This window comes from Rhinoderma darwinii, chromosome 12 (assembly GCF_050947455.1).
Source record: "Rhinoderma darwinii isolate aRhiDar2 chromosome 12, aRhiDar2.hap1, whole genome shotgun sequence".
NCBI lineage: Eukaryota > Metazoa > Chordata > Amphibia > Anura > Rhinodermatidae > Rhinoderma > Rhinoderma darwinii.
In genome coordinates, this window is record NC_134698.1 from 71,179,104 (window position 1) to 71,251,192 (window position 72,089).

Below are 72,089 nucleotides of genomic sequence, written 5' to 3' on the forward strand. Positions count from 1 at the left end.
GAGCAGGACGCTGCTCTGTGGGACGTATCGCTATGACAACCGACAACGTGGTACGTTTTGATTTATTTTTTTTGTCCCGCAGTGTTTCTGCAGCGGAGATACTGCACAAAAAACTGCACCACAATTTGGTGCGCTTTTTCGGATGGAATTCCCTGCGGCTTGCGGTGTACTTTACGCAGTGTATCTGCCCAGTGTGCACTTACCCTCCAACATGACAAGTACACAGCTAAGACGATGCAGGAGCGGCTTCACGTCAAGTCTGAGAATGTCCTTGAGTCCGGAACTTGAACTTGATTGAACATCTCTGGAGATGCCTGAAAATAAATGTGCATCCACTATTCTCATCCAAGATGACCGAGTTTGAGAGGATATGCAGAGATGAAGTAGAGAAAATCTACGAATAACGTGCGGCTGTAATCGCTGCAAAAGGTGCCTCCGGCAAGACTTTATAGGAGACAGAATCAACTATCGCTGGTTCATGTGCCCTAGGGGGATTAGTTAAAAACTGTTAAAAAAAATGTTTTCATATATATAAAAAATAATTCAAAGTAAAAAAAACAAAAAACTTTATCCCATTTTTCCCCAAAAGCTATGAAAAAAAATATAAAAACAAACACAACAACAGGTATCGCCGCGTCCGTAGAAGTATGGACTATCACAATATAACATTATTTAACCCGCACGGTGAACGCCGTGAAAAAAAAATAAAAGCACCAGAATTTCTGTTTTTGGGTCAACTCATATCCCATAAAAAAAAATAAAATAAAAGTGATCAAAAAGTCTCACGTACCACAAAATGGTACCAATAAAACTACAGCTCGGCCCGCAAAAAATAAGCCCTCCCACCGCCCAATCAACGGAAAAATAAAAAAGTTATGGCCCCCAGAATATGGCAACACAAAACAAATTTTATTTGTAACAATTAGTTTTTTGCCTTGTAAAAGTAGTAAAACAAATAAAACTTTATCAATTTGGTATCTCCAAATAAAGTACAGGGTGGGTCATTTATATGGATACACCTAAATAAAATGGGAATGGTTGGTGATATTAACTTCCTGTTTGTGGCACATTAGTATATGGGAGGGGGGAAACTTTTCAAGCTGGGTGTTGACCTTGGCGGCCATTTTTAAGTCTGCCATTTTGTATCCAACTTTAGTTTTTTCAATGGGAAGAGGGTCATCCGACACATCAAACTTATCGAGAATTTCACAAGAAAAACAATGGTGTGCTTGGTTTTAATGTTACTTTATTCTTTCATGAGTTATTTACAAGTTTCTGATCACTTATAAAATGTGTTCAAAGTGCTGCCCATTGTGTTGGATTGTCAATGCAACCCTCTTCTCCCACTCTTCACACACTGATAGCAACACCGCAGAAGAAATGCTAGCACAGGCTTCCAGTATCCGTAGTTTCAGTTGCTGCACATCTCGTATCTTCACAGCATAGACAATTGCCTTCAGATGACCCCAAAGATAAAAGTCTAAGGGGGTCAGATCGGGAGGCATTTCTTCTGCGGTGTTGCTATCAGTGTGTGAAGAGTGGGAGAAGAGGGTTGCATTGACAATCCAACACAATGGGCAGCACTTTGAACACATTTTATAAGTGATCAGAAACTTGTAAATAACTCATGAAAGAATAAAGTAACGTTAAAACCAAGCACACCATTGTTTTTCTTGTGAAATTCTCGATAAGTTTGATGTGTCGGATGACCCTCTTCCCATTGAAAAAACTAAAGTTGGATACAAAATGGCCAACTTCAAAATGGCCGCCATGGTCAACACCCAGCTTGAAAAGTTTCCCCCCTCCCATATACTAATGTGCCACAAACAGGAAGTTAATATCACCAACCATTCCCATTTTATTTAGGTGTATCCATATAAATGGCCCACCCTGTATATAGTCGTAGCATAAAGTATAAATGTCGTTTTTACCGCACGGTGAACGCAGTAAAAACAAAACACCCCCCCCCCCCCAAAATGGAGGAATCGCTGTTTTTTTCCCATTCAACCCCACAAAATGTTTTTTCAGTTTCCCAGTACGATACAGTACAATAAATGGTGCCATAAAAACGACAAATCGTCAGGCAAAATTCAAGCCCTCTTACGGCTTTATCGACCGGAAAACAAAAATGTCATGGCTTTTGGAAAGTGGGGAGGAAAAAGCGAAAATTAACATCCGAAAAATGGCTGCGGCGGGAATAGGTTTGCACACATTGTTACAAACCTGATTTTACTTTGTCATTGTGTGTAGATGGATACAGACAAAAAAATAAATATCAATTTTAATTAGGGTCTTGTGGCCATGCTGTAAAATGCAGATGTAAACATTGAAGGTTTCATTCAATTACTGCAAGCAAAGGAAAACCGTGATGAAACTGTAATCAGAAAGTAAATTAAAAAACTCCAGAACTTTGCATTATATAATGAAGATTTATTTGCTGAAACTAGATTACCCCTTTAAGTGAAAATATTAAAATTGCATGGAAAAATCTTCAGATTTCCTGATACTGCCAGACAGGTCTAATGAACCATAATCAATGCAATTTTTAAGCCTAGACATAGGATGTTAAATACAGTAATTGCATATCCTTTTCCCGTCTCTGGGATGTGCTCAGTTTCTGGAAGGATATGCCGAGTGTATTAATTAACGCATTAATCAAAGCTTCTGGAAAGTCCTGTTTAATTAAGATTATCGAAGTGGTCTCTTAGTGATAAGGATGCAGAGTCTTCATTCAATCACAGTCACGACCAAATGAGACTTTGGGCTATTTTTACAAGTTTCAGAGGCAGAAGGATATCGCACTCACTAGAGGTCATCCACCAAAATGTCTCATTTACGCGTAGTAATACCATTGAATATTGGTCTGACCCAATACAGTGGCCGCAGCGCTGTCAGGCCGGGTTTGACTTGGCAAAAATACAGTCACCTTTAGGCATAGATATTAAAGGGAATGTGTCGCTAGAAATTATTATTTATTTTTTTAGTTCAACAATTATTATTTAAGTGATTACACATTGTTTTAATTTTTTCACAAGTCAGGAAATATTATAAATTAGATTCTAATTTATAACATTTCCATGTGCTGGTCGCTAGAGGGAGCAATTCCCAAAATTGCAGCATGGTCAATGTGGTAAAGCAACCTCATTGCTTTATACTGCAAATTTGTAGTATACACACTCGTTCTAGTGTCCTCACACAATCCCCCCCTCCCTTATTCTGGCTAGTGCCAGGAGAAGGAGAGGATTGAATCTTCAAACCTCCTACACTGTGTGCCGCCATTTTCTGAGCGAATGCACAGTGTAGGAGGATTAGATACAGGGCTCAGCAGACAGTATAGCACGAACATAAACAAACATAATACACACATCACATACACGAACATAAATTACCTGCTCCTGCCGCCGCTGCCACCTCGGCTCCTATGCCTTGCGCCTTCGCTTCCTTGAACACATGGCCGGAAGCCGCGGCCGGAAGTCGTCATCTTACTGTCCGGCCGCAGCTTCCGGTCCACATGAAAATGGCGCCGGATTTCGCTCTGCTAACAAGCTTCGTTTTGGTCTGTGTGGGAGCGGCGCATTTACCGTTACCACACAAACGGCGTACGCTGCAGTGAATGGAACGGCTCACGTTCGCATTCTCTATGGGGATGTATGTGCCGTATTACGTCTCTGTATGTGTCGTTAATTGACACATACAGAGATGAAAAAAAAATGGCAGCCCCCATAGAGAAGTAAAAGTAAGAAAATAGTAAAAAGTAGAACACAAACACACAAATAAATACATTTTTTTTTTTTTATCATACTAAAAGCAATATGATAAAAAAAAAAAAAAAATTCATGACACCTTCCCTTTAAGGCTGCAACAGCCGGAGCCCCCGCGATTCTACTGAATAAAACTTTGATCACCATAGAATCCTATAAGGATGTTATGTGCAACCATATTAAAGACATATGACACGGTTCTTATTCACATGGCAGGATGTTGAGTTGAGTTTGATGCGGTATATTTAGTGCCAAAAAAACATCAGTGCAAGTCATGGGAATGAAAAAATAAAAAAACAAAAGATTAAAATTTTATTTTTTTACCATGACGGGACGTGATCCTATATTCGGCTCTACATAAACCGTACCTATGCATGAAATATGGGCATCTGAATAAGACTTTACACCAGGCCGGGGGGGGGGGGGGTAAGACTATAGAAGGAAAGAACAGAATTTACATAATTAGCAGAAACCATTGAAGCAAAACCTTACAATTTATTACCTTTGGTAAACCCTCCCTTTAATAACGGGATGTTCTGACCATTGACATTTATGGCATATCCACTCGGCTCTACCCATAATTCACATAGACTTTATGAGGGAGAGTAGAGTGCATGCCCGGACTCCTTCTTCTTTCCCTTTCTCCATTGGCCATTGTGCTTAGCAGATCAGGGATCACTGGACCTCTATTCTCCCGATAGGAAGGAGTTCCAGAGTTTCGGACCCCACCTATCAGATATTTCTGAACTATCCTACAAATATGCCATAAATATTGAGAGTTGGATTAGGCCTCCTGCACACGGGACGGAAATGCTGAAGAATCTCAGTCCAGAACGAACGTGCGGAAATTCTTCAGCATTTACGCAAGATAAATTGACATGCTGCAGATTGAGAATCCGCACCGCAGGTCAATTTCCGCACGTTTTCTGCAGAAGCGTGGATGAGAATTGTTCAAATCTTATCCACTTTACTGCTACTGTAATACGCTGTGGAATTGCCGCAGCATTTCCATCCCGTGTGGAGGGGGCCTTTAAGAGGTTGTCTCATCACAAACACCACCTTTGAGTGCCACTGCTTTTCCAGCTCCCAGAGGAAGCGGACGTTGGCTGCTTATTTCCTCTGCAGCAGCCACTAGAGGGGAAATGTAGCATTACAAGCAGTTTAACAAATGAATGGCCAGACCGGGTCCACTCTACTCTGCAGCTGATTTAAACTTGGCCCATACATACAACAATGCCATGTGCATGAGCCTGTAGCAGGGATCAGTTTTTTTTCAATCCATCATTCCTTGACCTCAGTACCACCTCAGGGGAAATTAAAGGGGTTAACCGTGACCACTGGCCTTAGTGGTGATGCTGCCATGAATGGCATGTGACCGCTGAGGCCAGTGATTGGCTGCAGCAGCACGTGACCAATAAATGGCCTGTAACTGCTGCAGGAGCTTCCAGGACCAGGGGCATGAGGAACAGGGTCTCAGCACTGGAGAATGGGAGCACCAAGAGGGGAGTATCTGCTAGTTTATTATTTTACACACCGCTCTCTGCCCTGCTAACGATTTTGAGAAGTCCTGGATAACCCCATTACATGACAAGATGCGCAATGAAATCAATAGACTGTCTGTGTAATGCAGGAACGTGCCGGGTCCTCCAGAAGAAGTTCTCCACACCGGCTAATTGATGGAGGTCCTGAATAAGGAAGCTCATCTGTTAACTCAGAATTCTCTAAGAGTGGATTCGCACGTGGCGTAAAATTACTCCATGGGTTTGGCCGCCGCGATTCCGCCGCAAAACCGGCACGTAGTACATGCAGTTTTTGTTGCAAATTTGCAGCGGAATTGATGTGCCGTGGAAATCTGCAGAAGTCTGGGGCAAATCCGCATGTAAAACATGCAGATTTTGCATCCAATTCACACCAGCAAAATCTGTGGCGTAAAAATACGCCATGCGGGAATCCTCCCTGATAGGGCATCATAACTTTAGCCGAGTCCATGATGTTTGCATCATTTTTAACCCTACCGTTGGCAGGTTCACATGCAGACTTAAAAATCGTCCCTGGGTAGAAGATCACTTTAAATTTCGTGTGCAAGTCATAGTCGAAGGAATTTACTGCCAAACCTCCGTTACCAGCCTCCCTGCTGCTCAGAATTATTCAGGAGAGGAAATGACTAATTAGTTTACAGCGCAGCAAACATGACAGGCAGTGAACGAACACAGTAAAGAATAACAGATTATGAGCAGTTCACTGACAGCGATGTAATAATCTTATAGACCACGAATGTATTAGAACAGTTCTTCTCGTTATGACCGGCTATATATGTAACTGTCCACTAAACTTCCCATTCCTCTTCTAATCCTAGCAAAGCTCATCTACGTCCAAATAATAACACTTATAAGAGCTTCCGGGTACTTCTGTTCTCTTATAAACACGGCTGCGGGGGTCATTACTGGACCTCCATGTGCGTTGATTTTACCTGGAGACACACAAAAGTTTATTCTTTAAGAACCCATGGGAAAAAATATGGTGGCATGTTCCATTGCACGCTGTATTATGCTGGTATTCTACCCGGGGAAGTATCCTTTCTAGGGGAGAATATGGTGCCTCACGGAGGAGCACATGGACCGTAAAACATATCCATAGGGACTTTGTGTACTGCCATACAAGGTCCGTGCAAGTGGCAATGCCGTGTCCATAGACCCTTAGAATATTTAATGCACACGATGCGTATTACGTGCGGTTTTGCTGCACGTATTTGCGTGCAGGAAAACCGCAGCGTAATACAGTACCAGCGTAGGCAATGAGATTCCAGAGAATCTCAGGTCCGAGCTGTGGTATTTTTCGGGATGTAAATTGACCCGCGGTGCTTATTTTCGAAACCGCGGCATGTCAATTTATCACGCGATTCCATCTCCTTACTTCTGGAGACATACGCAGCAAAACCCACAGCATTAAAACGCTGCAATTCATGCAGCAAAACGTAAAATCCACACCGAAAAACGCATAAAAAAAACTCACCTTCGGATACGTTTTCTTTCTGCGAATCTCTTGCGGTTTCCCGCGGTTTTTCTGTGTATTTTCCGCCACAAAATACGCAACGTGTGCATGTAGCCTTAACGTGTTAAAGCAGCAGTTTTGTGCTCCAGATCATCTCATCTCTCCGGGTGTAAATTAGGTCAAAAAGTTGCAACCATAGTCCGTTACTATGGCTATAGAGCTTAGTCCTCCAGTCAACCCTCACCATATACCTATATACACCTGTGTGTATACACAGACCCTTCCACTGCTATCTGATCTCCCAAATCCTATTTCGATTAATACACAATGGAAAAGCTTTCCTACACTACAGCAGCAATGCCCACACAGGTGCCCTGGAAGCTGGCATAGCCAAGTCCTCCTTTTAGGGTTTCCATTCATTTTCATGGAGGGAGTAGCCTAAAAAAAACAACAACTTTTAAATAAAAAAAATATAGTGTTTTAATGGTGCGCCCTGAGACGCAGCTCTAGAACAAGTAACTGGAGATATGCGTTAAACAATTCTCGGAGAATCGTACAGTAATCTGCACCACATCGTCACACATAGTTTTCTGCATTTTTGTAAATTCTATTTTTTACATAAATCTTTTTCCACTGTAGTCTATTTCCATCCAATCTTCTTCCACGCTCTCTGTAATGTGACTTGTCCCATAAGAAATGTGATCGTAAAATTCCTCTTGTACCATTCTCTGAAATAAACAGGGAAAATAGTTATTGTATTTGGTATAATAAATACTGCACCTTCAGTAGATCTTCTTACCATTCAGCGCTGACAGATATTAAATCTGCCTCAACATACAGGTTTGATTTGTGTTGTATAAATTATGTAATAGCGGACTACCTGCCAAGATTCCTCAGAACGGTAATGTCTTCAATAAAATTCCTATAAATACATTGCATTCTTATTAGACTCTAAATATATATATTACATAAAAATGCATGGCAAAAATGTAACAAATTTTATTTCTGAATGTCACTGGCAGACAATAAAAAAGTATATTTATATTTTATAGAGTGATGATATTAAAATAGGTATTAAAGACGACTCATCGCTACAGTGGTCTGGTATGGAGTACACAGTCCAGTGCTAGGGTAGAAGTGGTCCGGGACAGAGCAGTGCTAGGGTAGAAGTGGTCCGGGACAGTGCAGTGCTAGGGTAGAAGTGGTCCGGGACAGAGCAGTGCTAGGGTAGAAGTGGTCCGGGACAGAGCAGTGCTAGGGTAGAAGTGGTCCGGGACAGAGCAGTGCTAGGGTAGAAGTGGTCCGGGACAGTGCAGTGCTAGAGTAGAAGTGGTCCGGCACAGTGCAGTGCTAGGGTAGAAGTGGTCCGGGACAGAGCAGTGCTAGGGTAGAAGTGGTCCGGCACAGTGCAGTGCTAGGGTAGAAGTGGTCCGGCACAGAGCAGTGCTAGGGTAGAAGTGGTCCGGCACAGTGCAGTGCTAGGGTAGAAGTGGTCCGGCACAGAGCAGTGCTAGGGTAGAAGTGGTCCGGCACAGAGCAGTGCTAGGGTAGAAGTGGTCCAGCACAGAGCAGTGCTAGGGTAGAAGTGGTCCGGGACAGTGCAGTGCTAGGGTAGAAGTGGTCCGGTACAGAGCAGTGCTAGGGTTGAAGTTGTCCGGGACAGATCAGTGCTAGGGTAGAAGTGGTCCGGGACAGAGCAGTGCTAGGGTAGAAGTCGTCCGGGACAGAGCAGTGCTAGGGTAGAAGTGGTCCGGGACAGTGCAGTGCTAGGGTAGAAGTGGTCCGGGACAGTGCAGTGCTAGGGTAAAAGTGGTCCGGGACAGTGCAGTGCTAGGGTAGAAGTGGTCCGGGACAGTGCAGTGCTAGGGTAGAAGTGGTCCGGCACAGTGCAGTGCTAGGGTAGAAGTGGTCCGGCACAGAGCAGTGCTAGGGTAGAAGTTGTCCGGGACAGAGCAGCGCTAGGGTAGAAGTGGTCCGGCACAGAGCAGTGCTAGGGTAGAAGTGGTCCGGCACAGAGCAGTGCTAGGGTAGAAGTGGTCCAGCACAGAGCAGTGCTAGGGTAGAAGTGGTCCGGGACAGTGCAGTGCTAGGGTAGAAGTGGTCCGGTACAGAGCAGTGCTAGGGTAGAAGTGGTCCGGGACAGAGCAGTGCTAGGGTAGAAGTGGTCCGGGACAGAGCAGTGCTAGGGTAGAAGTCGTCCGGGACAGAGCAGTGCTAGGGTAGAAGTGGTCCGGGACAGTGCAGTGCTAGGGTAGAAGTGGTCCGGGACAGTGCAGTGCTAGGGTAAAAGTGGTCCGGGACAGTGCAGTGCTAGGGTAGAAGTGGTCCGGGACAGTGCAGTGCTAGGGTAGAAGTGGTCCGGCACAGAGCAGTGCTAGGGTAGAAGTTGTCCGGGACAGAGCAGTGCTAGGGTAGAAGTGGTCCGGCACAGAGCAGTGCTAGGGTAGAAGTGGTCCGGCACAGAGCAGTGCTAGGGTAGAAGTGGTCCGGCACAGTGCAGTGCTAGGGTAGAAGTGGTCTGGCACAGAGCAGTGCTAGGGTAGAAGTGGTCCGGTACAGAGCAGTGCTAGGGTAAAAGTGGTCCGGGACAGTGCAGTGCTAGGGTAGAAGTGGTCCGGCACAGAGCAGTGCTAGGGTAGAAGTGGTCCGGCACAGTGCAGTGCTAGGGTAGAAGTGGTCTGGCACGGGGGCGTGGCTTAGCGCACAGCAGGAGCGGTCGCATGTTCTAGGAGCTCCGCAGTGAACCCGCGCCATCGTTATCCTGCAAAGATCCTGAGGCTTCCATAACTCACAAATATACCGTCCAGACGCCCGAGACGACCGGGGGCAAGTACCGGAGCCAGCATGGGCCCCACTAGAGGTCAGGCGGCCGCGGAGAAGCTGCAAAACTTTGCAAGGGGTGAGGGGCAAGATGGCGGACGCACACCTCTGCCTCAGAGATCTAAGGGAGGAGAGGCCTCATGCAGCAAGGAATCGGATACAGAGACAACCCCGGAGCCTACGCTGTCCGAAATGACTACTCAACTCCTCGCAGCTATAGCAGCATGTAAAACTTCACTTACCGGTAAGCTGGAGGAAGTTAAGATTGACATAGGCCTTATGAGACAGGACATGCAGACCATGAGGGAGCGTCTGACCCACGTGGAGGATAGAGTATCCGGGGTGGAGGACAGAACGGCGTCCTTACCGGAGGCCATTGCTGACTTAGAATCGGCGGCTGAATTATGGAAACAGAAGACAGATGACATGGAAAATCGACTTAGGCGTAACAACATACGCATAATTGGCCTGCCAGAGAGAGCTGAAGGTCAGATTCCTGGTGATTTCGTTCTGCAGTGGATTAAAGACCTGCTTCCTGATGCGCCATTTTCGCAAGCCTTGGCGGTTGAGAGAGCCCACAGAGTGCCGGGAAGGCCGCCACCACCGGGGGCTCCCCCCAGACCGCTTCTGGCACGTATGCTAAACTGCAATGATCGGGACTTGATTTTGCGTCTGACTCGCAGGTTGCCGGAAATTACATATAACGGGGCGAAAGTCTCCATCTTCCCTGACTTCTCGGCAGAATTGCAAAAAAAACGGGCGACATTTTTGGCTGTTAAACGACGTTTACGGGAGCTGGGAGTCCCTTACTCCATGTCTTATCCGGCTAGGCTGCGTATTGTGGACGGAGAGAGAACCATCTTTTTCAATTCTCCGCAGGATGCTGATGATTGGGTGAGAGGCAAGCGTCAGCCACGAAGGAACTAGCTATGCCTGATATCAAGGTTGGTGCCTCGTGGTGAAGTATTTGTTGCCGCTGGACTTTCCTGTTATAAGGCCCCAGCTTGAAGAGGATACAGACTGGGTCTGGCAGAGAATGGCTGGTCCTTATGCTAGAACAGTACTGACTTAGGTTATCCTGAAGTATTGGACGTCTTGCCCGAAGAAGTTGCTGGCCGTTTAAGTCCTGATGGTAGCATTCATTACCCCCGTATATTCAAAATGCCACGTTATACGGCACGCACCGGTAATGTAATATGCATCTCAATGCATTGCCGGTATGGTTGTGTTATTAATAACCTGTTGTTCTGGGTTTTAAGTTGGAATGTGCCTTGGGTGCGGATAGTTATAGCACCATTCATGTACAAATGTAACTGCATAAGGGATGGAATGCATAGTTATATCCATTATTTGAGATGGGATGGAGTGTTGATGTATATCAGGCAATATGGATATCTCCTGTATGTGGAAGATAAAGTTCAGAAATGTCTTCTTTAACGGTAATGTCGTGGAATGTGAGGGGCATGGGCAATCCACAGAAGAGAGTGATATTATATAGTTATATACGCAAGATCAACCCTCATATACTGTGCCTTCAGGAGACACACCTGACGCCAGCTAAAATGAAAACTGTTCTCCGGCCATGGGTGCAGTGGTCTAGCCACTCATATCACACGACATACTCAAGGGGCGTGTCCATACTAGTGCACAAATCGGTGAGATGGGAAGCAATTCACACTAAAGTGGATAGTGAGGGTAGATATGTCTTTGTGTATGCGCTTATAGAAAATGTACCTCATGTCTTGTTGGGTGTATACATCCCCCCGCCAGCTTCATTACAGGTTCTACATTTGGCGGCCACCTTTGCAGCCACATATCCGACCGCAAGAGTGCTTGGCATGGGAGACTTCAACATGGTGGTGGACAGCAACATGGATAGGTTTAATGCTATTACCGGGCAGGTCCGGACACCCTCCGCGGTATCAGTTTTGGGTCTACTGTTTGAAGAGATGGGCTGGAAGGATCTCTATAGATATAAGTACCCGATGTCTACAGTGTATTCATGTCACTCCCTAGGCAGAAACTCCCTGTCCCGTATAGATTATATGGTGGGAAACTCTTTAATTGTACCGTTGGTGGAATCAATCTCGTATAAACCCAGGGCAGTATCTGATCACTCTCCAATAGTGGCCAGCTTCAGCATCCCAGGCCCTCCACTGCCCAGAAGTTGGAAAATACACCCCTTTTGGCTAACCCTGATAGGCCCACAGGATAGGATCCCTGATCAACTGGAGGTGTTTAACAGGGAACATAGCACTTTTGAAAACTCCAGCATTGCCTGGGATACACTGAAAGCATATCTTAGGGGGTGTCTCCGGTCCACTATTTCATACATTAAAAAAGACTCCTCCAGAACAGAAGTGGAGTTGGGAAAACAATGCGCTGAACTAGAGGGTAAATATACGGCTGACCCCACTGACACAAATAGAGACCAATGGTTGCAAATGGGGAGGAAGTACCTGCTACTGCTGCAGGAGAAGGCACATAGGAAGACATTTTTTGCGAAACAAACATATTTTGAACTAGGTAACCAGTCTAGTAAACTGTTGGCCCATTTGATACATCAAAATTCTAAAAGCCCGGCTATTCTTAAAATTCAAAGTAGTTCTGGGGAATGCTTGACTGACTCCCAAGGCATAGCCGAGGCATTTGTTCAATTTTACAGGGGGCTATATGCCTCACAATCTAGATATGATAAGTTAGAGCTCCAGTCGTATATGGATGGTATTCAGTTCCCTAAGCTGAGTGCGGAAGGTAGAGAGACCATGGAAGGGGTTGTGACTGAAGATGAAATAAGGGAAGCTTTGAAAGATATGGCTAAGGGAAAGGCACCGGGTCCTGATGGGATCCCTATTGAGGTATACCATAAATATTCAGAGCATCTCATTCCCTCACTAGCAGCTATGTTTTCGTATGCACTTGAGAGAGGGCAGTTACCCGAAAGTATGTATGACGCCACTATTATTGTTCTGCTGAAACCAGATAAAGACCCCGTGGAATGTGGCTCCTACCGCCCGATATCATTACTGAACAATGATTACAAATTGCTTACTAAAATATTAGCAAATAGGCTGAACAAAGTTATTTCCCAAGTAATCCATGAAGACCAGACAGGCTTTATGCCTGGGAAATCTACCTCCGATAACATCCGGAGGGTACAGATTATAGCTCAGATAGGGAAAGAGATGAAGGCTGACTGGGCGATGGCGTCTTTAGACGCCGCGAAAGCTTTTGACTCCATCGAATGGATATATCTGTTGGAAACTTTGGAGAGGTTTGGGTTTGGACCACAGTTCCTTAGATGGATTTCGATTCTATATAAAGCACCAAGGGCAAAAATCCTGGTGAACGGCATACTGTCCCCATATTTCCGGTTACAGAGGGGTACTCGGCAGGGTTGCCCCCTCTCCCCATTGCTGTTCGCACTTGCTATAGAACCCTTAGCCTTACACATACGCCAACATAATGGATATAAAGGGATTAGTTTGGGGGGTAGGGAAGATAGGATTGGCCTATATGCAGATGACATGGTTCTCTTTATGTCCCAACCGATGGTGACACTGCCCTTGGCAATCACCACTTTGGAAATCTTTGGGGGGTTTTCTGGCCTTTATGTCAATTGGACCAAGTCCTTTTTTATGCCATTACAGGGGGCGGGAGGGCCGGAAGTGATGCACGGATTAAGGGTGGTCTCCTCATTTAAATACTTAGGAATTGTTATAAATCAAGAGCATAGGAATGATCATGCCAGTAATGTCTTGCCATTGTTAGAATATATAAAGGCTAAATTTCGGATTTGGAGCACTCTTCCCCTAGCAGTAACGGGTAGAATAAATCTAATAAAAATGGTCATTCTTCCTAAATGTCTCTATATCCTCGAACATGCAGCGACACCAGTGTTCAAAAAGTTTTTCAAACAGATACATGCCCTATTTCCAGGGTTTATATGGGGCTCCAATAGATCGAAGCTCAGTCTTGCTACTCTGCAGCGCCCCAAAACATCAGGGGGGGCGGCCCTGCCAGATCTTTACCTTTATTATCTGGCGGGACAACTAAGATACCTCAAAGTATGGGTTGCCAATATGGCCTTGCCAGATAGGGAACATCACCTGGCATTCCATATGCATATGTCCACTCTGTGGCCGGTATTGGAAGGGTCCCTGAACGAAATTAAAAATGTGTTGCCAATCCATAGGGTGGCTTCTCAGGTGTGGAGGGCTGCGAAGAGCATATACAGCCACTCGGGAGTACAAATTGATATGCCACTATGGTCTAACCCCCTTCTCCCTCAGATATCAGAGGAACTGGCTCCACAATTTTGGATTCAAAAGGGGATATGTACTATAGGGGACATGTATACGGATAACATCCTCAAATCATTTTCACAGGTGCAGTCGGAGTTTGCAATACCCAGGACTGCTTTTTATAGATATTTACAACTGCGTCATGCTCTTAATGCCCAATTCCCCCCCACTGACACGACATTCACTCGGCTTCCTCTGATAGGAGTTTTTAGGTCCCAAGGCCCCAGAGATCTGATATCAGCTATATATACATCTCTCATTACAGCCAAGGTAGCTAGTACACCCCTGATGGTCAAGGATAGATGGACTGCGAAGATACCTGACCTTGCAGAAGAGGACTGGGATGTGATCCTAACCTCTCCATTATACGTGTCGCCAGCTGCCAACAATAGGATGATACAGCTGTTGATAGTCCACCAAAGCTACTTGACACCTGTTAGAATGCATAAAATGGGTAGATATCCGAGCACAGAATGTCACAGATGCAGGCACCCTAGCTCAGACTTTTGGCATATGATATGGGAGTGTCCGGTTATCTCCTCTTTTTGGAAGGAGGTGGTAGGAGTTGCTGCGGGAATCATGCATATTCCGGTCCCAGTAAGCCCACAAGTGTGTATATTTGGTATCCTCCAGGATGAACAGTGGCCACATTATCTGAAAATATTCCTCCGGGAAATTCTGTTTATGGCACGAAAAGCTATTGCTTTAAGGTGGATGGACCCCCGTCCTCCCACAGTGGCAAGGTGGAAAGCACTGGTGAACGCGGTTATCCCGTATGAGAGAATAATGTATAGACAGAGGGGTTGCATTGATAAATTTCATGGGATATGGGAAGCTTGGTGTGATTCTGCAGGGAAACAGTATACTCCGCACAGGTATAGCGACCTGCGTAGGTCATTAACACATGTCTGAACATCTGGGGTGGTGGATCTAGATCATTTATGCAAAGTGTTCAAATTTGTCTTGGCTACTGTTCTCCAATATAGCTGCTTTTGTAATTCTGATGGATCCTAGACTCATGTTAAAATGTCTGATTGCATGTATGTACTTCTCCTTATATGTAAAGTTGGAAAGGTAAAGATTATCATCCATGTCTGCAATGTGTACTGTATTAAGTGTATGGAATGATTGCATTTGTACTACGTTTCTTCAATAAAACGAGTTTAAAAAAAAAAAAAAAAAAAAAAAAAGAAGTGGTCTGGCACAGAGCAGTGCTAGAGTAGAAGTGGTCCGGTACAGAGCAGTGCTAGGGTAAAAGTGGTCCGGGACAGTGCAGTGCTAGGGTAGAAGTGGTCCGGCACAGAGCAGTGCTAGGGTAGAAGTGGTCCGGCACAGAGCAGTGCTAGGGTAGAAGTGGTCTGGCACAGAGCAGTGCTAGGGTAGAAGTGGTCCGGTACAGAGCAGTGCTAGGGTAAAAGTGGTCCGGGACAGTGCAGTGCTAGGGTAGAAGTGGTCCGGCACAGAGCAGTGCTAGGGTAGAAGTGGTCCGGCACAGAGCAGTGCTAGGGTAAAAGTGGTCCGGCACAGAGCAGTGCTAGGGTAAGAGTGGTCCGGTACACAAAATAGCTGAAGGTGAAACGGTCTGAACAAACAGCAGAGATAGATGTGGAGTAACCTGACACGTGGATAGCGGAGGATTGGATGTTCTAATTATCGGATGGAGTGGTTTGCCAAAAAGGGATGATTGTCTGGTACATAATAGATGTAAGAAACATTTAGAAAAAATTGTTAGAACGTTCACCACCATGTACGCAGAAATGTTTTGTGTACCACCCCCCCCCCCACCATATATCAGACGGACATTCCTTGATATATTGTAAACTGTGCATCGCAGGCCTTGGGCGGGTTTCGGTCAAAGAATAAAAGTACCTGTTATATTGTGCATGTTTTTCAAAGTTCTTGCTAAGGAAATCCTTATAAAACTCTGCCATCACTTCTGCATCCAATGTCCTTTTACGTCCTGTGAAGGGCAGAGAAGATTTTTGGCAAGGTCTGTACATTCGCTGTTTAGCAGGCATTAATCATTATGATGAGACAGCAATGTGAGAACAGTTATCAGAAAGTATCTACCTTACGATCAAGCTTTACAGCTGTTGCAAAACTACAAATCCCAGCATGCTAAGAGTTATAGTTTTGCATCAGGGGTGAGCAGCAGATTGGAGATCTCTCATGTTATCATATTAGTGATACTGCTTGTGTGTTCATTGCATAAAGAGAATGAAATCCTTTAGTATACTAAATGCTCCTGGAGGACCGGCTGCCATGAGGGGGGGGGGGACGCTGATTTAAGCAGATATGTTCTCATGCTATGCTCTCCGTAGGGGGACAAGCATGGCAGTCCAAAAAAAATATTGTGCTGTTTGGCTAATAGCAGCTAAGAACACAGCAGACACATAGTTATGAGTCCACTGCATTCATGCAGGGCAGCCGTCAATCACTGCTGAGAGGGATAACTACGGGTCCTCTGTATTCTTTGCTAGCTGCTATTACCCAGACATCACATATTTTTTGCGCAGTTTCGACTAATAGTGCAGCCGACCTATCCCCATACTATGCATCCCTTGAACAGAACAGCATAGCATAATGAAAGATCTGTTTTAATGAGGTTTTCCCATCTTGGACATTTAGGTCATATCCACAGTCTCTGTGACCCGTGCCTATCTCTAGGAAGGAGCCCTCTTTTAACAGTTCTGCTCTTGCTGCTTCCCAGCCACTTCCTGATTGGATGGTCCAGAGTTACGGAAACAGTCGAGCTCACTGAGCTACGCTGTTTCCGTAACACCCATAGAAGTGAATCGTAGTTACTGAAACAGCGTAGCTCAGTGAGCTCGACTGTTTCCGTAACTCTGGACCATCCAATCAGGAAGTATCCAGGAGGCATCAGTAGCCGAGCAAGGTAAAACGGGGTATAGGGGGCCCCGTTCTAGAGATAGGTGCAGGTCCCAGAGGTGGGACCTGCATCTATCGGACATTTATGGCATATCCTCTGGATATGCCATGAATGTCCAAAATGGGAAAACCCCTTGAAGGACTCTCCTCTGTTAACAAAAGTCAACAGACATGCCCAGTGTAACTCTGTAACAAAGATCCACACTTAGTTTTAAGAAAAAAAGGAATGGGACAGAAAAAATTAAAAATCCTATGGGACCCTTGTCTTCCCCAATGGCAACCCATGTTTCAGGATCTGTCAGGCCCAGGGTTCGGTTAACTAGTTCAATCATATTGCTTTGCTCATAGAGCCATAATACTAGGTAAAGGGTAGTTTATACTCCCAGGAAGTCTCACCTTCTTCATCTCTCAGCCCAAAACCCAAGGCATGAAATTTTGAGATGATAAATTCTTCTTTTTCCTAAAAATAAATAAATAAAGACATTTACTAATGTGGATGGGATTACAGTGAAGAGTCTGCGGTATTGTCGGGCATCCTTTAAATAGGATGAAGTGAGATATAGATTCTGCCCGGATTGGAGTGTGTCAAAAATTGAGCTCCAGAGCATTGAATTGTGGGATAACAGGTAAGAAAGGAATTTAAATAGTTAAAGGGTAACTAAACTTTTGAAAAACTTCTGACATGGCATAGTGACATGTCAGAAGTTTTGATCGGTGGGGATTCGAGAACGGAGACCCTCACTGATCGCTAAAGCGGAGTTTCAGAAGCACTCGGATAATCGTTGTGCCTCTTCGTTCTGACGGGCTTTCCTCAAAAAGAAGAACAAGTGGCGTACAGACTCATAGACTTTATATTGAGCCCGTACACCGCTCCGAGAAAAGCAGATCAGAAACTAAGGAGCACAGCTCACCCGGACGTTTCTGCAGCTTTGTTTTAGTGAAGAGTGGGGGTCTCAGTTCTCGGACCCCCATCGCTCAAAACTAGTGACATGTTACTATGACATGCCAAAAGTTTTTTAACAGTTTAGTTACACTATAACATTACTCAGTAAGCAATGCTGCATCTCAATCTATGGATGCCTCTATTACAGCTATTAATTATTGCAGTAACATAGCCAACCGCAAGCATTAAAGGGGTTCTATAGTTTTTATTGAATTAGGCTAGGAATATAACATACTAAGCCATTTCTGGGGCCCCACCAATTCTTAGAATAAAAGGGCTGCATTAGATTTAGCTCCACAGGACTACTCCGGATCAGACACTATGCAGGAAACTGCAACTCAGCTACATTTAAGTAAATTGTGTCCAAGTTGTAGTACCTGCACAGCGTCACCCTCAACCAGCAGAAAACAGTGGAAAGGGATGCAATAGAGGATAGACTGTTTTACGCATCTTCAGCACTTAGTGCTCTGAATTTGCTTGGTCTATAGCATCGTAGCTGAGCTGTTGTCACTCCTAGATCCTTCCACTTTACAATAATAGCCCTTAAAGATGACCGGGGCAGAGCCAGCAGATAGTAATAGCACAACAGGTGACTGGGCTGATCTTACAGATAATAACAACACTTACAGGTGACCAGCCAGATCTAGCAGACAGTAATAGCATTTACAGGTGACCGGGCAGATCTAGTAGATAAAAACAGCCTTACAGGTGACTGGGGCAGCTCTAACAGATAATAACACTTACAGGTGAAAGGCCTGTAAGATTTAGCAGATAATATTAGCACTTACAGGTGACCAGGGCAGAGCTAGTAGATAATAATAACACTTACCGGTGACCAGCCAGATCTAGCAGATAGTAATAGCACTTACAGGTGACCGGGGCAGATCTAGCAGATAATATTAGCACTTACAGGTGACCAGGACAGAGCTAGTAGATAATAATAACACTTACCGCTGACCAGCCAGATCTAGCAGATAGTAATAGCACTTACAGATGACCAGCCAGATCTAGCAGATAGTAATAGCACTTACAGATGACCAGGGCAGATCTAGTAGATAATAATAACACTTACAGGTGACCAGCCAGATCTAGAAGATAGTAATAGCACTTATAGGTGACTGGGCAGCTCTAGTAGATAATAATAACACTTACAGGTAACTGCGCAGATCTAGCAGATTAGAAATTTCCCAAACTAGCTTGTGGCAAAGGTGGCATCCTATGACAGTGCCACGATTAAAATGACTGAGCTCTTCAGTACCATCACTACTACTACCAATAGCATTCTATGGAGATTGCATGGCTGTGTGCCTGATTTTATGCACTTGTTTGCAAAGAGTGTGGCTGAAAGACCTGAATTCAATAATTAAGAGGGGTGTCCACATAGTTTTGTATATATAGTGTACATCGGGTTGAAAGTGTTTGGCTGAAAACTGATTGTGGGCACTGCAGGTTCAGGGCAGCCATTTTCTGTATATGCCCTGCATAAATGGGACATGTAGGATAGATACAATGTATATATCCAATCCACCCAGCGACATCTATATGGACAGACTGCATGTAACAATCAATGCTGTGCAAGTAGCAGCAGCTTCAGCCTGAAATATCAATTTCTAATATCCCTTTAATAAGTTTTGCAAACTGAAATTTTTACCTTAATGAAAGTCAGATTCTGATTTGTCCAAAACGTTTGATTCCAAACTTCTGTTTCCTGACGCAAGTCCCGGAGTTTTCTTTCCAAAGTAGACTCATCTGCTGGGACAAAGTATTTAATTGGTCGAAGATTCGAATATCTATCCGGAGGACCAATCCAGTCATATTTGGAGTCTACAGGAGGACAGAAGCTGATAGCCTAAAAATAGGGGAATAAAAGACATATAAAATGTTGGTACATGTAGAAAAAAGGCGCATATTCGGCGTAAAAAATGCACACAATAGTTATTTTCTAGCAGCATTTTTCTCGTTTAAAACGGATTTGAACACAAACTTTTCCTAGTAACAGAACAGTGTAAAGATACTTATTAGGGTAAGTTCACACGTAGCGTTAACACTGTGGATTTTCCGCAACGTATTTCGGTGTAGAAAATCCGCAGCGTAATACAGTAGCAGCAGGATGGATGAGGTTTGAACAAATCCCATCCACACGCTAAGTAAAAACCCCACCAAAAAAAGTTCATAAATTGACCTGCGGTGCGTTTATTTAATCCGCAGCATCTTAATTTATGTCGCTGTTTTTTTGTTGTGGGTTTTCCACATTGAATTCTGGGAGGTAAAACCCCCAACGAATAGCAGATGTTGCGATGTTTGCGGCGGAATAGCTGCGATTCCACCTCAAAAATTGCAAAACAACAACTACACTTATCCACATCTCTCTGCTCCTACGCCCAGCCCGGACTCTAGGAATGACGTTTCATCCCATGTGACCGCTGCAGCCAATCACAGGCTGCAGCGGTCACATGGGATGAAATGTCATCCCAGGAGGCCCGGGTTCAGGATGTCAGAGGGACGCGTCACCATGGTTACGGGTAAGTATAGAGTTTTGGTTTTTTTACCTGCTGTTTTCCGCAGTGAACATTCCAACCGAAAATCTGCACCACAATTTGGTGATTTTTTCGGACAGAATTTCCTGCGGGGACCAGGGCGCTGTGTGAACATACCCTTCAAATGACACATTTCTTACATTTTGCATTGCCTGTAAATTGGAAAGAATTTGGAAAGAATTTGCAAAGCACTAGTGCATCATGAAGATTAGAAAGCATTTTAATATGATATTTTGGGCGCCCGTTCTAATCTGTATCCTAGTACATTTGATATACTTTTCTATAAAGTTCTCTATAAAAGTCTATTGCAACAGTGCCACCTGCTGGAGCAAGCGTGTTATAACAAAATGACAACACATCCATGAAATGCTATTTCATCAAATATGTATTCTGAATTATTTTTATTTAAAAAAAAAGGCTTTATTTCTGATTTTCAAATAAACATAAGAAAAATACACAAGACATAAGCAACCAATCCAGCACAAGATATATCCTATACATTTAATGCAGATACAATAGAGTAACTTTGGCCTATGTAGGAAACATATGTAGGAGAATACAATCCAAATAGATCTACTGAGGCCGCCCCAGTAGCAACAACATCACACACACCTATACATTCAATCAACATACATACAACCATACACACAAACGTGTCCATCCAACCCGCACCGGATGAGGGGATCTACTCCACCGTCAGTGTTTCATCCCATCTACAGTCTACCATAAGGAGTAGAAACATTACATTAGGGAGATTTACGCAGCAGTACAAATGTATATGCCCCCACCGATATTTGCCAATGCTGAGCAGAGTAAGGTGACAGCAGACACTTAGGTCCCATGCACACGTCCGTGCCCGTAATCACATGCCACGATTGCGGGTACAGCCGGCCGCCCGCATTTTCGGGCCGTGCTCCCAAAGTATAGGAGCACAGCCCGTAAAATACAAAAAATAGGACATGCTCCATAATTTCCGGCACGGTTCTACTGCACAGACACCCATCCGTAGCGCTACGGAAAGGTGTCCGCGGCTAATAGAACCGAATGGGTCCGTAAAACCGCCGACTATGATGCGGTCAGCGGTTTTATGGTTAGGTGCACGGGGCCTAAGGCTTCATGCACACGACTGTAAGAAATCTCCGTAATTGAGGACCACAATTAAGGACCCACCCGATTCTATTGGCCGCGGACACCTTTCCGTATCGCTACGGATAGGTGTCCGTGCCATAGAGCCGTGCCAGGAAGAGCATGTCCTACTTTTCGTATTTTACGGGCCAAGCTCCCATGGCCCAAAAATGCGAGCCACGGCCGTGTGCATGAGGCCTTAGGCCCTGTTCATATGGCGGAATTTTTGCGGTGGAATTCCGCCTCTCATCCATTTCAATGGGAGGTAGACGCTTCTTTTTCCGCTTGTTGATTTTTAGCAGACAAGAGAAACGCCCTGACTGATTTTCGGGGGGATTCTGCCCAAACCTCCCATTGAGGTGAACAAGAGTAGAAATAATTTTGCGGTGGATGGATTTTGCGGCGGGACCCGCCAAGCAAAATCTACCGTGAGAACATAGCTCAAGGAGTTAAATGCAGAGTAATGGCAGTGAAATAAAGTACCGCTCATATTATCCATGTGAATCCAGCAAACAATGCTAAGCAGATCAAGCAGGTATAGGCATACATCGCCGAAACTCACTGGGCACACCGCTACTTGAAGCACGGTGTCCGGGGAAGCCCCTGACGTCACGGTCTATATATGGACAGTGACATCATGGGCGTCTCCAGTCCCTGAGTCCCCGGCCAGAGCGCTACCGATGCTCTGGCCTGGAACTCTGTAGTTGTGAGCTCCTGACCATACATGGACTGTGATGTCAGGGGCTTCCCCAGAGCGCTACCTGATGCTCTGCCCGGGAAATCCGGCCCTGGGGAAGCTCCCCATGGTTTACGTTTAACGTTTACCTGTGACGGATGACATACAGTGAAATCCATCACACATAGGCTCCCACGTTAAAAAAAAAACGTACACCGCACGGCATGTGTTTTTTTTTTTTGCGGGATACCTCAGGATGGATTAGCCTCGCCTACTACGTTATTCCATCCTCCAAAAAAAAATGGTGTACCGACGTTAACCAGCGCGACGGAGGCCTAAAGGACACGTTTAGTGTGTACGTCAGGAGTTTACCCGACATATACACTAAACGGAGGGTAAAAACGCGATGTGAATCATACTCAGCGGCCCTGGCGGATTGAACCTAGACATGGTGCAGCATTACCGCTACGTGTGGATGTTTCTGTATACCGGTCACTGCAAAATAAGTCTATATTACACGCACTTTCGCGACCGTTACAGCATAATTTCATTAACAAAATGCGGTTTGTTGAAAGCGTAATATTCACGTCATCTTTATGGACAAAAACATTTGTCATGTGTAACGGTAAAAGGGGCCGTGACTTTTCAGTGGCACCAAACTTACAGAACGCCCAGTGTTATACGACATTTTTGGCGATAAGTCGCAGGCTACATGAAATATTAGTGGCGATAAGGCATCACGGTCACTATTCTGTGGGCACAGACAGAACCAGTGGCTGAATTGTAGCCCAGGCCTCCTACATGGTAATTATTAACACCCACATGTCTGTGGACAGCAGTAGCAGCAAAGAATTCTGGGAGCTAGCCGCAATATTAGCGGATATGAATGACGCAGGCGAATCAATGACGTCACCTTAGCAGCGCCCGCTCTTGTGTCCGAGTCTCCGGAGTGCCGTGCGCGGGAGAACAGCAGCTGTGCAGTGTGAGGACGAGGAAGGTTAATTCGTGCACAGGACGCCGCCATTACCCTCATCAAAAATGGCGGCGCCGGCTTTCCGTTACGCAGCTTTACGGCAGGACGTCAGTTCCGCTGTCGCCATGGCAACGTGGGAGTGCTTAGACGGCTTTTTCCAGCGAGACAACTGGGCCATGGTGACCCGTCACTGACCCGGAGCCCACTGTGTGGGATCTCCGGGAGCCCGAAGAGGGGCGTGGCAGAGTTTGAAGCTTGGAAGAGGTGTGGTGACCCGGCCCCTCTCCCCCCACGCCTGGGGTGACAGGTTAGTGGGCTGCCATGTTGTCATCTACCTTGTAGTGCCGAGACATCAGACCTCCAGCTCCGGATCTGTACAGGGATGAGCTTTTTTAGGCTGCTGGTCATTTTATTAGTCTGATCCTTCCAATCTCTCAGTATGATGAAGTGTCCATACAATTAATCTCCACATTGAAGATCATTTCGTGCCCACTGTCGTCTAACAATCCATAAGCGGCCCTCGTATGGCATTTTGTAGAAAATAACCATTTACTACCCACTAAATTCCCGTCACAATCGCACAGTAAGGGTTAAAAATGTCAAAATACAGTCCGCCCTAGTAATATATATGGTGCCGTATGGGCTGTTACATACAGAAAGCACCTATGTACTATATATAGTGCACATAAACATAGTATATACTACATTGCTCCGGGTGCTGTACTTTGCCCAGATAGTTTCCGTACATTCGTTCCAGGCAGTGCCCAGCGATTGTCCACATCATCATACAGGGTCCACATAGAGCCGGATAGTGCCCTCATAGTGTCTACACTGCCCAATTTTATCCAATAAATGTCCAAGGATTTAAAGAATTTTCCCGGAATCTATTGTATCATTTCAGGATCTGAGCTACAACGATCAGGCCCCCTGCACACGGCCGTGCCCGGACACCCACATTTATGGGCCGTGCTCCCATTATAAAGTATGGGAGCACGGTCCGCAAAATAAAAAAAATAGGACATGTCCTATTTTTTACGGATGCTTTGACGGTTCTGACACCTTCCTGTAAATATACGGGAAGTTGTCTGTGGGCCATATAAATGAATGGATCAGTATTTTGATCCGCAATTACGGTCCTTAATTGTGGGTGAAAATTACGGTCGTGTGCATGGGGCCTCAGAAAGCAAAAGCCATTACATTATGTTATGCGCAAAAAGGACGGAAAATCTGCAGCGGGATACAGTAGCAGCAAAGTGGAGGAGATTTTGACATCATATCCACACGCTGTGGAAGATTTCCGTGCGGAAAATTGCATGTAAATTTCTGATGTGTATTAGTTGTGGATTTTCCCCCTTACATTTTATGGATCAAACTCTGCAACAAATGCCAATTTTTGCGGATTTTGCCGCGGATCTGCAGAAAAATTCCTTAAAGGGGGTGTCCAGTTTCTGCAACTGAATATAATTTTTTTGTATAGTTAAAAGTTATCCAATTTTCTAATCTACTTTCTGTATTAATTCCTCTTGGCTTTCAAGATCTCTGCTTGCTGTTATTCAGTAGGAACATTCATGGTTTACTTCCAGTGGATACAAATCCGTCCATGGTCATGTGATGGACACACAGGTGCTGGTATCGTTACAAGGTCATGTGATGGACACACAGGGGCTGGGATCGTTACAGGGTCATGTGATGGACACACAGGCGCTGGTATCGTGAGTAGACTCCGCTCTGATACATATACTGTAACTGTAACGAGCCGTTGCACCTGTGCGTCCATCACATGACCTTTGACAGAATTTGATCCTCTTTATAGTCTTAAAAAAAAAAAAAAAAGTATACTTCCGGGCGATGTGATAACCGGACCCTCTCTTTTGGAATCCTTCGTCTACATTGACCCATTCAGTGTATGAGCCGAGGGGATTTCCAAATGTGGTGTGAATGGTTTTTAACACTAATGGTATACGGATTGGTTATGTCATCAATGTCTGATTGGCGGAGGCCCCCCTTATACGACTTCGCTTCTGGTATTGCAACACGGGCTCAGGCAAGTAAACGGGGCAGTGTCAGTTCCTGCATAGTGACTGCAGTGTGGTAGTTGTCGGAAGACCCCTTTTAAGTTTTTAACATTTATTTTCAGGCATGTTGGCTCCTGGAGTTTGTCCGGCTCCGCCTTACGTTCTCATTTTCTACTAGGGAACACTTGAGAGACTATTATTAGTGGTACAATAGATCACCGACACTACAAGGCAGTGAATTCACAATCGGTCTGGCTCTTCCCCCAATGGCAACGTGACAACATTTAATCCCAAGGGTAAGCGCACACACAGCGTAAACACTGCGGATTTTCCGCAACAAATTTCATTGCAGAAAACCCACAGCGTAAGGGCTCGTCCACACGTAACGGAATTGCTGCAGAAAATTTCTGCAGCAATTCCGTTAAAAGTAGTAGACTTTCCGCTCGGGGGAAAAACGCACTATTTACTGCAGAAAATGGTGCGTATTTTGCTGCGTCTTTCGCAATTATGTGAGATGGTGACCTCTGAAAAAACGCAGCAATTCTGTCCATTTTCCGCAGCAGGAATTAACATGCCGCGGTCCGAAAAATACGCACCGGAGGTTAATTTCTGCTCTGAATTTTTACGCAGCGTGTGGATGGGATTAGTTACAAATCACCCACTTTGCTGCTACTCTATTCTGCGTATTTTCCAATCGCAATTCCGGGTGGAAAATACGCAGCAATTCGTTATGTGTGGACAAGCCCTAATACAGTAGCGTCAGAGTGGATGAGATTGAAAGAAACCCCATCCACAAACTGCAGAAAGCAACCGCCAAAATAAGGTTAATTGACCTGCGGTGCGGTTTTTAAATCCGCAGCATAAATTGCTGCTCCTCTGTTGCAGGTTTTCCACATTGAATTCAATGGGGAGGTAAAACCTGCAACAAATGTTGAGATTTTTGCGGTGGAAAAGCCGCGATTCAGCTGCGAAAAACGCAACTCAGGAAAAAAAAACACTTTTTTTTTGGTTCAAAATTAACAAAAAAATTAATACTTACCCCCAGGTGTAGTCACAGCGACACGTTCCTCTGGTCTCCGTCCAAGCCGGCCTCCTGGAATGACGTTTCATCCCATGTAACTGCTGCAGCCAATCACAGGCTACAGCGGTCACATGGACTTCAGTGTCATTCCAGGAGGCCGGGGTGCACTGGGAACCGAGGAGGGTAAGTATACATTTTTTTTTTTTTTCTGCAGTGGAGTTTCTGGGCAAAATTTGGTAGGCTTTTTCAGTCGTAATTCCCTGCGGTTTTTTATTATAATTTTTTTTTTATATCATTTATTTTTCGAAAAGAACAAAACATACATAATATCATTGTAATACAGAGCATAAGTCAAGACCGCCATGGTTTGAAGATACGACATGGTTAAATCCAAAATATTGTATAGTCTACAATGGGTGTCATAAGATAAACCTATAACGTTGCAGTAACTCCCAGTGGAGAACATATAGTAAGGGAGCGTATACTCCACATATTACCCTACCATCCAGGTATACGACGCTGTGTACTTTTGCGCAGCATATCCGGCCTGTGTGCACTTATTCTAAAAATAATAATATCTTTTGTACTCCACCCAGATTGAAGCCTCACCCTGTTCATATAAGACAAGCTAATCCTCTACCTAGAATCAGGAAATAATAGCTTTCTATGCTCCCAGGCTCCACGGGAACGCAAGGAAGAAGCAGCCCCTTAAGGGTGTACACATTACACTGAGGGAGGTTCTGTCCAAACAGGCAGTGAGTCCACTAAGCCCTCAGAGAGTCCTTCTATAACACCCTCTGGAGGAGAACTCCTAGGTCACTCGTCACGGGTAGGTTAGGAGCTATCTATCTACGTTGCTATTTTTTTATTTTCATTTGACAGCTTGTTACTATCATTCAGAAGATTCCAGTAATGTCATGTTAAATATGTGCAGAACAGATCTTCATCCTAGTCCTTAATACAGTCTAGACTAGGGGTCAGGAACCTTCGGCACTCCAGCTGTTGTGAAACTACAATTCCCAGCATGCCCTGACTGCCTTTAGCCGGAATAATAAAGACTTTGGCTGTCAGGGCATGCTGGGAGTTGTAGTTTCATAACAGCTGGAGCGCCGACAGTTGCTGACCCCTGCCGATTAGTGTGTATGAGGGGATGCTGGTTCACTTTCAGGTTTGTAGGCGATTGGAACCTATAGCTCGATGGTGGACCTACAACTATATATGAGAAAATTGAATAAATAGTTGTTATCGGAAATGCTTAGAAGAGCAGACTTTCGGCAGCCCTTCAATAGACACTAATTGTTTTTCTACAGCACCATAGACCACAAACCTTATTTTGATGATATTTTGTAGAAGTCCACGACACTAAATGCCCTTCTTTACACTGGAACCGCATTCTATAAACTGTGCATGTTTTTGGATTATGGTTCCAGGTCCCATGATCCAGTCAAGTGGAAACACTTGTTGGTGGACATAACTTTTATTAGAGATTTGCTGTGCTCTAACGATCCTGTTTAAAGGGATTGTCCAATTTAGAAAACCAAATTTCATACACCCTATTAGGAATTCTGAATAGAGGAGGGTCCTCTGTTCAGGATCTGCATCTCTTGGTCAGAGTGGAGAGCGGTTACAAAGAGCGTCTCTCGCTCTGGAGGACCTTTCATGTCCTGTATTACACAGACAAGCCATTGATATGAATGGGCAGTGTGTAATGTTTAGTTTCTCCTGTGGTGGCGCTGCAGGGAAATTGAACACTTGCTGTCAGGCGTCCCCACAGATTACAGCTGATCACTAGGGCTCCCAGCAGGGTGGCGCTTTGGCACAAATTTATGAAGACTGATGTTTCATACGCCAGTCTTAGACCGAAGCCCCCTTAACAAATTTATCAATAATCTTGGATTGTCCGTGCAAAGTGAAATTGTGCCTAGTCTAGATTTTTGCTATTTTACAACAATTTCTAGTGTTAATTATAGTATATTTGTCAGGCCATGGGTGGCCATATGCCTTCCAATAAGCCCCACCCACTCTTCTTTTTATAAGTGACGAGAGCGGTATAAAAGGGTAAAAAGTAAAAAAAAAATAGGAATGTACCAAAGTTTGTGACTTTTTTCAGCCACTAAAACTTTTGATAAATTCCCCCCTTTGTGATTGGCTTATGGTCACCGTACCCTTCTAACAAGTATGGATTGTCCAAAGCGGAGAACCCCTTTAGTGTAGTAGATGTAAAGCATTTTAAATCAGGGGTGGGGGGGATAACGTGCCCAGAAAGGGAAGCCATTGACCCATCTTCAATATGTACGTTCTGTGTGTGGCATCTGTAGTTTATGCACTATCCTTCAGTGGACCATGATGTCCGCCACTGATGAACCAAAATTTACTTTGGATAAATCCAGGCAATATGTAAACATGGTGAGATTATGGGCAAGCACGGCGCAGAGTGGATGAGATTCTAAGAAATCTCATTCAGACACTGCAGAAAAAATCGGTCGAAAAAACAGTGATAAATTGACCTGCGTTTTTTAAATATGCGGCATGTCAATTTATGCTGCGGAATCGCTGCTCTTCTGTTGCAGCTTTTCCCCATTGAAGTCAATGGGGAGGTAAAATCTGCAACAAATAGGCAAATGTGGCGATTTTTTGCGGCAGAAAAACTGCGATTCTGCGGCAAAAACCGCAAGTAAGAAAAACCTTTTTCTTAAAATTAATAAAAAAAGGTTAATACTTACCCACGGGCGTTGTCATATCGATTCTTCCTTCCGTTGTCTGTCCAGGCCGGCCTCCTGGGATGATGTTTCATCCCATGTGATTGATGCAGCCACCACAGGAGACCGGGCTGCACGGAGAACAGAGGGACGCGTCACTATGACAACACCCGTTGGTAAGTATTAACTTTTTTTTTTTTTTTTTGTTTCAACCTCTGACTTCTGCATCAGAGATTCCACTCGAAAAACTGCACCACAATTCGGTGCGCGATTTTTGAGGCGGAATTCCCTGCGGACTCCAGGACGGATACGCTGTGTTCTTTTACGCAGCATATCCGCCCTGTGTGAACATAGCCTTATAGTTAGAAAATATGGTAACTTGCCCTTTGGCCCGAACACCTTTCAGCAGCCACGTACCCCCCTAATAGGAACATATTATTTCAGCAGGGTGTAGTATTTGCTTTTTAATGTATATTTTTGAAGTAGATTTTGCAGAGATGGACTGTATTAGATATAACAAGACTGTACCGAGCCACAAAAATGCCAGGTCTACTAGAGACTGGCTGCAGGACTGAGGGCACCTCTCTGCCATAAAGCATAGCTTCTCCCCGGGGACTCCACTTGCAGCCATATGACCTCAGCACGGAGCACACGTTCCTGTCCCGGCTTGTTAGGGGAGCAGCTGTTCTTGGTTGATCTGCGGTGCAGTACAGAGGTTTACGTATTGAAATATTCCTAGCCGCAGTCCTAGCCCGCAGATTAAGAGCTCATCGCTGCAGTGAGATTCCAAACACTCTCCTCGCTCTGCATGATAATACCGTATCCCCGGCAAAGCAGCCGCTGCAGCTATTTTTGGTTTGCGGCTTTTAAATTCCCCAATTTAAGCAGGCAGATAAACAAAGGGCTTTCTGAATCTCCTATGCGGCTGTTTATTTACTGTGCCTGTTCCAATTGTTTTGTCATCATAGAAAACAATCAGGCCCTGTTCACATTGCGCTTTTTGTTTACGTTTATCGTGTATCTCCGGAAAGCTCCCGACGCAATCATTATCAGACGAAGGTTAAAAGCGTTTGCGGTATAGTGCAAAAAGAAGGTATGGATTAGCGCAGTAGACTATCGATATTCTATCCCGCAGAGTCTAGTAAAAATCGTATACGTTAAACGTATACATTTTTTTTAACATGGCAGCTTTTGGGTGACGTATGCCACTGTATGACATCCATTAAACGAATATGTCCTGAGCTTTTTTTTTTTTCCCAATTCAAAGTTTTTTATTCGTTTTAATACAAACACTTACAAAAACATACATGTCATGAGCTTTTATGACGTATCGTAAACGGATGCCATTATAGTCTATGGGTGACGGATGCGTTAAACGGATGCCTTAAAGTAGCATCCGTCACTCATAGGTTATAATGGCATTTGTTTAACAGATGCAACATGAAAAGGGTCATTAGACTTCATTACGTATCATCATAGTCTATGAGTGACAGATGCCACTATTAGGCTGGGTTCACACGATCACATTACGTCCGTAATGGATGGAACGTATTTCGGCCGCAAGTCCCGGACCGAACACACTGCAGGGAGCCGGGCTCCTAGCATCATAGTTATGTACGACGGTAAGAGTCCCTGCCTCGCTGCGGGACAACTGTCTCATACTGTAATCATGTTTTCAGTACGGGACAGAAGTTCCACGGAGAGGCAGGGACTCCTAGCGTCGTACATAAGTATGATGCTAGGAGCCCGGCTCCCTGCAGTGTGATCAGTCCGGGACTTGTGGTCCAAATACGTTTCGTCCATTACGGACGTAACATGCTCGTGTGAACAGAGCCTTAGGCCTCCGTCATGACTTACGTTTTACTCCTACGTTGGGAGCTTTCTGGAGTATACGTCAAACCCAGGCCAAAAATATGATGGACGTGAACAAAGCTTTAGGGTCCTTTTACACAGCCCACGATATTGGCTGTGAAAACGAGCACCGATGGACGAGACAGCTCGTCGATCGGTGCTCGTTTGCTCCTTTTAGAAGGAGCAATGATCGGTAATGTATCGTTACTACGACCGCTCGTCCCCATACGTTTCCATCATGTCGGCAGCGCATCTCCTGTTTACACAGTGAGATGCGCTACCGACAAGCAACCATTTTATTGGCCGCATAAACGAGCAGAGCAGCTGATGATTGAGCGTTTGCTCGTTTATCGGCTGATCGTTGCCCTCGGCAGATTGTTTACACAGGACAATGATCGGGTACAAGTGTTCTTATAAATGTTTTCCCGATCATTGGCCCATGTAAAAGGGCCTTTACTCTCATATGCAAATTTAATTCTTGCTTGATCTGTATAGTTTAGAGCGATCAATGCATTGAAAGGTTCACAGAGCAGGTATACGGCAAAGTGACAACATTATGATACAACTTCATACTTGTTATACCCCAAATTGTGGCTATGGCTTAATATTCTAGAAGTTAAAAAAAAAATACCTAAATCGGAAGCTCCACGAACAATAAACAAAACATCCACTCGTTCTAAATGAATAATAGTTGATGAGATATAAGTGAAGGTTATGAGGACCGGTCAACGGAGTCAAACAACGGTCATAGATGTAGAGAAAACACAATATCTCACCCCATCATGTCAAAACGTAACTGTGACTAAAGCTGCTAATACTTCATGTATGAAAGTTGAATATTTAAGGGTAACTAAACTTTAAAAAAACTTTTGACATGTTAGAAGTTTTGATTGGTGGGGGTCCGAGCACTGAGAACCCCACTGATCGCTAAAACGAAGCAGCAGAAGAGCTCGGGTGAGCGCTGTGCTTCTTAGTTTCTGATTGGCTTTTCTGGGAGCGGTGTATGGGCTCAATAGAAAGTCAATGAGTCCGTACACCGCTCGCTCGACTTACCAAGCTGATCAGAAACACAGCATAGCGCTAAAACTTTTTAAAAGTTTAGTTACCCTTTAAATGGGATAATATATAATATATTTTGCATATATAATGTGTTTATCATGTTACTGAAAAATGTTCTTTCTTCCAGTTCAGATAGAAACGACGGATTACCGGAGTATGGATATGGGTAACCAACATGCTTCGATCACCGCTCTTCAGGAGATCCAACGGAAAGTCAAAGAACTTGAGCAGAATGTGGCTAGCTTCAGTGGCTTACAGAGTGACCCAGAGTACAAAAAGATAGAGAAAGCTTTGACCAAACAGCTCTTTGAGATTGAATCTATAGACACAGAAGGAAAAGGGAACATCCAGCAGGCGCAAAAGAGAGCATCCGAGGAGGTGGAGAGGCTCCTAAAAGAATTGGAGAGGATTGCAAACCATCCTTGCCGACTGGAGATCGAGAAGATTTTCAAGGAGGTGCAGAATCTTGCAGCTCAACAATTAGGTCCTTTGTATGGAGGGAGAGGATGTATCACAGAGGAGTTCGAAGAAGGCATTCAGAACATCCTTATGAGACTCACGCAAGTCAAGACCCAGGGAAGAGCCTCCCTAAGAAAAGCCAGATATTGCACTTTAACTAAAGTTCTCGCCATCCAAGAAATATTGGAAAATTGTTTAAGGCAACAGGTGCTGGCGCTTCCCCTCTCTACGGATGCTCATCCAACCATATCGAAGATTAACGCTGTTATGTGTGAGGTCAATAAGGCCCGCGGAAGTCTGATCGCTCTTCTTGCTGGCGTAAATGAATGTGAAACTTACAGGCACTTATCTTGTGTACTCTCTGGCTTCATAGCCGAACTGGATGCTTTAGATGTTTCTGGCCACATAGAAGTGAGGACATACAGAAAAGAGGTAGTTGAAGAAATAAACAGCTTATTTAAATATCTGGACATTGAAGAGGAAGCCCACTTCACCAGCGCTTATGACCTAGCCAAGAATCAGTCCATAGTCCAAATAGAAACCATTCGCAAACGATTGGCGGACATAAAAGCCAGGCTCTTGGAAAGACAAAACAACGTATCCGAAATCCACTTGGGGACCAAATCTGAACTTCAGAGTCTTATTGCCCAGTTGGACGAAGTGAGTGTGGAGAAGAATCCTTGCATTCGAGAAGCGAGAAGGAGAGCGGTGGTGGAGGTACAGACTGTTATCACATACATTGACCTCAAGGAAGCTCTTGAAAGAAGACACAACATTGGTGAACCAGTCCATCCCGAACACCCATCTCACGTTGCTGTATGGAGAGTTCTTGGGAGCCTGTCTGAGCTTCAGAAAGAGGTCCTGTCCTTCGATGGCAGAAGAGCAGATAAAAATTACAAGCTGCTAGAAGAGCTTCTCACCAAGCAACTACTCGCTCTAGATGCCATTGATTCACAAGGCGACGAACGTTCAAAAACCGCAAGGAAACAAGCTGTAAAGTTCGCTAATAATATCCTTGGCTATCTGGACATGAAAACAGATGAATGGGAATATTAGGCCTGTGTTTAGCTAAGCTTGCACAAAATTAATGATTGTAGGAAGAAAAAAGTGTGGTCATTATCAAGTTCATGGGAATAGGTACACCTAGCCTGGTGTAAAACCAAATTGGGGTGGATTTATTAAGACTGGTGTTTCATAGAAAGAATGTTGGGTAAGATGCGACACATTTATTAAGAGACGAACGACTCAATAGATGTGTCTCCCCTTTCGGCCGGCAGTGCGCCATCCATTCCCCCCATCGGCCATAAAATTAAAAAAACAAAAACCGTCCCCTCCGGATCCCTTCTGTGTGCTGCGGCTTATACAAAGTCCTGACACAGAGCAGCGTGGGGGCCTTATAGGTGAGGCAGCACTTTATCAGTGATACAACGTCCTGATGCTGCCAGGCATTAGTACGTTGCATGAGCTGCATCAGGCTGAGGGGACCCGGAGGAGAGCAAAGGATCGGTGAGGATTCCGTGTTTTTTATTTTTATTTAACTGTTCAATGGGCGGGGGGCAAGGTAGGCCCTCTACCTTGCTACGCCCACAGAGTGAATCTACGCCAGCTGGTGTAAATTCGAATTCATTTTTGGGGCTGTGACCCCACCCTCTTTTTTCCAAAGCCACACCCCTTTCCAGAAAGGTGGTGAGAGCGACGTAAAAAGGCCAATTGTGACTTTTGGGCCTTTATGCATCTTTTCTACGCCTAAAGACTGGCGTAGAAAGGCTAATAAATTCACCCCATTGTCTAAAAAAATAAAAAAAAAGTGTGTTTTTTTTTTGTTTTTTTTTTATAGTTTGTTTGTTTTTTCTCCGTCTTTATGATTATTTTTCCAAAGAAGCATTCCTATATATACATGATTGAGATGCTAAACGATAACTAATCCAAATAGCGGGTGACCTATAAGCCTATCATTTGGTAACAACCTTATGGACCATGGGGCTTAATAATTATTGGGTTCTATAGAGCCAATGAGCCATCAGTTTATAGCAGTCTGGTGTTGCCTGATATCCGAACAATTGCTGTAATTTGCGGCATGTTTTGCTCGCTTATTGAGTAAATGTTTTATGGGTTTATCATGTCCAATTCTGGTTGTCAACAATATGAAGCTGATATAGAGAGGAGCTATCTAATTTTAAAGAGGCTGTCTGCTTTGGACATTTCCTATTTAGTAGAAGGGTCACTCAAAAAAGGTTAACCCCAGCGATCAGCTGTAATCTGTAAGGAGAACCCAGCGGCAAGCATTACATTTCCCTATAGCACCCCTACAGGAGAAATTAAGGATTACACAAATGTTTTTAAAATCAATGAGTCATCCATATAATGCATGGACACGTCGGGCCATACAAAGCGAGAGATGTTCTTTGTAGCTGCTCTCTAGCTAATAGATGGGGGTCCTGAACAGCATCTTCTCCCCCTGCATTAACTCAAAATTGCTTTAGAGTGTTTGAAGATTGGATTAAATCTTAAAGAAAATATAGGAAAAATGTATCCTCCACTGGGATCCAAACTCCTTTTTAGGGAAAATAAAAAAACCTTACATATGGTTGTATAAACCAGCACTACATCTCTGTTTAAAAAAGTAATTTTTTTTCATTTGTAGATTGTTGTTGTTTTATGTTCTAAATTTTGCACCCATTAGTTATATGTACAAATTAAGCACACCCAATATGGCATCGTGTTATCCTGCCCTCATCCCTTGTGAGATCTATCAGCAGCATCAGGGGGGCTCTTTTAGCTCTTCTTTAGGATGCTGTCTCACAGGAGGGGGTTGACATCATTATCATTTGGGGTTCTCCATGGTTTAAAAAGAGGGTATGCCCTTTTTTTGTTTTTTCTAGAAAAATGTCCACTCTTGTCCACAGGCTGTGTCTGGTATTGCAGTTCAGCACCAATTGTTTTGAATGTTGCTGTAAATAGAGCAGACTATTTTTCTAATGCTGTACAACCCCATTTATTTTGGCAGGGTGATTATTTCACAACCTAATTTAAAGCGGATCTGTCACTAGTTTATTAATTGCTTATCTCCTAACTAATCTAATAGGCACTATCATGCTGATCACTACAGTGTGATTTATTTTATTTTTTTTTTTCAAAAAGATTTTTTATTTGCAAAGTTATGTGCGTTTTTCTAAATATGCTAATTTAGCTATACTTGCCAAATGGGAGCTGACTTTCTTTTCATTCTGGGCGGTGTAATGTTTTCTGTATCACACTGTCCAATCAGCATACAGCTTCTCCCCCTTCCCTGCCCAGAAACACAGCGTGATCATATAGTATACAGCTTCCATTCCCAACTGTGTATTCAACTGGTGATTTATCTTGTTGTGTCATAGCTAGAACTGCGATCCTGGTGTCATATGAAAGATTAAAATCCCTGTTCTAGGTGGTCCACAGCCCGAGATATGGCTATTTGAAGTGATCCCCCTTCCCTCCAGCCTCAGTCTCTCACACTGTGTGACGCAGCTTCATGCTGATTGGACAGTGTTGGAGGCTGTGAGGAGGCTCCACCTCCGGAGAATCGCTGCTGCTACCTCCCACTTGTCTAGTATAGCCTCATTTGCCTATATAGAAAAGAAGCTCATAACTTTTGAAAGAATAAACTTTTTGTGACACAATTTTCACTAGTATTATCAGTGTGATAGCGCCTATTAAATTAGCTAAGAGATTGGGCATTATTAAACTAGTGACAGATCCTCTTTAAAGGGGACAGGAATGCTGCTAATATAACAGGTTGGCACGGAGAAGATATGATGAGGAAAATCTTATACGTTCACCAGCATATATGACCACACAGGGAAAACATATCATAATACAGATGGTAACTGATGTGATGGGTCGGAGAGAGGGATTCTGAACCCTTTCCATATGGGGAAACTTTGGCCATTTTTATTGCATGACGTATTTTGCGAAACCTGCCAGTCTGAGGATTCTTCCCTTCTGGTAACGCTATTGTCGAGCATGTTACGCCGTGCTGTACCTGGGGAGGTGCAGAACATTAACATCTGCAACACATAGTGAAAATGAGTGTAAATGTCTTCTCTCATTCCAGCTGTTGACTTATTGTATGGCCTGCAGCATTAATGTGCAAATCCGTCTATTAATGATTGTATCTTTTTGTTTTATTTTTTGCCTTTAATATGGAACCAGCAGCTGTACGGGCATATCCGTCATTAAAAGAAGCATTGCTGTGATGGGTGTTCTTTTTTGGATTTTCTTGTTATACAAGTTCAATAAAGTTTATGCGTTTATTCATTCCGTTCTGCGACCACTGTGATTGCTGGATGAAGTGGCAGCGGTGCTACAAAAAAAATGGGCAGTGGTGTTTGGTCTCTAATTGCTCTACTCCCGGGTTTTGCGGCGGCTGCGTGGTTAGTCCTTTGCGACCATGCGACCACTTAGTTCTAGCAAAGGTCAAGGTGATCTGCCCTGAATAGATCCCAGAGAGAGGAGATTTATAAAAAAAAGTCCTCTCCAAGGTATGAAGAACTGCCTTGCAAACTCATTGGAGCAAATCTATAAAAAGTTCAATTTTGCTGAGCTTTTATTTGCAATTTGTGTGTAATCTTCACCAAATTCACAACATTTTTGCACAGATGTGAATTTGGCTGCCCCTTAGAAAACCCTACTGTAATTTATGACTGTTAATCATAAATGTTGTGTGTAAACGTAAAATTTTGGGTCTTTTCCTCCCTTCTGAATAATTTATGTAAATGCACATGTTCTCTATCCATTCCGGCTTAGTGGGCAGTCTCTTCCTGGTGTGATGTCAGAGAAGTGCTGTGTGCTTTGACCAATCAGTTTTCTCTCCCTGCTGATCGCCCCCCCCCCCCTCCTCCCCTCTCACAGCAGGCTGAGGCAAAGAGACTGCATCTTCATCACCTCCTCTCCCTCTCCTTTGTGTCCTCAGCTAGTTTGTTACTTAAGATGAGCTTCTTACTGTCTGAAGAGGCTCCTGAACATTTACAGTGAACCTGCAGGCAGGGAAAGGACTACTGGCGGTGGGGAAGATGCCACTTAGATATAACGGAAAGTACCCACAAGTACTACTGACTTATTCAGTAAAAGCCATCCACTCTCTCCTGAGACAACCCCAAGTTTAAAGGCTATGTTAAGCTTTGTAGCCTATTTAAAAACGAAATGTATGTATTTTGTGCTTACAAACATTTTTTTCTCAATTGACTAATTGAGCCATTGGTCCAGCAGACTGACGGATTCGACTTAGGGTATGTTCACACAGGTCAGATATGCTGCAGAAAAGTATGCAGCATATCCGACCTAGGACCCGCAGCGAATTCCAGCCGATAGACCGCATCGAATTGTGGTGCAGATTTGCAACTGTAATTTCCACTGCGGAAAGCAGGAAAAGAAAGGCCATACTTACCTTACTGGCATTGCCATAGTGGAGCGTCCGTGCTCCACATGTCCGGTTTCCATACAAACCCGGCCTCCTGTGATTACGCTGCAGACCATGTGACCACTATAGTCTGTGATTGGCTGCAGCAGTCACATGGGATGAAACGTCATCCCAGGAGGCCAGCAGCATGAAAAACAGACGGAACAAGAATTGTATTATGTCTTATGCTGCGGACTTGCCGCAATGAAATCCGTTGCAGAAAATCTGCAGCTAATATGCCCCGTGTTCGCATACCCTCACAGCGGAGTTATGCCTGGGCTTGTACAAAAACTAGACATGAGGAGCAGGATCGTGTCGCTATGGCAACGCCAGTAAGGTAAGTATAAAAATTACGCCTGAAAATCTGCACCACAATTTGATGCGGTCTTTCGGCTGGAATTCCCTGCGGGTCCTAGGCTGCATACTTTTCTGCAGCGTATCTGAACTGATCGAACATACCCAAAGTCTAATCCGTCAGTCTGCTGGACTGATGGCTCGGCTGACAGCGGCTCCTGAGTGCCGCTAACCCACATGATAACCCTGATACCAATCACATCTAAGTTCATGAGAGTTATCCTGTGTGTTCAAGCCGCTGTCCGTGCCGCTGTCAGCCGAGCCATTGATTCAGCTTACTGACGGATTCAGCTTACATCGGCGCTATGCTGCTTCTATTTATAGTGCACACCGAGAAGCTGCAGAACAGAAAGTAAAGACAATGTTAAGAAAAATCAATAAGAAAAATTATTTTAAGCTACGGAGGTTTACATAGCCTTTAAATTATTTATCCCTGGAAATCTTTGTCCTTGGAAATGGTTTATTCTTTTCTAGTATTACTCTCTTTTGTCTCTAACCATTCAGTGATCAGCTGCTACCGCCAGAGGAAACTCAGTGCAGCCACTGCAGGTGAGATGGGGTATTACACAGCGCTCATTGAAATGAACAGGTGACCTTGTAATACATGATGGTGTTGAGTCTGCAAGACTGGGAGATACTATTTTTCTCTGACTTTTAGTGGGGAAATCCTCATCAGCGGACCCCCTCTATGATGCCCATATGCCCTAATAGGCCGAATTGAAAGGGGATGTCCGACTTTGTCGACCTTGTAGATTGCATGACATGTGATGGGCTTACACCACAGCAGCGGCTGTGTCTCCGGAAATGGTTTTATTATGTGGACATGTGGTTCTGTTCCCTCTCAGCAGTGAAAAAAAATCTACCTTTTAAATATTAAAGAAATCTGTTAAAATTAGGACTGTGTGTGGAGTAGGTGGAGGCATTGTACACTGCGTGCCATACTGTAAACTTGATAGAAAATAGATGGTTTCCAAATTATAAGGTTTGCTAGTTCCCCTGACAACTATACAGAGCTGCGGAGTTGTTTTCGAGTCATTGTTCTGGATTCATTGCACAAATTCTGGTAATGAGTATTGTTAGAATGTTTTTGTTTTTTTTAGAAATAACAAAGATGGGACCCAGCAAGGGAAGAATCCGGATCCGGATCCTCGGCAATGAGACAAGGATCCCCTAGAGAACTTTGGAGGTGGGAAAGTTGGGTGTGCTTCAGCTGAGCGTGCAGGATCTACAGAAGAGCGAGGTGGACCAGTGTGGTCACCTCCTGGTGGTGAGGACTGTGGCTAGGCTGCGGCCTGAACTCGTTTCCAGTGGAATAGATCATTCATTCATTAGTTAGAAGCCCTGACTACAGGGCTATATTCACACATGCAGGTTTTATCTTTTATGTTTTATTCTTTTATGTGGATTATAAAGGGAGAGAAAGTATAAAGAAAAGTTTCTACTTCTCTGGTTTGAATCCACTTCTGGGTTTTTTCCACATGTCCACTTTAAATCACAACAATGTTGGCAAGAACGTACACAAAAATCAAAGAGAACTATAGTAAAACGTACACAAAAATCAAAGGGAACTATAGTAAAACTTAGAATAGGCCCCTGTAAAAACTCAGCTAAATGTACTATGACTATGTCCTTCTTTTTCCTTTTCTTTAAAGTGTAACTAAACTTTAAAAAAACGTTTGACATGCCGTAGTGAAATGGCAGGTGGGGTCGGAGCACTGAGACCCCCACCGATCGTTAAAACGAAACTGCAGAAATGCTAGGGTGAGCGCTTAGTTTTTGATCAGCTTTCCTCGGAGCTGTGTACGGATTCAATAGAAAGTTTGAGTCCATACACCATTACATAGGCTTTCCAAGAAAAGCCAATCAGAAAACAAGCGGCACAGCTCTCACCCAAGCACTTCTGCTGCTTAGTTTTAGCGATTGGTGGGGGTCTCAGTATTCGGATCCCCATCGATCAAAACTTCAGACATGTCACTATGACGTCAAAAGTTTTTTTTAAACGTTTTTAATTACCCTTTAAAGTCAATGTCCAACTTTCCATTTGTAAGTTTAAAAAATTTGTGTTGATTTCATATTATACCGGTATAAGGGGGCTCTGCTTTTCTGACTTCATAAATTATAAAATTCTGCCTTCATACAGCCACCACTAGGGGGAGCTAGGTACATATGGATTTATACAGCTTGCATTAACTCAATGGAAACTGTATACATCTGTATGTAGTTAGCTCCGCCTAGTGGCAGTTTTAAGGTAAGCAGTTCAGTGCTGGGCCCTCTCCCACCATGGGCCCCATAGCAGTCACATACCCTGCTTCTACGATACTGTAAGTATGCCACTGATTACAATGCCATATTTTTTCTATACTGTGCAGTAGGGACTGATGTATAAAGCGCCCTGTACAATAACACTTTATACACTGGCTAGTGTTACTATTTATATACCTACATTTTTATTATTATTTTTTTTTTTAAAACAAACCCCAATATGCATCAAAACGGCACTGTGTGAACCTGGCTTAACTGAATATTATATTTTCTATGTGTTATATCGCTAACAATTCTGTCCTTTTCATTCACAAACTCATACATTTTCTTGATTGCGTTGCACTGTAATATAAGTAAATTATAGGCTGTCATTTCAGGCTAATGTTCATTATGGATGACCTCTGCTGTGTACACATCCCTATTTTTCCACCAGATGGCAGTATGACCCCATATGTTTCTACGCCTTCTTTTCTTTAGCTAATTGCACGCCTTTTGCTTCCATGCAACACACAGTCCCATACATCATGTTCCAGCTGTAGACCCAGCAGTAAAGGACTGTTGGTGCAGCCTAGACTAGGACTGGGGAGTAAATAAGAAGCTAATGAATCATATAGACTGCAGCTGACTCAGTAGATGTGGGAATCCAGGCATGAGCTTGTACGAGCAGCTTTGTTACAATCACTTCATGGCTTTGCATCAAGGACATTGTCTTAGTCCAGTTTAAAAAAATAAAATAAACATTTTCATACACTCAGGGAATTCTGAGTTAATAGAGGGGGGGGGGTCCTCTGTTCACGCTCCTCATCTCTTGGTCAGAGTGGATACAAAGAGTGTCTCTTGCTCTGGAGGACCTGTCCTGTCCTGCAATACACAAACAAGCATTGATATGAATGGGCACAGTGTAATGCTTAGTTTCACCTGTGGTGGCACTGGAGGGAAATTGAACACTTACTGTCCAGTTTCCCCACAGAATAAAACTGATCGCTGGAGGTCCCAACAGAGGGAACCTTTGTAATCTTCTTAGGCTGGATTCACACGAGCATGTTCGGTCCATAATGGACGGAACATATTTCGGCCGCAAGTCCCGGACCGAACACAGTGCAGGGAGCAGGGCTCCTAGCATCATAGTTATGTACGATGCTAAGAGTCCCTGCCTCGCTGCAGGACAACTGTCCCGTACTGTAATCATGTTTTCAGTACGGGACAGTAGTTCCACGGAGAGGCAGGGACCAGGGGCGTAACTAGGAAAGGCTGGGCCCCATAGCAAACTTTTGACTGGGGCCCCCCCTCCCCTGGGTGTCACACAACCCCCCCCCTTGTAGATAGTGCTTTTTTTACAGCCCCCCTCTGTGGATAACGCCATACAGCCCCCCTGTAGATAACGCCATACAGCCACCCCCTGTAGGTAACGCCATACAGCCCCTCTGTAGATAACACCATACAGCCCCCCTGTAGGTAACGCCATACAGCCCCCCCTGTAGGTAACGCCATACAGCCCCCCCTGTAGGTAACGCCATACAGCCCCCCCTGTAGGTAACGCCATACAGCCCCCCCTGTAGGTAACGCCATACAGCCCCCCCTGTAGGTAACGCCATGCAGCCCCCCCTGTAGGTAACGCCATGCAGCCCCAACCCCCCAAAAAAATCCGACCTATAGTGTCCTACAAAAGACATGTATCCCCTATCCACATGTGTGATTGCTGGCAGCGATAGGGAGAACGGGGGACTGAAAGTCCCCCCAAGTTCTCCATGACTAACCTCTGACTTCCGGCGTCTGCGCAGCTCAATAAAAATGAAAGGAGCGCTGGTCACGCATGCGCACAATCGCTCCATTCATTTCTACGGAGCTGCCGACACAGACCCCGGAAGTCCGAGGTTTGTGATGGAGAACTTCAGGGGACTTTCGGTCCCCCGTTCTCCCTATCAATGCCAGCGATCACACATGTATCCCCTATCCATACGGGATACATGTCTTATGTAGGAACAACCCGTTTAATGGCAGAGCGGGGAGATACCTCGCAACAGAAGGCCAAGTGTTGCGACCTTTGCGACGTAATCGCAGCAACTACGCGGCAAAAAAAAAAATCACAACTCAGGAAAAAAATGTAAAAAAATCATACTTACCCAGAATGCTCTCCTTCCTGGAGTCCGGCCTCCTGGGATGACGTTTCGTCCCATATGACCGCTGCAGCCTGTCACATAGCCTGTAACATCATCGCAGGAGGCCGGACTACGCGCAGAGAAGACGGAGGGGGTAAGTATTAGCGTTATTTTTCACAGCGCAAATTACGTTCGGAAAAAAGAGAAAAAAGGTGAGATTTTTCGCACGGAATGTACTGCGGGTTCCAGGTCGGATACGCTGCATGATTTTTACGCAACTTATTCGACCCATGGGAGAACGACCTAATAGGGAAAAATGTGTCAAACAGCAGCTGGTGGGCCGGCGGAGCAGGCTTAACATGCTCATCATTTAACTCAAGTGCTACAGCTCTGACCACCATGAGCCTTTAGCTACCCCCCTGGAAATATTAATATAGTTTATCATGTACATTAGGAGACAAATGAGGGAGATTTGAAAATAGTTCTGTAGGGTGCACAAATTTAGGCCTCATGCACACGGCCGGCCGCCGACACCCGCGGGCCACTTTTTCGGGAGCATGGCCCGCAAAATTAGAAAAGTAGGACATACTCCACAATTCCCAGCGCGGTTATACGGCACTGACACATTTTCGGAGCTCTAGAACCTGGAGGGTTTGTAATTGCGGACTGTATTGCGGTCCGCAATTACGGAGTGTTTTTTACAGTCGTGTGCATGGGGCCTAACTAAAATAGCAAACATAGAATTAGATATATTCCCCAACTTGCTAGACACATTTGTCATTCTTACACCACTTCATGACTGGGATTCACGTACATGAAGTCAATGGGTGCGTGAAAACCACGCAGGTCGCACGGAAGCACTTCCGTGCGAACTGCCTCTTTCGCGCACCAGCTGTCAAAAGGATGAATGTAAACAGAAAAGCACCACGTGCTTTTCTGTTTACAAACATCCGAATGGCGTGTCATAATGATGGCGGCTGCGCGAAAACCACGCAGCCGCGCATCATATGATGCTGCCACACGGAGCAGGTAAGTGGCTTTTGCGCAGGCAAAATGCCGCGTGTTTTGCGTGCGCAAAAACGCCACGGTCGTCTGAATTAGTTACATTGTCATGCATGACCCCTGGAATCATTTCAGCAACAGGTCCAGCAAAGGAACATTCGCCCTGGACTTCATGCAGCAGGTGATTATTAACCCTCTATAACCCAGACACAGCGGCATCACCAAACACACTGTGGATAAGATAGAATATCCACATAACGCAGGTCCTGGCCTGGATAGAAACATCAGGCACTGCAAAGCCTGCACCAACTTCTGGTCTGCCCTGTATAATATCGTCCTCTATGCCAAGCTAAACACAAACACCCCCTGTAAGCGTTACACAGGCAACTAGTGCATTTATTACACACAGCAATAAGCGCACCTATAACATGGCAGCAGGATGCACTGGCACAGAGCTGGTTGTGTTGGTACTTTACCGCCCTCACGGAGCAGCGGGCTCCCCCTCCACCACTGTAGCTGAAGACACAGTCAGTCCGGACACTTCCTGGATCCGTGTTACACAGAGGCTGATGGGAGGAGCTTAGTGTCAGCGCTGTGTGTAATGGCTGAGGGAGCTCTGGTCCGTCCCTCATAGAAGACATAGACTAGCGGCAGTCCTGACTGTGCTGTCCTCCGCCCGAAGTCTCGCGTCGTTCGTTCCCTTTAGCTCTGCCCCCTGTCCTCTCCCCTGCCTGAGCACTCCTCCTACCACCTATCGCCGTCCTATTCAACTGCACAGTGTGCAGTGCAGCGGCTATCACCGGGCTCCCGGACCCCCCCTGCGGCTATCACCGGGCCCCCGGCCCGCCCCGGATGCCTAGTGTCACGTTAGTGATGCTGCTACTAGGCATGAGGGGGCCCGTGCCTCCAGGCCTGGCACATGTAATGTGCCTGTCAGGGCGACACGGGCCCCCCCATGCCGCGGGCCCCGTAGCAGCTGCTACGGCTGCTACTGTGGTAGTTACGCCACTGGCAGGGACTCCTAGCGGCGTACATAACTATGATGCTAGGAGCCCGGCTATAGAACGATATGAATACCTAATTCAAAGCATGACCACTTTTATGGCTTATGCTCACAGATTTTTAGAGTCTGTGATAAATCCTGTGATCTGATTTGGACAGCTAATAAGTTAGTATAGCACAGCTGGATATCTGCGGGTTCTCGAGCCAGTGCACGTATCTTGTCAAGGGCCCATTCTAACAAGTAGGGGTGGTCTAAAGAAGAGAAGCCCTTTAAATTACATCGAGGTAGACCGCATATTAATGTTAAAGATGGTTGTCTCTTGACTATTAGATTTTGTGTATTAGGAGAATGAGAAAGCGTCTCTCTGGTGGTCCCAACCCTGTTTAAGCATCTACAATAAGACTCCATCTCTGGTTTGTGTAAATGCACACGTTCTCTCTCCATGATTGCTCTTCCTGGAGTGATATAAGAGCTGTGCCTTGTACTCTGAGCCTATCAAATGTCTACCTCCTGCTGATCCCTCTTCCCTCTCCCTATAATGCTGTTTCACTAAAACACTAGGATACTGCAGCTGCATCCCCCTCCTCTCCCTTCTCCCTTGTCTTCTATTTACTGCTTTACACTAGGTGGATTTTTTGGTGGCTAAACATTTCCAGAAAGCCTGCAGGCAGGGAATGGGGAGCTACAGGCTGCTGAAAGCTAGATTCCGCTTTCCCCTAAGATATATTTAAAGGGTAACTAAACGTTCAACAAACTTTTGACATGTTATAGTGACAAGTCAGAAGTTTTGATTGGTGGGGGTCCGAGCACTGAGACCCCACCAATCGCTAAAAAGAAGCGGCAGAAGCGCTTGTGTGAGCCGGTACACCGCTACATCGATTTTTGGAAAAAAAACAAACAGAAACGAAGGGGCTCAGCGCTCACACGAGCGCTTCTGCCACTTCGTTTTAGCGATTGTTGGGGATCTCAGTGCTCAGAGCCACTCCAATCAAGACTTATGACATGTCAGAAGTTTGTTGTACGTTTATTTACCCTTTAAAATATATTCTCATGTACTAATGGCTTATGCTAAAATTATAATGATAATTTTTCAAATATACTTATTTTTTTTTATTATTTATTTAACCGAGACCTACAGTTGCAGTAGATTCTTGAAGTAACTGCATTAATGAATTTTCTAGTGTGCTGTTGGAGGCTAATGGTCTTTATCGACAGGTGGACATGAGCAGATGAATGACAACTACCTGCTCACACTGGTCAATGCATAGAGATAAATTATACACTAGTATAGGCAAACTCAGTGGTTTCATGGAGTCGATTTTTAACAAGGAACCATGATTGGAATGATAAATCTCAACCATAAAAGTGATGACTATTGCTCTGTTGACCTTACTACTCAGCTACACAGTCACATAAAATTTATTGGTGTTGGATGCATCGGGGGATGGGCTATTCGTGTCCTCGTTATAACTAATACATAATACTTTACCTCCAATGGTCATATGAATTCTATATCATCCACATATAGATGACACGTGACATCATCGTGGCTAGTGACATCATCCCTTATCACTCAACGCAACTTGGGCTATAGAGGAAGTTAGTTGGGAGGATATTTCCTGTTCTGTACTGACACATTATTTCACAACTGGTCATCTACATCCTTCATTAATGTCAGTTGCACACGACCGAATTTCACTCGGGTTGTTTTTCAAGGCACCTGAGTGGCACCCAATAATTTTCACGGACCCATTCAATTAAGCGGGTGAATCGGGTCCGTGAAAACAGACCTGACACTCAGATCAATGGAAAGATATAACATGTGCTATCTTTCCACGGACGCGACCCGGCTGGCACACAACGGTCGTGTGCATTAGGCATTAGAAATCGACTGGTCCACCAGAGCACCCGCAGATTCTCTGGTGGCCCAAGCTCTGATACAATAATGGTCCCCAAAGGCTCAGCAGAAGACAACCCCATCAGAGCTGACTTTGGAGCCAATCACTTGCAATGACAAAGTTTACAATGCATTTAAAATCGTACATGTACATGTTCTCTATAGATGGAGGGTGAGCACAAAGCACCCCAGCCCAACACTTTCTTAAAGGGGTTTCTCCATTACTATAATATTGATGACCTATTCTTAGGATAGGCTATGAAATATCAGATCAGTGGGGGTTCAACTCTCGGCACGGGCACCCCTGTGGTGCTGCAGCCAGTGCCGCTTCCCCTTCATTGTTTACCCGGCACAGTGCCATTCATTTGGTTGTGGTTGTGCCTGGTATTGCAGCTCACTGCAGCCCAGTCTCGTTCAAGGGAGCTGCAATATGGCCGTACCATAGCACCACAACGACATAGGACGCACAGCCAAAGATCGATGTGTTGCACTGGCTGTATCGCAGTAATGAACGTGGCCACGTTGTGACCCTGAGGTTGGAGCGACACGACAAACGCAAAAAAAAAGTTGATGAATTTTTTTAAACTTTAGTGTCGTGGTCTCGGCAACCTGTGGATCGTAACGTGGCCACATTCACTTTCATTACTTTGATGGAGCAAGTGCAACACAGCGATCTTTGGCCGTGCGACCTGTGTCGTGACCATAGTCGCCATGTAGCCTTAGCCTAAAGCTACATTTACACAACCCTAACATGTTAGAACCCTTTAGGTGGACATTTATGACGTTACAAATATCGGACACACGCTGCCGTATTCAAATACAAATATAATCCTTTCTTGGTCCCTTTGTTCTCTGCATCGGGGGGGGGGGGGGGTCCCAAAGCTATGTCATTACAAGATAGGAGTACCCTTTTAGCAAAACATGTATTTTTCTGTATGAATGACCAGTTCTTAATGTATAGTCACTAGACTTCAGGTTAAATCTTAGGATAGTCTTTCAGTAATAGTTTTTAATTGTGCTGGTATTCCTTTAAATGTAAATAGAAGTCCTGTTATTTGTTTCAGTGTATCGGTTTATGGTTGTGAGATACATCTACAGAATTCTGACATCAGTTTCTATGGTGATTTATTATTAGATCTGTACATCTGGATAACATTTGATATCAGGTTTGTTCTAATCGATGTCAACAATTCCATAGAAATGAACATTTAGGTGAGCTGGACATCCAGAAAACTCAGCAGCCAGTCATTGTGCTGTATGTGTAGGGCCAGTCATCTTTAGTTTATAACAGAAACCATGACGCAGTGCCGGATCCGTAGTATGATGGATACCACCGTTACGTGACGGACCCTATTTACTTCTCATGGGGTCTGTCTAGTTCTGTCGTGCTGTCTGTTTTTTAATAGGAAGAATAGCGCCTCCAATGGAAATTCGAATTGAGCCGTGGTTATAGCGTTTGCCTGCAGATACCACTAGGGGGAGCTCACTACATAGAGATTTTTCCAGCTCCCATTAGTAGCTGTACAAATACATATGTAGTGAGCTCCCCCTAGTGGTGGTTGCAAGCAGGCAGATATTTATAATTTCATTCTATGACTGAGTAAAGGGGAGCAAGGAAATTGGAGCTCTTACCCTATAGAGGTTTGTTTTATGAAATAAAAGTGACCATTAACTTTATATATATATATATATATATATAAAAATATATATATCAGATCTTTTCCAAGTTTTTTGCTATGGCATCCAATGATTTCTGTGTACACCTATTGTTTGTTACCCAGCTTTCCCAGAAACAGATGAAAATTATTGTGTACCTACTTGACATAATTCGGTATCTAAAGGATTTATATTTAGTGATTTTTTTAAATTTATTAATAGGGTAAATGATCCTTTTTACAACGATCCTAATTTAAAGCGCGCTGCTCACAAAAGATGTTTCCAGTATCTTCTGTTCAAGCAGAAATGACATGATCTCATGGTAGTGCCGTCTATTTCTGCAAACTCACTTGGGAATAGTCCTTGTCATTACAGCAGCAACAGCAAATCTGCTCTCTTTAGAGGATAAGAAGGGTAATTGCTTCGCGTCTCCTAGAATGTGCAGACATTTTCTAGTAAAGGCGCAGTAACATTTAGCTGATCCATTAGGGCCCCATCTTTTTGTTCCCGTGATATTTTTTAGGCCTGGGAATTATTGTCGCCCAGAACACTTAAGTACAAGAGTCCACCAGGCCATTGGCAGTAAAAGCTTGTGAATCAGGTTCTTGCAGCTGCTGCGACATTACTTGAGGAGCACAGCTGTCAATCACCATCGAGCAGCATCCATGGGTGAATGCCAGGACCACACACTAAGACCTCCAGAGTGTTTAGCGCTAACTCAAGGGGAGAAACAAATACTTTCTCTAATCTCATCCATTTCCCATTCAACCGCTGCTCAAGTTGAAAAATTTTAGATGTGGTCACTTGGATGTGGTTCATATGAACGACTATAGCTGTCAGTGTATCTGGAAGCCCCTAAGCCCCAATGTTACAGGCGCCCCACCTGCCATGTGCCATTTAATATAATGATGTATTCCTTTGTGGCAAAGGGGTCTCTGGCACCAGGGCCTGGGTTCAACTGCTCCCTCTGCACTCCTTATAGCTACTCCCCTGATAGCTGCAATTTCACATCTGTACTACTGCATATGACCAAAGAATGGAGCTGGTTATCCAAAAGAATCGAAGAAAAAAAATAAAAATACAGATTTTTTTCCCCCTCTGGGGTATTCATATAAGTGACTGATACTGTTTGTTAGGACATCATATATTGTGTTTGACCACCAGTCTGAATACCAATTGCATTATAACCATGAGCTATATCGTTATATGTCCTACATATCCTAACTTTATGTATATCCTCAAAATAACAAAAAGTTTATCAGCTGGATGCTAATGCTTGTCTTTGACTTCAGGTTGTTTCATGGGATTAAAATCTATACTGAAAAAGTTACACATTTTAGATATAATTTTGTGTAAAATATTGCAGTTTTCACTTTAGCCAACAGATGGCACCACAGCAGACATAAGTCCAGATTGATATCAAAATGTGCCTCGTTTTACGGCCTACAGTAAAACTTTTTTGTTTTTCACCACTTTATCATTTGTAGGGTCATTTTACACAGGCAGATAAATTGCCCATAATGAGCGTCAATCGACGATGTAGCAACGATGGCGCTAGTTACTTTCATTTATATGTTACAATAATGATGAGGTGTTTTTTTTTCGTAAATACGAATGTTCTTGTGCTCATTCGTATTCCCCCCCTCTCCACAGGTTCTGTTCCAAGTGATAGGCAGATGCCTGTTTACATGAGGGGATGTGCTGATGACAAACTATTACTTTTATGCCAGCATAAAAGATGTGATCAACAACAAAAGAGCGAATTATTGTTAGTCTCATTTACACTGATCAATAATTGTAAAGATGGTTTGTACGAACAATTGTTTGGGCGATTATCACCCCATGCAAAAGCCCTGTAGATGGATGTTTAATGGCAGAATGATAGAAGATTGTACTGCCTGAGCCAAGATAAGCAGATTTTACACTGACTAAGGGAAGACTGTAGACTGCTCACCCACAGCAGACAGAGCGGCAGGATTGTCTGTGAAGAGTAGATGATGGCACTGTCCATCTCCAGTTCCAGACTCCATCTAATTTCCACTAAGGCCTTCCTCCAGGTTCGAAATACAGTATGACTGGGGAAAATAAGTAAATAAATCTATGTACTAGTGATACTTAAAGCTGCTCCATTGCATGCAAGCCTGATAAGTAGCGATTAATATGCGTAAGCCATTCCGTGTATCATCAGGATTGTGTAAACACAAGCGGCTGAGGAATCTTACAGTCAGACCATTAATATTTTATGCAAATGAAGGATATCAATTGATGTGACAGTAGAAGTTAGTGCTGGGATTGCAGTACAATTACGGTTACAGAGATAGAGGCACTTATCATCACAGTGCTAAATAGCAATTATTTCATGCAGAATGAAGTGATGGCGTACAGGACACTTCAGAATCCGAATGCTTTATAATTATTTATACTGTTAAGCTGCTGCAACGTTATATTATTATAACGTGTCCATTTTGCGTTGTGGTTATGGGCAGCTAGAAAAGTTGCATCATACAGCAGGGAGATCCATAAAATAAAACCTGTAGCTTTAGGCATAAACAGTAATGGCGCTGGGCCCAGTGCCGAACCTGCCATGAGGCCAGGTGAGCCGACGGCCTCAGGCGGCACCGCCTACCCAAACGGGGGGGGGGGGGGCAGCATTTTCAGCCCGGGACTGGACCGGGGGGGAGGGGCCATGCAGACGCGCCGAACATCTGTAATACTCCTCCTCCTCTCTGACGCTGTACACAGTACATACAGCCAGAGAGGAGCAAGTCTGCAGGAGGAGCGACGAGCAGCACTAGCACCACGAGGTAAGTGCCTGCCTTGCTGGGACCGGGACGTGAGTATACTGCAGGGGGGCATTTTACCGACAGCAGAGGGCTCTATGGGGCTGGAATAATCCACCCCATAGAGCCCTCACATCACTATAATGGAACGATTAGTGTGGGTGGGGGAGGGTCTGAGCGTCTGACTTACTGCAGAGAGCTCTATAGGGGGGTTTCTGCCCCCACTTTAGAGCAGTCAGATGCTCAGACCCCCCTAACCTTCCAGTATAGTAACTAGTCAGGGCTCTATGGTGGGGGGATGATTCCCCCCTATAGAGCCCTCTGCTGTCAGTAAAACGACCGCCCCCCCCCCCGGAGCCGTTGCTTTCCGTTTAACGTATTGATCCTCTCTTCCTCTGACGGAAGAGAGGTAAACGTATATTAATGCTAGTGTGAAAGAAGCCTTAGGGCCTGTTCACATCAGTGTTGGCTTTCCGTTCGGGGGTTCCGTCAGAGGTAACCCCGCAACGGAAAGTCAAACTGAAACCACAGCTTCCGTTTCAGTCACCATTAGCGCAGTCGACTGCGCTCTTGATTCCGTCACAAAAACTGAAACCTGCCGGAATGGTGATGAACGGAAACCATTAGCAATGTTTCCGTCACCATTGATTTCAATGGTGACTGAAACGGAAGCTGTGGTTTCAGTTTGACTTTCCGTTGCAGGGGGTTCACCCGACGGAAACCTCCCACGGAACCCTAGAACGGAAAGCCAACGCTGATGTGAACAGGCCCTAATCCTTCCCCATAAACCTGCCCCCGCTAATTAAAATAAATATATTATATAATGTATATAGCGCTGTATCCTGTATCCGTCAGGTCAGTGGGACTGACTGATTCAGTGTCAGCGAGTCCTGCAGGATCGAGTTCATAACTTAGATGTGATCGGTAATAGGCGACCTAATGGATTCAGGTCTCAGCGCTATATACAGCTGCTCTGTATACAGGATACAAAGCAGCTGTATCTCAAAAAGTGCAAATCATTTTCAATAAAAAGTAATTAAAACTTGCACCAATCGCAGTAATAGATATCTTTTATATATCATAGTGACATGTCCGAAGTTTTCATCGGTGGGGGACCGAGCACTGAGGCCCCCACCGATCGCTAAAACGAAGCAGCAGAAGTGCTCGGGTGAGCGCTGTGCCGCTTCATTTATGATCGACTTTCAGCCGAGTGAGCGGTGTACGGACTCCTAGACTTTCTATTGAGCCTGTACACTGCTCCAAGGAAAGCCAAACAGAATTGAAGCGGCACACGCTCACCCGAGCACTTCTGCTGCTTCGTTTTAGCGACTAGTGGAGGTGTCTCAGTGCTCGGCCCCCACTGATCAAAACTTCTTACATGTCAACATTTTTTTAAAAAGTTGTTACACTTTAAAGAGAATCTTTCACCTGCCCACAGATTTGCATTTGAGTGCAGCGTGTAATGGTCAGGGCTGCACAAACTCTGGGGCACTTTAAAAAAAAAATTCTACCCTCTTTCCATACTTAGATATCGGTGCTGTAATATTTGGCGCCCGATATTTAAATAACCCCATGAACTGCCAATGGGGCTGTAATTGGCAAGGGGACGTGTAACATCGCTGTGACACTGCCCAATCTGCTGCGGACAATGTCAACAGCAAGAGCTGGAGAGAGGAGATCATGTGCGCGCGCACGCTCTCACTCTTCAGCTCTCGGCAGGCAAGTACAAGACTGTGAGCTCAGGTGAGAGATCAGTCTTGTCGTCCTTGTCTGCCGAGAGCTAAAGAGTGAGAGCGTGCGTGCGCGCACAGCTCCGATGCCATGAAACAGAAGAAGAAGAAGAATTCACACTCTTCTTCTCCTCTTGTGTTCCTTAGTGGTGGCGGAGCTGCGCGCACGCGCTCTCTCTCCAGCCCTTGCTGTAACGCTGACCGTAGCTGATTGGACAGTGTCACAGCGATGTTACACGCCCCCTTGCCAATTACCTCCCCATTGACAGTTCAGGGGGTTATTTAAATATCGGGCGCCAAGTATTACAGCACTGATATCTAAATAACGAAAAAAATGTAAAGTGCCCCAGAGTTTGTGCGGCCCTCCCCATTACCTGCTGCACGCAGCTGCACATGTATGGGGAGGTGAAAGGTTCTCTTTAAAAGAAAGGTGTTATAATTTTTTATTTTTTTATTGGCCTAATTTTTCTAATTATTTTAATATGTTTCCGAAGGTAGCTATTTATTCATATGTTTGTACGTCTGTGGGGGCAGCCAGCTTTATTTTTATTTTTCATACTGCTAATTTTTGTTTTGCAGGTTCCGCTGGACCATTTGGACTACGTCGTAGATTCATTGGACTACTTCGCTGATTTAAGCTTTATTTCTTTTTTTTAAAAAATAAAATGGTTAAAGTGGATTGTGTGGAAGAGTTGTCATTTCAATAAAATAAATGTCTTTATGTCTCTGTTTTTTAATACTTCATTACCGCCTTAGTAATGGCAGCTGTCTGATCGAGAGCGTCCATTACTAAGAAGGGGCTTAGTGTTAGCCAGTAATAAGGCTATCACTAACCCCTATTATTACCCCGGTACCCACCGCCACCAGGAGTACTGGGAAGAGCTGGGTACGATCCAGCACCCGACTGTCTGAAGAGAAGGGCGGGTACTGGGGTGGCCGCAGGCTGGTACTATCAGGCTCGGAATGGCCTAAAACCATGGCCCTTCCCACCCTGGGGATGCTAGGCTGCTGCTGCTTTATTGTATCTGGCTGGTTATGAAAAATGGAGGGGATCTCACGTAATTTTTTTTCTATTTTTTTAAAAAGACGTGGGGTTCCCGCTATTTTTCACAACCAGCCAGATACAATAAAGCAGCTGCAGCCTAGCATCCCCAGGGTGGGAAGGGCCACGTTTTTTATCCCTTCCCAGCCTGGTAAAACCAGCCTGTGACCGCCCTGCTGCCTTACCGTCGCTTCAGATGGTCGGGTACTGGATCGTACTCCCCTCGCGGCAGTGAGAACCGGGGTAATTATAGGGGTTAGTGATAGCCTTTTTACTGGCTATCATTAAGCCCCTTCTTAGTAATGGACGCTCTCAATCAGACAGCAGCCATTACTAAGGCCATAATAAAGTATTAAAAAAAAACACAAGAAAAACTTTTATTGAACTCTAAACTCCCCCATGCAACCCTCTTTCACCATTTTATTTTATTTTTTAAAAGATCATCGGAGTAGTCCAATGAATCTACGACGTAGTCCAAACGCTCCAGCGGAACCTACCAAAAAAAAGCAGTATAAAAATGTAAAAAAGTTACATTTGCCACAATAGTCACTCGATATAACTATACTGTAATCACTTATATGGTTTGCAGATATCTTGTGTATAACTGGCATCTACCTCTATAAGGTCACTATATGGTGGTAATATTGGTCTATATATAGTGTGATTTATTCACTAACAGTATGGTGGGTTTTTTCTGACACAATGTTGTAGTAATATGTGATCATGGTTTGGCAGTTTTATTCAGTAACCGTATGGAGGTATTATTCAGTAACAGTATGGGGGTATTATTCAGTAACAGTATGGGGGTATTATTCAGTAACAGTATGGAGGTATTATTCAGTAACAGTATGGGGGTATTATTCAGTAACAGTATGGAGGTATTATTCAGTAACAGTATGGGGGTATTATTCAGTAACAGTATAAATGTATTATTCAGTAACAGTATGGGGGTATTATTCAGTAACAGTATAAATGTATTATTCAGTAACAGTATGGGGGTATTATTCAGTAACAGTATGGGGGTATTATTCAGTAACAGTATGGAGGTATTATTCAGTAACAGTATGGGGGTATTATTCAGTAACAGTATGGGGGTATTATTCAGTAACAGTATGGGGGTATTATTCAGTAACAGTATGGGGGTATTATTCAGTAACAGTATGGGGGTATTATTCAGTAACAGTATGGAGGTATTATTCAGTAACAGTATGGGGGTATTATTCAGTAACAGTATGGGGGTATTATTCAGTAACAGTATGGGGGTATTATTCAGTAACAGTATGGAGGTATTATTCAGTAACAGTATGGAGGTATTATTCAGTAACAGTATGAGGTATTATTCAGTAACAGTATGGAGGTATTATTCAGTAACAGTATGGAGGTATTATTCAGTAACAGTATGGGGGTATTATTCAGTAACAGTATGGGGGTATTATTCAGTAACAGTATGGGAGTATTATTCAGTAGCAGTATGGGGGTATTATTCAGTAACAGTATGGAGGTATTATTCAGTAACAGTATGGAGGTATTATTCAGTAACAGTATGGGAGTATTATTCAGTAGCAGTATGGGGGTATTATTCAGTAACAGTATGGAGGTATTATTCAGTAACAGTATGGAGGTATTATTCAGTAACAGTATGAGGTATTATTCAGTAACAGTATGGAGGTATTATTCAGTAACAGTATGGGGGTATTATTCAGTAACAGTATGGGGGTATTATTCAGTAACAGTATGGAGTATTATTCAGTAACAGTATGGGGGTATTATTCGGTAACAGTATGGAGGTATTATTCAGTAACAGTATGGGGTATTATTCAGTAGCAGTATGGGGGTATTATTCAGTAACAGTATGGAGGTATTATTCAGTAACAGTATGGAGGTATTATTCAGTAACAGTATGAGGTATTATTCAGTAACAGTATGGAGGTATTATTCAGTAACAGTATGGAGGTATTATTCAGTAACAGTATGGGAGTATTATTCAGTAACAGTATGGGGGTATTATTCGGTAACAGTATGGAGGTATTATTCAGTAACAGTATGGGGGTATTATTCAGTAACAGTATGGAGGTATTATTCAGTAACAGTATGGGAGTATTATTCAGTAACAGTATGGGGGTATTATTCAGTAACAGTATAAATGTATTATTCAGTAACAGTATGGGGGTATTATTCAGTAACAGTATGGGGGTATTATTCAGTAACAGTATAAATGTATTATTCAGTAACAGTATGGGGGTATTATTCAGTAACAGTATGGGGGTATTATTCAGTAACAGTATGGAGGTATTATTCAGTAACAGTATGGGGGTATTATTCAGTAACAGTATGGGGGTATTATTCAGTAACAGTATGGGGGTATTATTCAGTAACAGTATGGGGGTATTATTCAGTAACAGTATGGGGGTATTATTCAGTAACAGTATGGGGGTATTATTCAGTAACAGTATGGAGGTATTATTCAGTAACAGTATGGAGGTATTATTCAGTAACAGTATGAGGTATTATTCAGTAACAGTATGGAGGTATTATTCAGTAACAGTATGGAGGTATTATTCAGTAACAGTATGGAGGTATTATTCAGTAACAGTATGGGGGTATTATTCAGTAACAGTATGGGAGTATTATTCAGTAGCAGTATGGGGGTATTATTCAGTAACAGTATGGAGGTATTATTCAGTAACAGTATGGAGGTATTATTCAGTAACAGTATGGGAGTATTATTCAGTAGCAGTATGGGGGTATTATTCAGTAACAGTATGGAGGTATTATTCAGTAACAGTATGGAGGTATTATTCAGTAACAGTATGAGGTATTATTCAGTAACAGTATGGAGGTATTATTCAGTAACAGTATGGAGGTATTATTCAGTAACAGTATGGAGGTATTATTCAGTAACAGTATGGGGGTATTATTCAGTAACAGTATGGGGGTATTATTCAGTAACAGTATGGAGTATTATTCAGTAACAGTATGGGGGTATTATTCGGTAACAGTATGGAGGTATTATTCAGTAACAGTATGGGGTATTATTCAGTAGCAGTATGGGGGTATTATTCAGTAACAGTATGGAGGTATTATTCAGTAACAGTATGGAGGTATTATTCAGTAACAGTATGAGGTATTATTCAGTAACAGTATGGAGGTATTATTCAGTAACAGTATGGAAGTATTATTCAGTAACAGTATGGGAGTATTATTCAGTAACAGTATGGGGGTATTATTCGGTAACAGTATGGGAGTATTATTCAGTAACAGTATGGGGGTATTATTCAGTAACAGTATGGAGGTATTATTGGTAATGTTGGTCTTACAATCTATGTACATTACTGTGGTGGGGGCTGTGGGGAAGTGTGAGTGGCAGCGGATGATCAGGCTAAGAGACAGTCTGCAGAGTGGCATGTGATGTGCTTTGACATGTAGGTGAGACTTACGTGTGGGATGTGGGTCCATAACTTGTGGACCGCACAGGGCCAAAGATCATATTAATCCACCACTGGCATCGAGCCAGCACAGGCAGACCACAACAATACAGCAGGTAGAGCAAAGAAACCAGCCCAGGACGTGCCGCTTCAAAACAGCGCTAAGCGCGATCCGTCCTGGACTGGCCTGAATGTAATTGCAGAGAGTTTCGCCGCAAATGAGACTGGCTGCCGAGGAGAGATATGGGGCTGTGCAGACTGTACTATTTGCACTGCACTGATTGGCAGTAAGAATAATTCTTTAAATATTTTCCATACTTCAAACAGCACTTTAAGGCTATGTTCACACGGAGTATTTTGGGGGAGGAATATCTGCCTCAAAGCTCCAAACGGAATTTTGAGGCAGATATTCCTCCCCCAAAATACTCCGTGTGAATAGCAATGATCGCGCCGTTTTTCGCCCGTGGCCATTGAGCGCCGCGGGCAGAAAACACGCTTTCTCCTGCCTCCCATTGAAGTCAATGGGAGGTCGGAGGCGGAAGCGCCCGAAGATAGGGCATGTCGCTTCTTTTTCCCGCGAGGCACTTTTACTGCTCACGGGAAAAAGACGCCGACGCCTCCCATTGAAATCAATGGGAGGCGTTCTCGGGCCGTTTCTGCCGAGTTTTGCGACGCGGTTTCCGCGTCAAAAAACTCGGCAAAAGACCCCGTGTGAACATAGCCTAAGGCTATGTTCACACTGAGTTTTTTGGGTTTTTGAGGCAAATTTTGTCCTTCCTGCACGTCGTTTGCCGCGATTTTCACCGCGTTTTTCGCTCACGGCCATTGAGTGCTACGGGCAAAAAACTCAGCGAAATACCCTCTCTCTGCCTCCCATTGATGTCAATAGGAGGTCAGAGGCGTAAACGTGCGAAGATAGGGCATGTCCCTTCTTTCTCGGGAGGCATTTTCGGCCGGTTTTTGACCAGTTTTGCGGAGCGGTTTCCGCGCCCAAAAACTCGTCAAAATACTCTGTGTGAACAGGGCCTAACAAATAAACATCAAATGTTTTCCTATTTAAAAAATTTATATATTCCGTGTTTGATGTGTAAAGTTAGGAATGAGAAAACTCCGATAGATTTGTGTGGGGGGGGGGGGGGGGCCTTTTTATAGTTCGCCTCAGGCGTCAGACGGGCTAGGCTCACCCCTGGCTGGGCCCCTACTAAGTTGGACTCCCTGACTTTCCACCATGCCTGGCCTCTCATGGTGCCAGTGTGTATTATGTGTGTGTACTGTATTAGCACTCTTATGTCTTCACTGTATGGGAATGACATGCAGGGTTTGGGGGAGTGTTATTTATGGTCCTATTTCTGGTTCATGCCACCACATACCCACCTCACTGTGACAGTAGACTCTGTGCGTGTTCTTCCATGCCTATTCTTATTTCTTGTAGGATTCATAGCAAATATAAACAAGTATAAAACCCTCCGCCCCCGAGAACTGGGTGTTGGAAGAGAGACAAAAAAAAAGTTTTTGGAAACGGTCAATGACCATAAAAGCTATAACCAAATTAGTTCATGGACTGTATTGTGGTGCCTGTGGACACTGGGATTAGGTCAACCTGAGTTGGGACCCACGCTCTCTATGGACCCCATAGCATATATTAAGTGGGTCACTAAATGGTACTGAGCCGCATTAGTATAGGAAAATTGAGCGATCTGAGAGACTTCGAACAAGGCATGGTCATTGGGGCTAGACCAGTCGGGGTCGGTATTTCAAAAACTGTCAACCTTGTGGGGTTTTCTTGTGCAATGGTGTAGAGAGTGTACCCAGAATGATGTGATTGAAGAAAAACATCCAGCGAATGGATGTCAAAAAGCCATCAACAAAAGGGGTCAGGGTAGGATGTCAAGAATCGTTCTGATGAACAGGCGGTGCACAGTCAAGCAAATTGCAGCCAAATACAACACTGGGGCTCCAACTAATGTGTCTGAACGCGCAACTCATCGTTCCTTAGTATGGATGGGCTATAACAGCAGGTGACCAGTTTCACTGCCATTTCTATCTAAGATAAATAGTAAAGAAAATACTCCAGTGGGCAAACGAGCGCAAAAATTAGATCACTGAGCAGTGGAAAAATATTGCCTGGTCCGATGAATGCAGATTTCTGTGGCACCGTGCTGATGGGTGGATCAGCATGAATCGATGAACCCTTCCTGCCAGGTGTGAACAGTTCAGACTGGTGGAGGTTGAGTATTGGTGTGGGGAATGTTTTCTTGGCACACCCTGGGTCCTCTGATACCTGTGGATGGACGTTTGAACGGTTGGACTTACCTAAGTATTGTGGCCGACCAAGGTCATCCCTTCATGGCACCTGTTTACCCCATGGCAGAAGGACACCTTACTGCGAGAAGGTACCAGTCCACATGGGCCAATATTCCTGCAGAACGATTTTTAACTCCTAGTGGAATCTCTGCCACAATGAATTGCTGCGGTTCTGAAGGCTGAAGAAGGTCCAACACCCTACCAGATGGGGGTCTCTAATAAAGTGGCCATTCAGTGTACAGACACAAACAATTAAAGTTGGATCTCTAGTAGAACATTGAATAACCCCAGATCTGTGCTGTATGATATTAAAACTTACTGAAGGGGAATTTTAGCTGACTTGACTATTTAACTAAGTGTAGTCGCCCTAAATAATTAAACCTCTACTCTGGTGGGATAGGGGTGTCCCCTATGTCATCAAGCCTGGCATTGAAAATAAACAAGCTTTTAAGTCAGCCAAGGTCTTTGTCTTGCTGTTTACAGTGCGGCGGCTCTGACTGCTATATATCTTTCTCCTTCACACGCTGTATTTTCCACAATGAAAGATCGCATGTGACATTTCACAGTGAATAATTCAGAGGTTTTAAAAATGGATAAAGTGACGTAGCATGAATATGAAACCACAGGAGATGAAGATGAAAATGCAAATGGACAGAAAACATGTAGAAGGCAAAAGGTGACCTATGCAAGGGCATCCTCGGAGGGAGGACCCCAGAGAAAAACCTATATGGTGCCTGCCTTCTGGTGTAGTCGACCACTAACACTCCCGGCTGCCCCCAACATTCCCACCTATGTTGGAATTGCACCGGCTCTCTTACATTTTACTCCAGTTGATTGATTTCAGTGGGCACTGTGTAATACTTCATTTTCCCTGTGGTGGCGCTGTAGGGAAATTGAACACTCGCTGCCAGGTTTCCCCCACAGATTACAACTGATCACTGGGGGTCTAAGGAGCAGGATACCATATGATCAGCTTACTGATCACTGGATATAACGAAGAATCCAATCAAATGTTATATTTTAGGAACGATATCCATGAAATTAAATTAACCCAAGATTAGCACTGACTGACTAATCGTAAATATTAACCTGAACTGGCACAGAATGAGCAGCATTTAGTGTACCCCCTTCCTCACGTTGAGGATTGTCTAAATATATGGCATGAGGAAGCAATCCGACATGGCTTTCCTTTTTTCTCTTTGGCTACCAATAAATAAGATATTTTATGCCAATAAACCGAGCCTGCACTTTGTCTCGTTCTTCTTCCCCGTACAATTTGTTCAAGTTCAAGGAGAGCTCTGACACTCAGAATACATAATGAATTAGATTTATGACTTGACAGCGCCTGGCGTTAAAACAAGGAGCTTGTTTTTTTTCCTGAATTCTGTGCCTATAGGCGAGCTGTCTGCATCCTGCCAGTCGGAGTACCCATAATGCAATTCCTACCTAGTCACTTCAAGAACGAGAAGAATCAGCAAATGGAAATTTAAGCTATTTTGTCTATTTTTGTAGTGGCCAGCATTGTTCATCAGCTGATTGTATCGTTTTAAAAAAACGAAAATATTATAGTTGTCGGCAGCACATCTCTCTGTGTAAACCGACATGATAATAATGTATGGGGAGGAGCGATCGGAGTAACGACCGCTCGTCCCCATCCATAGCTCCGTGTGACGGGAGCAAACGAGCGCCGATCAATGAGCTGTCTCGTTGATCGGCGCTTGTTGCATCGGCCGAAACAGGTCGGTGTAATAGGGCCTTTAGGGTTAACTGTGCCTAGCTGGCACGAGCTTACCAGAGAAGTATCCTCGCACTGGGAGAAAGATTCTATGGCGTGACTGGCGGGAAAGACCTCTATAAAAGCCTTGCGCTTCAGCGGCCGGTGTGGATAGGTCTATTGATCAGATTCATACTGCTTGATTGATTGTTGGCTCGAGCCAAAATGGCTGAGGCTGTGGTTTAATTAAAATATTATGTATTGGTAACACTTAAGGGTTATGCACACAATCGTTGTTTCCTTCAGTGTCCTATCCGTTTTTTGGAGATTGCATACTGAACCATTTATTTCTATGGCGCCATGCACACATCCGTTTTTTTGCGCATGCATGTGCTCATTCCGCAAGTGATTGAACATGGCCTATTCTTTTCCATGATTGTGATTCGTCTCACCCATTCTAGTGTGTGTCTGAAAAAATCCGGAAGCCACTAGGATCCGTATTTTGCAGGCCGCATAATGGAAACCGTCGTGTGCATGTTGCCTTATGGCTCCTGTGGCTGCCACTGTCATTAGGGTCCCGTAGCAGGAACTTAATTTTATATTTCATATTTAGAATCTACGTTGGGCCAAAAACTCACGGTTATTTGATGTAAAATTGTCGTAAAATTTATTTCAAATTAATTTTGCAGCCTAATCGGTACCGTGGCACTCAACAGAAAAATTATCTTGAATTTATCTGACAAAAACGTTCGCCATCGCAGGCCTATGTATACTGTTGTGACTATGACCACGGTCATTTGCATGGAACATTAGGTTTCCAAGTCTACAATTTATTTGTACTCGCTTGATCATCGCATGCACATTTAATCTGTAATTATGAGTTCTTATCCGGACGATGTTCATATCTGTACACAGCGCTTTCCAAGCAGTGTCCATATGTGGTAATGATGGAAACGCATTGTGATCTGTAATATAAACTCGACCACTGCTGGCTGCTGCATCAACTTTCCTGGGAATGCGGCCTATTAATCAAGCCTGCTTTTGGAATCACCATGGCAACCCGCAGACGATGCCAACGTCCTAGATTTTCCCAGCAGTGTGTCCCTAAACTGACAGCAGTGATTTCAATGCTCCTTGAACCAGATTTTTTTTGTTTTTGTTTTTTATTTTTGCACATAGAAAGAAAAAGGCTTTTAATCTTCCTTGTTTCGCAAACACGTCTTCGGCAGATCCACGAGGTGGATACGTGGTTTACTGAATCGTAGCTATGTATAATATTCAGGTAATAAAGGTTGTGATGAGTCTAAGGCTATGTTCACACATGTTTTCAAGGGAAAACAGCCCCTGATTTTCAGTCGTTTTTTAAGCAATTTGTGTTTTTTTGCGGCGTATTTTAAGCTGTTTTTCCATAGACTAAAAAACGGCTCAAGAAGTGGCATACACTTCTTTTTTACGGGGTGTTTTTTTTACGAACCGTTTTTAAAAAACGGCAGGGGAAAAACGCCACGTGGGAACGGAACGCCATTTTCCCATTGAAATCAATAGGCAGATGTTTGGAAGCGTTCAGCCCCCGTATTTTCAGCTGTTTTTCAGGGCGTTTACGGCCGTGTGAACATACCCTTATTATTAGTTTTGGAGTATTGTAGATGAGACATAGGCCTCATTTACACGAGCGTAATATACGCGCGTGCGACGCGCGTGCTTTTCACGCGTGTCGTACGCACCTATATTACTCAATGGGGCAGTGCAGACGATGCGTGAATTTTGCTCAGCGTGAGTGCGCTGAAAAAAACTCACGACGTTCTATAATCGTGCGTTTTTCGCGCATCACGCACCCATTGAAGTCAGTGATTCGCGCAAGAGCTGTCAAACTGAATGTAAACAGAAAAGCACCACGTGCTTTTCTGTTTACAAACATCCGAACGGAGTGTCTTACAGATGACCGAACCGAACTTTACCGGGTTCGGCCGAACTCGTTTTGACCGAACCCGGCAGGAGACAGTCACTGTGCAGGGTGCTGAAAGAGTTAAACTGGTTCAGCACCCTGGACAGTGACTTCCGATCCCAATATACGTGAACGTGTAAAAAAAAAAAAAGTTCTGACTTACCGATAACTCCCGGCTTCTTCCTCCAGTCTGACCTCCCGGGATGACAATTCAGTCCAAGTGACAGCTGCAGCCAATCACAAGCCAAGCACAGGCTGCAGCGGTCACATGGACTGCCGCGTCATCCAGGGAGGTGGGGCCAGATGTCAAGAGAGGCGCGTCACCAAGGATGCGTCACCAAGGCAACGGCCGGGAAGTTCTCGGTAAGTACGAACCTCTTTTTTTTTTAAACAGGTTACTCGATATGGTGATCGGAATGCACTGTCGAGGGTGCTGAAAGAGTTACTGCCGATCAGTTAACTCTTTCAGCACCATGGACAGTGACTGACGTCGGCTAGCCTCATCTCTATGATGGCGGCTGCGCGAAAATCACGCAGCCGCGCATGACACACGGAGTGCCTTTTGCGCACGCAAAACGCTGCGTTTTTTACGCGCGCAAAACGCACACGCTCGTGTAAATCAGGCCATAGGGCCAGGCATATGTGAACTTACCACAGCAGATTTGTAATTTGTCCTTTTTTTAGGCGCAATGCACACGACCGTAGATTTTGTCCGTAATTACGGACCCATTACTTTCAATGGCTGACAAACACATTCCCGTTTATTTACGGGAAGGTGTCCGGCCCGTAGAAACCTTGCGTAAAAAATAGAACATTGCTAATGGTTTCTGTTTGTCACCATTCCGGAAGGTTTCCGTTTTTTTGACGGAATCAATAGCTTAGTCGATGGCGCTATTGATTCCGTCAAAAAAAAGAAACACCGGTAACCTTCCGGAATGGTGACAAACGGAAACCATTAGCAATGTTTCCGTCACCATTGATATTGAAGCTGAGGTTTCCGTTTGACTTTCCATTGAGGGGTTCCTCCGACGGAACCCCTCAACGGAAAGCCAACGCTGATGTGAACAGGGCCTTAGACCTTAAGACAATAGCATTACATCTAAGCAATGATAAAAGCCTGTTTCCAAAATAGTTATGTATTTACTTATGGGCTCGGCTTCGGTTTATACATAGAACAGGATGCATTTTCTGCAGTGCTAATGATAAATCAGGATTTGGGGGAAGTGACCTATAAATAATATCTCAAAAAAAGAAGAAAAAACGATGTACCATCTGCTTCACAAGCTCCTTGTGAATTATTTTCAGCCTTATAAAAATGTTCCAATTAGTATGCTTCACCGGGCTTCTCTGCGGGATCAGTACAATAATCACCCGGGCTTCTCACTACGCCGGGGTCAATTACTTATTGTAATGTTACAGTGGTTCAGACCTCTTGACCTGCTTATTACATGTTGGTTGTGCAGCAACCACGAGGAAGAGCTTCCCAGGAGGATGGGAGCAGTAGTGAAGTGCACGGTGTATGGCCTGAGGTATCTGTAGGAATCTCTACCTCTCCTCCCTCGCTCCTTCTCGGGCTGGCACAGTGACAGGGGGGCTGCACTATGGATGATGGTGGTGATAGTCTTTTCCCCCGTAGCAACTCCCGTGATGGTGGTAGTAGTATGTGTCCGCCTGGCAAGGTGGTATGTGGGGTGCCCTTGATGTTATGCAGTGCAGGGACCAGACGACACAGGGGATTTGAATAACTCACATTTACTGAAGAACTTTATACAGTCTTCCAAAATGGAGGCACGTTATCTTCTGTCCACTTCAGCAGTTGAGGGGAAGAAGGGACCAGTGGGTGACCAATGAGGGTTTCAATTGTCCAGCTATATCTAGAAATCATTCACTTTTCCAGCAGCGTGTGTAATAAATGAACTCACTTTTCTCAGTGATGAGGGTTGTAGTTGAGTGACTTGATAGACACTTCTTATATTAATTGTGGCGTGCGGCAGAACCGGTAACAGCGCCAGCAGGAGTTCTGAGGCCCAATATTATATAGACTTCTCCTCAGAAACAGACAGACAGCTTTTCAGCTAAATAATACTTGCTGTGGTGATGATAGAGATGATATGCTGGTTACAATCTCCTTACTGTTCCTCCTCTTGCATTGGGCTGCAGGTGCTGAGACCTGTTGCCAGTTGAAAGGATTGTATTAATCTGCTGTGTCAGAGCAGCTAGCAGACATGTCTGTCTCCTCACAGACACGACCCGACTCCTCTGTGTAGACTGTGAGACAGTGTCAGAGTGAGGCTCTAGGGCTGTAGCCAGGCTCCACCCCCTTTTCAAACAATGCTAGATGTACAATGCACCCTCTAGTGGCTCCCCACTGATACCTTCATCCTTCTCTTCAGCTGGTGAACAGCACACTGTGTGAAAAATAATAAAGACATGTAAAACACATACAATGCATGACATACAAATAACAGGGAACCAGAAGGGTATCTTCTGGGATGCTGCATACTCCCGGACTTAAGACAAGACGTCCTCGTCGTTTTCTTGGATATGAACAGCCTAAAAGATGTAAAAAGGGTTAACATGAAATGCAAACATCTTAATAACATTGTATTCCTGTATTCTTGACTCTCGAAGGGGGAATAGGGGCGAAGATTTCTTCTGTAACAGTTGGAAGATGAGGGGCAGAAGTCTCAAGTCAAGATGAGCGGCAGTGTCCAACAGTTTATGGCACTTAGGATATGAGGGGCTCTGGTACGTCAGAGTCTATGGGGATATTCCCTCTTGAACGTAACAAGGGTTGGTAGGCTTCGGCCTAACTTGGATAGGAATAAATGAAGAAATGAAGAAGGGGCTCTAGAACATAAGAGTCTTTCTTGTTCCCTACTTGCAATTATATTCAATCCCTATAGCGAACTGGTTTCACTCCTTTAGTGGTTCTCTCTGATCTCCTGACAGGTTCAGGTACAACAACAGCAGGTACATGATGTGATCTGTCCTCTGTGTGAGTTGTAGACACTGTAGGTGTAGGATCAGGTGCAAGGAATGACAAAATTGGGGTAAACCACCAACTCAGTGGGTTCTTTATGTCCAAGTGTTGCTCTTGAGTTGAGGACTCAGTAGTTGTTGCTTCAATAGCTTCAGTTACTTCTGGTAGATCAATTGCAACTGGTTCTCCAATTGATATTTCCTGTTCAATGGTAGGCAACTGTTGATCTTGTAGGCACAGTTTAAGCCTGTTACGGTGGACAATTTGCGGTTGTTTACCATCTCTTTGGATCTCATAGATATCTGTTCCTTGGTATGGGACAGCCTTGATGGTATAAGGGATTCTTTCCCACTTAGTGTCCAATTTGCTGGTTCTTTGAAAGTTTTTCAACCAGACAAGGTCTCCAACTTGAAAGGGTTTAGCATTAGCATGTTGGTCATAATCCTGTTGTTGCTTCTTTCTCGCTTCTTCCATCCTAGCTTCAACAATTTCATTTGCATCAGCCATGCGTCTTTGGTGTTCACTCACCCACTCTGTGGTTGGTAGAGGGTTCAAGTCATCTGGAACGGACACATTCAATGAAATGTCTGAAGGCAGCTTTCCTTGTCTTCCGAACAATAGGAAGTATGGGGTGTAACCTGTGGAGGCTTGCATAGTGTTGTTGTAGATGTACACCAACTCAGGCAAATGATTTGGCCAGACAGCTCTCTGATGAGGCGGTAAAGTTCTGAGCATCTCAATCAGAATCTGGTTCATCTTCTCACACAACCCATTTCCTTGGGGATGGTAAGCGGTTGTTCTTAGTTTCTTACAGTTGTACAGCTGACAAAGTTCCTGAAATAGTTGGGATTCAAATGCAGAACCTCTATCTGTCAAGATCTTCTCAGGACAGCCATAGGGTAGAAGAAAAGTTTTTAGGAAGACTGCAGCGGTGGTCTTTGCTGTCAAGTCCTTTACTGGTACTGCGACTGTGAATTTGGTGTAATGGTCGATGATGGTCATGGCATAGGTGTATCCTGTTCTACTTGGCTCCATTTTCACATGGTCGATGGCCACGATCTCCAGCGGTCGATGACTCACGATAGGATGCAGAGGGGCCTTTTGGTTTGGCTTCTCTCCTCTTGCTAAGGCACAAGCAGTACATTCTTGACACCATTTCTCGACATCACCTCTAATTCCGATCCAATAGAATCTTCTGCGAATTGTAGCTTCTGTCTTTTGAACTCCAAAGTGTCCAGACTTGTTGTGGTATGCCTCAAGGACAACTTTGGCATCTCTCCTTGGGATGACAATTTGGTGCAGCCGATTACTGGTGATGGGATCCAGCACTCTCCTCAGCAGCAGACCATTCTCTTCAAAGAGACGTTTCCTTTGTCTCCAAAGGCGAAGTAGTTCTGGGTTTGTGTTGCCTCGGCGGATTCTAATGGGTATTTTTTTGGTATCCAGGTAGTCTAGGATATCTCCAATCACTCTGCTCTCAGCTTGCAACAGGGCCCATTGTTCTTGTTCTGGTGACTGCTTCTTGGCCTGTTGGGAAGAACAATGTACCTGGGTTTTGTTGTTGATAGCATCAGGATCTGCAAAGCGGTTGTAGAATGCAGGCATCTCTACTTCCTCTTTGTGGTTGTCATCATCAGGATTCTCCGGGTCTTCTCCTGTAGGCAGGCGGGACAAGGCATCCGCATTGATGTTGGACTTGCCTGTTCTGTATTTGACCACGAAGTTGTAATTTGCTAATCGTGAAGCCCATCTCTGTTCTAAGGCTCCCAGCCTTGCGGTGTTCAGGTGTGCTAGCGGGTTGTTATCTGTGAAGACAGTGAAGGAAGAAGCGGCAAGGTAGTCCTTAAACTTCTCTGTGACAGCCCAGACCAATGCAAGGAACTCCAGCTTGAAGGAACTATAGTTCTGATCGTTTCTTTCAGCTCCTTTGAGTGCTCTACTTGCATAGGCGATCACTCTTTCTTTGTCTCCTTGTTGTTGGGCCAGCACTGCACCAAGTCCTTGGTTGCTTGCATCTGTGTAAAGATGGAAGGGCAGGCTGTAATCTGGGTAGCCCAGAATGGGTGGTTCAGTCAATAATCTTTTTAGTAACTGGAAGGCAATTTCTTGTTCTTCTTTCCAGTTAATGGGAATTCTCCTCTTCAAGTGTTCTTTAGGGTGCCCCCTCAAAAGTTCTTGTAGCGGTTCAGCGATGCGGGCAAAATGAGGAATGAATCTCCGGTAGTACCCGGCAAATCCGAGAAAGCTTCTTACTTCCTTCACAGTGGTAGGTGTAGGCCAACTGTGGACAGCAGCTATCTTCTCAGGATCTGGCTTTATGCCTTCTGCGCTCACTATATGTCCCAAGTACTGGACTTGAGGTTGGAGGAGGTGACACTTGGAGGGTTTGATTTTTAAGCCATTTTTGGTTAGGACCTGGAACACTTCAGCTAGATGCTTGAGATGATCTTCATAGGACTTGGAGTAGACTATGACGTCATCCAGGTATAGGAGCACAGTCTCAAAGTTCCTGTGACCTAGGCATCTTTCCATCAGCCTTTGGAATGTTCCAGGAGCATTGCACAGTCCGAAGGGCATGCAATTGAACTCGAATAAGCCCATTGAGGTGGTGAAGGCTGTCTTCTCCCTATCAGCTGGAGACATTGGTACTTGCCAGTAACCACTTGTGAGATCCAGTGTAGAGAAGTAGGCAGCTGATCCCAGGGCTGTCAGAGATTCTTCAATCCTTGGAAGAGGATAGGCATCCTTGTGGGTAATGTTATTAATTTTTCTGTAATCCACACAGAAGCGAAGGTTGCCATCTTTCTTCCTGACAAGAACTAGTGGTGCAGCCCAGGGGCTGTGACTTTCTTGGATGACTTTAGCCTCTTTCATGTCGTGGACCATCTGCTTCACGTCTTGGTATAGGGCAGGTGGTATAGGCCTGTGTCTTTCCTTAATGGGAGGATGAGTACCAGTGGGAATAGTGTGCTCAATGTCTTTTGCTCTCCCATGGTCCAGAGGATGCTTACTGAAGGCTTCATGGTTATCCTGAGCCACTTCAAGTACTCCTTGGATCTGGTAGGCAGGTGTTGTTGCAGTTCCCACATGGATTTCTCCCCACCAGGGTGTTACTGGTGCTTCTTCTGACGTCTTTAGTTGCTGTGCAGCCTGTTTAGCGGTGACAGTTGGAATGTCCACCAGGTCTTGCACACTGAGTTGGGACAGCTGTGCTACAGGGTAGTACTTCCTCAGGGTTACTGAATGGTCTCCTAAGTTGAGAAGACGGATGGGTACTTTCCCTTCGACCACAGTCACTAAACTTCGGGCAGCCATAACCATTGGATGTTCATCTAGTGGTATTGGTTCCACTAGGGCTTGGTAGTCAAGTCCTTGTAGGCCTGAACGGGCCCGACACCATAGCAGTGTTTCTGTGCCAGGTTTTAGGGTTACTGGATGGTGGTCCTTGATGCGAGCTCTGCAGATCTCTCCTCTGGCGTTGGTGAATCGCTGTTGGGCAGCCAGTACACGGATGGTCTTGTGTATTACCTTCTGGGCAGCCTGGGAAGCCGTGGGGACGGATTGTCGTAGGGCCTCTAGCATTTCTCCATAGCAGTGCTTTAGGATGTTCATTCCCAGAATTACTGTGGGTTGTCCTTGATCTTTAACTTTGATCACGAGGACTCCTTGCTGAGGTAAGTGCACTCCTCCCACTTGGACAGTAGGCTCCCAGTACCCGTGCAGAGGTAGGGACTGGCCGTTGGTAGCGATGACGTCTAACCAGGCTTCTGGAGGTTGCATCAGGATCTCGCTACTCCAGTGTTGTTCAAAGGCGGCCTGCTGGATGGTTGTCACTTGGGATCCCGTATCCAGGAGGGCAGCAAATGGTACTCCATTGATGCGGATGGTAACTTCTGGACGAGGTCCGACAAACCGTGGCAGCCATTTTAGATCTTTGGGACCTATTATTTCTCCTCCCGAGGAATGGTCCTCTGCCTCGGGAGACGTCCGTTTAACGCCCAGCATTGACGTTCTTGGTGACCTATCTTATGGCAGTGTCTGCAGGCAGGTCTCCCATGTTCATCAAAGCGATCTGTCGACGTTTTGTTGGGACTATTGCGGTAGCCCTTGCTAGGACTATTTGGATAACTGATTCTAGATGTTGGCAGCTCCCATTTTACTGGAGAGCTAGCTTCTAGATTCTCCAGTCGTTGGCAGACTTGCTCCAGGCTTTTGGCAATGAGTTTCAGTTGATCTTGGTACTGATCTCCTCCAGCTGTGATTTGAGCCTGTGTAGCCTGGTAGGTGATGGGCTTGCAAGGTGTTGGATGTGGTGCTACTGGGGCAGGTTCCTCTTCTGCCTCTTTAAGAGGGGTGGTAGCCCTGACTGTTCTTCTTCTGGGCCTTCTTTCTAGTACCTCTATGGCCAGTTCTTTAAACTCATGGAAGGTGCTGTCAGGGTTCTGGACGGACATCATTTGTAGTTGATGACTCATGGAATCTGAGGCGACTCCTTCAATGAACTGCTCCCTCAGGATTCTGTCTGCTTTTTCAGCCTCATGGGGGTCGGTTTGTATCATGGCCCTCATGGTCTCCTGTAAGGAAAGAGCAAAATTTCGGAGTGTCTCACCTGGTTGCTGAACTCTGTCCATGAACCTCATCCTGAGCTCAGAGATGGATTTGGGCTCAAAGGTGGTACGTAGCTGGACCAGGATCTGATCCACAGCCTTCTTTTGGATACGTGGCCAGGACTCCACTTCTTTTAGGGCCACATCTTGTAGTTGTCCCATTAAAATCTCTACCTTCTGTTCTTCTGGAATGGGGTAGAGGCGGAACATGGCAAGCATTTTTTTTCTAAAGTCTTTTAAGGTGTGTGGTTCACCTTTGTAGTGGGGCAGCCATGGGGCCCCTGCATAGTAGGGCATGGACAGCGGCATGATGCAGGGTGCTGCAGCAGGTGTTGTTCTTTCTGTCATGGCCGGTGTAGTGACCGTGCTGAGACCGGGCTCTTCCGTGTCACTTGAGTCCGACATTGTTACTGTCCCTTTAAATTTTTCCAATGTCTATTATTGGCGCTCCCGGACTTTTAACTGAGTCGGGGGTCTTGTTAAAGGTGCTCCCGGACTTTTTATTGGGTCCGGAGTGATGTCCAGGATGCTCCCGGGCTTTTTATTGGGCACCGGTGGTGGTACAGCAGGGGTTAACTTGATGGCCAATTGAATCGGGACTCACCGATGGTATGCTGTTGCTTCCCTCTGGGCTGTACTTTGTTACCGGGCTGTTCCGTTGCTCTCCTGTGATGTTTTTGGGAGAGTTGCTGGTTGTTGGGGATCCGCGGTGGAGGTGCCGTGCAGAGGCTTCACTCATCCAAGATGGCGGCGCCTAGCAGTTTTCGGCCGTTCCCTCTTGCCTGTGCTGGATATTGTGAGTTCCTATAATCATCCAGATGGTGGCGCTAGACTGGCGCCGCAGGTTAACCTGTCTGGAGCGGGTAAATGGAACTGTGACGCAGCAGTTTGTGAGGTAAAATGGCGGATTAACCCCTTTTGGGCTGGAACTGCCGGGAAACAGTGATTTTAACCCCTTTTGGGGCTGAAATAGTCTCTTGCAGCTGCGGTTGCAGCTTTGTACGGTGGGGACCAGGGCTTTGGGACAAAGTCTCTCTGGTTTGGGGCCCACATGAGATTTAAACGTATCCTGTTCGTGACGCCAAAGTTTATATGCAGCAACCACGAGGAAGAGCTTCCCAGGAGGATGGGAGCAGTAGTGAAGTGCACGGTGTATGGCCTGAGGTATCTGTAGGAATCTCTACCTCTCCTCCCTCGCTCCTTCTCGGGCTGGCACAGTGACAGGGGGGCTGCACTATGGATGATGGTGGTGATAGTCTTTTCCCCCGTAGCAACTCCCGTGATGGTGGTAGTAGTATGTGTCCGCCTGGCAAGGTGGTATGTGGGGTGCCCTTGATGTTATGCAGTGCAGGGACCAGACGACACAGGGGATTTGAATAACTCACATTTACTGAAGAACTTTATACAGTCTTCCAAAATGGAGGCACGTTATCTTCTGTCCACTTCAACAGTTGAGGGGAAGAAGGGACCAGTGGGTGACCAATGAGGGTTTCAATTGTCCAGCTATATCTAGAAATCATTCACTTTTCCAGCAGCGTGTGTAATAAATGAACTCACTTTTCTCAGTGATGAGGGTTGTAGTTGAGTGACTTGATAGACACTTCTTATATTAATTGTGGCGTGCGGCAGAACCGGTAACAGCGCCAGCAGGAGTTCTGAGGCCCAATATTATATAGACTTCTCCTCAGAAACAGACAGACAGCTTTTCAGCTAAATAATACTTGCT

The 72,089-nt window shown here is 44.6% G+C and overlaps 2 protein-coding genes across 4 annotated transcripts; one reads left to right on the top strand and one right to left on the bottom strand.

Annotated features, from left to right (window-relative positions):
• Positions 1-7,207: 7,207 nt before the first annotated feature.
• COA8 (cytochrome c oxidase assembly factor 8) lies at positions 7,208-23,124 on the bottom strand. 2 transcript variants are annotated; one of them, XM_075843914.1, is made up of 5 exons: positions 22,960-23,124; positions 19,360-19,557; positions 17,162-17,225; positions 15,746-15,836; positions 7,208-7,480 (listed from the first exon to the last, which is right to left on the bottom strand). In XM_075843914.1, the coding sequence occupies exons 1-5, from the start codon at positions 23,077-23,079 to the stop codon at positions 7,393-7,395; spliced, it is 561 nt and encodes a 186-aa protein (XP_075700029.1). In that variant the 5' UTR covers positions 23,080-23,124; the 3' UTR covers positions 7,208-7,392. The 2 variants fall into 2 exon arrangements, with proteins under 2 accessions (XP_075700029.1, XP_075700030.1); XM_075843915.1 differs by lacking the exon at positions 22,960-23,124 and adding an exon at positions 22,711-22,848.
• Positions 22,916-36,419, top strand: BAG5 (BAG cochaperone 5). Of its 2 annotated transcripts, none has more exons than XM_075843913.1 (2): positions 22,916-23,326; positions 31,797-36,419. In XM_075843913.1, the coding sequence occupies exon 2, from the start codon at positions 31,821-31,823 to the stop codon at positions 33,177-33,179; it is 1,359 nt and encodes a 452-aa protein (XP_075700028.1). In that variant the 5' UTR covers positions 22,916-23,326; positions 31,797-31,820; the 3' UTR covers positions 33,180-36,419. The 2 variants fall into 2 exon arrangements, with proteins under 2 accessions (XP_075700028.1, XP_075700027.1); XM_075843912.1 differs by having other exon boundaries at positions 22,917-23,326; positions 31,792-36,419.
• Positions 36,420-72,089: the final 35,670 nt, after the last annotated feature.

Excerpts from the sequence above, each read along its gene's own strand:
- COA8 (XM_075843914.1), bottom strand. The coding sequence starts at position 23,079 with ATGAGGGTAATGGCGGCGTCCTGTGCACGAATTAACCTTCCTCGTCCT. Across the intron at positions 19,558-22,959 it reads CAAGAGCGGGCGCTGCTAAG|GCTATCAGCTTCTGTCCTCC; the intron begins GTGACGTCATTG and ends CCCTATTTTTAG. Across the intron at positions 17,226-19,359 it reads AGAATCTGACTTTCATTAAG|GAAAAAGAAGAATTTATCAT; the intron begins GTAAAAATTTCA and ends ATTTATTTTTAG.
- BAG5 (XM_075843913.1), top strand. The coding sequence starts at position 31,821 with ATGGATATGGGTAACCAACATGCTTCGATCACCGCTCTTCAGGAGATC.